Source organism: Gopherus flavomarginatus, chromosome 5 (genome assembly GCF_025201925.1).
Source record: "Gopherus flavomarginatus isolate rGopFla2 chromosome 5, rGopFla2.mat.asm, whole genome shotgun sequence".
Taxonomy (NCBI): domain Eukaryota; kingdom Metazoa; phylum Chordata; order Testudines; family Testudinidae; genus Gopherus; species Gopherus flavomarginatus.
The window spans coordinates 117,117,214-117,177,091 of record NC_066621.1 but is presented as its reverse complement, the minus strand read 5'-3'; the positions used below and the strand labels follow the sequence as shown (position 1 = coordinate 117,177,091).

The 59,878-nt window shown below is 50.9% G+C and overlaps 3 protein-coding genes across 4 annotated transcripts; 2 read left to right on the top strand and 1 right to left on the bottom strand.

The window, feature by feature from the left end:
- The first annotated feature begins 5,030 nt into the window (after window positions 1-5,030).
- PGF (placental growth factor) lies at window positions 5,031-13,040 on the top strand. Its single transcript, XM_050955763.1, has 7 exons — window positions 5,031-5,556; window positions 7,860-7,902; window positions 9,369-9,565; window positions 10,528-10,604; window positions 11,412-11,441; window positions 11,539-11,601; window positions 12,044-13,040. The coding sequence occupies exons 1-7, from the start codon at window positions 5,491-5,493 to the stop codon at window positions 12,063-12,065; spliced, it is 498 nt and encodes a 165-aa protein (XP_050811720.1). The 5' UTR covers window positions 5,031-5,490; the 3' UTR covers window positions 12,066-13,040.
- Window positions 13,041-15,399: 2,359 nt separating this feature from the next.
- On the top strand, window positions 15,400-30,225 carry RPS6KL1 (ribosomal protein S6 kinase like 1). 2 transcript variants are annotated; one of them, XM_050955688.1, is made up of 11 exons: window positions 15,400-15,525; window positions 16,694-16,991; window positions 18,722-18,846; window positions 20,664-20,867; window positions 21,850-21,897; window positions 22,776-22,908; window positions 26,188-27,177; window positions 28,133-28,222; window positions 28,421-28,503; window positions 28,896-28,991; window positions 29,152-30,225. In XM_050955688.1, exons 2-11 carry the CDS (start codon window positions 16,733-16,735, stop codon window positions 29,260-29,262), a joined length of 2,139 nt encoding a protein of 712 aa, XP_050811645.1. In that variant the 5' UTR covers window positions 15,400-15,525; window positions 16,694-16,732; the 3' UTR covers window positions 29,263-30,225. The 2 variants fall into 2 exon arrangements, with proteins under 2 accessions (XP_050811645.1, XP_050811646.1); XM_050955689.1 differs by having other exon boundaries at window positions 15,402-15,525; window positions 20,775-20,867.
- Window positions 30,226-34,602: 4,377 nt separating this feature from the next.
- DLST (dihydrolipoamide S-succinyltransferase) lies at window positions 34,603-59,243 on the bottom strand. Its single transcript, XM_050955739.1, has 15 exons — window positions 59,108-59,243; window positions 51,519-51,552; window positions 49,992-50,040; window positions 48,763-48,818; window positions 48,265-48,339; window positions 47,783-47,838; window positions 46,942-47,053; window positions 46,122-46,277; window positions 45,715-45,800; window positions 44,786-44,883; window positions 42,652-42,782; window positions 41,924-41,997; window positions 41,123-41,206; window positions 36,796-36,963; window positions 34,603-36,151 (listed from the first exon to the last, which is right to left on the bottom strand). The coding sequence occupies exons 1-15, from the start codon at window positions 59,174-59,176 to the stop codon at window positions 36,017-36,019; spliced, it is 1,383 nt and encodes a 460-aa protein (XP_050811696.1). The 5' UTR covers window positions 59,177-59,243; the 3' UTR covers window positions 34,603-36,016.
- Between the last annotated feature and the right edge of the window lie 635 nt (window positions 59,244-59,878).

Below are 59,878 nucleotides of genomic sequence, written 5' to 3'. Positions count from 1 at the left end.
GGGTGGGATGGGAGACTGTATCCTTCTCAAGCTGCACACATCCCCAGGCACTGTGGTAGCATTCTTTGGATATTGGGCATATTTTGCTCTGTACCTACACCTGGGGAAAGTTTCCTTTTTCTTTTATGTCCCAGTCTTCCTTCTGAGTCTTATTCATCTCTTGCCCTGGAGGTGGATGGCTCAGTTTCCCATCACCAATGCTTTGTGCCAGCCTGTGAGGCACTAGGGAGTGTATGCAGTCATGGGGACTGAGCTGTGCTGGTGTGGAGTACCATGATGTTCTGCATTGTAACAAAGCCCAAGGGCACTTGCCCATCCAGGCTGTGTTGGCTTTTTAATATTTTTTCTTATTTTCCCATTGAGATGGTTTGGGGAATCTGTCTATGTCCAGCTTATGAATTCTGGTTCATTCTATGAAATTGCTGCATTGAATTCCTCGGTGAGTCAGCCATAGGTTATTGAGATCCCTGACTCTTTCCCTCACCCTGTCTGAGAGAAGCTATAGCCCAAACAAAAGAAGTCATTAACCTTAATGACAGTGCGCTCATCAAATAATAGGTATGCTAAGGAGGGTCCCTGAGTGGAAAACCGGTTCATTCAAGTTTATCACAGGGAGTGCTGAGTTGCAAATCCCCAAGCAGGAGAGCAGAGTGGACAGAGCAGGGGAGTTTGAGGCAGGGGAGAGAATGAAGGGGCTTGCATGCTTTGATAGCAGAGAGGTCCTTTTAGACTCTAGGGCCAGCTGATGAAGAAGGCAGCTAGTTGCAGGAGAGAGACATCCATGATTTGCAGGAGAAGCCATGTGCAGGAGGGGGATCCTGGACTCCTTAGAGGACTCTGACCAAAGCCCAAAGAACACTCCAAAGAGGTGAGGAAGCTAAGGCAGGGAACAGCATGCAGGTGTGTTGTTGTTTTTAACCTCAGTCTGTATCTCGCTTGAGCTGACTAACGAGATTGTGTTAGAAACCTTTACAAATCCCGTGTGTTGTGGGCCTCAGCTATCACATATTCCTGCAGGGGTGAACTGTAACCCAGAATGCCCTGGGCAAGGGTGTTCTTATGTTACTGGGGTGTCTTGGAGGTGGTTAGCACTGGTCCTGTGGCCTAGGGCAGCTATACAGCAAAGTGCCATTTCCATGAAGGGGTAACAGGCTGTGCCCAGGAATTGTTCCAGAGAGGCCAAAGAAGGAGCCAGTTCTGGAGCCTACCCAGATCAAGGGACACTTTAAGCGCATGGGCCCAGTGTATTGGGACCCAAATGCAGCAGCCTGGTGAGTGTCCAGAAGGGGGAGCTTGACTAGGGCTGTGACACTCATCCTCTGCCAATTTGCCAGGCCAGAAAGGGAAGGTTTGTCATGTTCATGAGCTCAACTGCAATATGTCGGATGGGTTCAGATGACATGTAAGCCCTGCTGATAAATGATTCCCCACCACTACCTCCTGCGTGTCCTTGTGAAGGTGGAGGCTTGGGCTAGGAAGTGCTTTTCGAGGCTTGTCCCTTAAACTCAAGAAGGGCTGAGATGGAACAGACCAGAGAAGCAGACTCTGCCCCGGTCTGTTACTGACAAGAATGCGCGTCTGCTGGAGCCACATTCCAGTGCCTGTTGCACACACCCTGGGAACATGAGCCCACAAAACAGCCAGATGCAGCTCAGTGCTGAGGAATTCCAGCTCATCACAGGGGCCTCTTGCTCTGCTCAGAGCACAAGTGAATCATGTTTGCTCTCTTGTGCAAAAACTCAGGAGGATAAGGATTTCATCTGCACTATTGTTGCCACAGTAGAGGGCCAAGTCTATTTCCAAGGAGGACAAGAGATGTCTGAATCCTGGCATTAATGCCCCAGGGTGTGGAATCCATTGTGTGGGGCTGATCCTAATGCCCCATTGTGGATCCTGCTGCCTTCAGGTGCCCAAATCTGCCCTACCCACCATAACTGCAGCTTTGCCAAGACACCCTGGGGTACAGAGAGAACATAAATATCCTGGTTGTTCCTTTACACCGGCACACTGAGAGTGGAGTTTGGCTCCTCATGTTGTCAGGGATTGTTATTTCTGATGACCAGAGAGTTAATTTCCTACACTTTTATAACTGAAGCTCTGACTCAGCCCAACAGCCACCACATCCTCACTCATGAGATTTCACCCTCCAGTGTGTTCAGAAGCAAAACAAGACATTCGCAATACATTGGCAGTGACTAGAGTTTGAAACTCTCTAGGGCTTTTGTCTTCACAAGGCAGCTGAGCTGGCAAGTGAGCACAGCTTCAGAGTGGATTGGCAGTATGATGCCTGGGTGAGAGGAGCCCTAGGGCCAGTCTCTTTGCAAGTTTGCATCCAAATAACTCAGCTGGATTTAATTCACACCTTTGTTGTTTCAGTACAAGTTTGTGTGTAGACAAGCGCTTGGACAGTCACGTAACATAGATAGATAACTTAGATTAAAAATGACACTGAAAACCCCCTTGCAAGTGCCAGCATACATGGGATTATATGAAAAGCAATGAGAAGTCCGTGAGTCTCAGGTTTCAGCCCTGGACTGGGATTGGGCTGGTACGCAGCGGTACAGCGTATTGACACACCTCTTCCAAGCTGCTTTCTTGTTCTTCTGTTTCTCAAGAAAAAGAAAGAGTAAAAAGCAAAAGTCACTTGGAAGCTGTTATGTCTGCCACAAAGTCCTTGAAAATGTGAACTCTGCGCACAGCAGTGCAGTATTATCTGCCTGAGCTGCAGAATATATGGCTCAATAGCTCTGACGGGGCAGGTGGAGTTGTGAGCAGAACATGGCAGAATACAGCTAATCCCCTTCTCCCCTTGCCTCCCACCCCAGTCTGGCACTTGGTTTTGATACAGTTGAAAGCTCTTGGCAAGCAGGCTGAGAAGCCCAAAGGAAAAACTAAAGCTGCCCAAGAGAAGTGTAAATGTCAGAGTTCTTACAAGAAAATACTATTTTCAAATCATATGACATACGGCCCCCAACTCTGTGCTATAGACATGATGGGTCTGGCTTCTCATATTCTGCAGTCAGCGTCACTGTCTCATTTTATACACTTGTGTTATGTAAAGACAGTGTGTGGAGGGAGGAGGCTCTTGGGGAAGGGGATAGCTGGCTTTTCCAGCTAGCTTGAAGAGCAAGATTCTCATTATTTATTAAGTGCTGACTGTGTGCAGGACTCTGTAAAAGCCATAAGCCCTGCCCCATGGGATTTACAAAAATAAATAGCCAGAACCAGATGCTCTGGGAGACCCAGTGGATGGTGCCAGCCTGGAGCTTTTTTAAATACTATGGTAGCAGCTTGTACTGACATGACTTTCCTGGGCCATGCAGAGGAAGGAAGTCTGCAGGAGGGAGCTGAAAGAAGGGAGGGTGAATACCGTTTTGGGGCATGGAGGAGGTTTCGGCCATAGGACATCATCTCTACATGTCTCAGCAGACAATGCCCTTTTGACTAACACAGACATCCAGGCACCTCTGGGAAATTTGAATGCTCTTATTTTTCTTCTAGTTGAAGCAAACTAGTCAGCTCCTCAGCATAGACACAGCCTCTGTATGTTATGGCTACGTGGGCTGGTGCATGCAGGGCATAAAGGCAGCAGGTCTGCACAGATGCCTCTTAAATGAGCTTCATCAATTCCAACTGTCTCTCAAAAATCAGAGCAATTAGGAATCTGTGCCTCCAGCCCCTGTGACTTCCCAGCAGCCCAAGGCTGGGAGTCTTCCCCCAGCTTTTTCTGAGCTCCCCATATACAACAGGTTTAACTTGGCAGCTGTCCAGAAGGGTCAATTGTTACCATTAAAGCCAACTGCCCATGTGTCAAACGTCTCCAATTTTAAAAAACATGAAAATCATTGGAGTCCAATACCACAGCCCCAGGTCTGTGACATTCCAGTCCAGAGCGTATTACACACAGATTGATATACAGTGACTCTTTATAGTGTGAATGTTTCAAGGCAGATAACATGTCTACATCTCTGTGTACAGCACCCTGCACTATGTAGCCCTGATGGAAGGCTCCAGGTGCTGCCACAGGACAAATAGTTATGAATGAGAACTACTTAAAGAGAAATCCTATTTAAAGGCATAAACCCCAGGAAGCAGCTTTAAGGTGCTGCCAGATTTTCAAGAGCTTGATCTTTCAACTTCAATATTGTATTAAAGAGCAGGAGGGACGGAGAGCGTGGGAGAGAAAGAGAGAGCCAGACACACATTAACTAGAGGATGAATCAGAGAGAGGCATAGAGATTAAAGTGCTCTCTTGGCAAGGGCTGCTCTAGGTATTTTGCTGCCCCAAGCATGGCAGGCAGGCAGCTTGCCTGCAGGAGGTCCCTAGTCCCGCAGATTTGGTGGCACGCCTGCAGGAGGTTCGCCGAAGCCGCGGGACCAGTGGACACTCTGCAGGCATGCCGCCGAAGGCAGCCTGCCTGCTGCCCTTGCGGTGACCAGCAGAGCGCCTCCCACGGCTTGCCGCCCCAGGCACACTCTTGGAGTGCTGGTGCCTGGAGCTGCCCCTGCCTATTGGGTCCCATCTATTCCCTCACTCGAGAGCCAGGGCAGATAATTTTCTACAATCTATTTGCAAAGGTCTAGTCTAGTGATGTGGTTTGTATGACTTAAAGCCAATATAGGCCAATGGGTTGCATGTGCAGACCATAGTGATGGGGGAGGCTGGAGGGCTGGAAGAGAACAGACTCCCTCCCACGGACACACCTGTACATGTGCCCGCTCTCATGACACCCCTCCCAGCCACATCTGCACATGATGACTGCACACACAGTCACGGCAGCACCTGCACAGTCACGCGCACACATAGCCACACGCCATGGACATGTGGCACTGACGCACGACGAAAGGAAACGAACAGTCATCTGGAGGCTATGGGGCTCCAAAGCCCAGAGGATGCAGCGCAGCTCCGTGCAGTCTCAGAGGAAGGGAAAGTGGGAGGGAGGGTGTGAGTTGGGGAGGGACTTGGGAGGAGCCCTCGGCTCATGAAACAGAGCTGCAAAGCAGGCAGGGCAGCATTCACATGGCTGGAGAGCAGCCCACAGGAGCAGGAGGTGTAGAGGGGCCCCACAGCAACCAGTGCAGGAGCAGGCAAGGAACCAGTGTGCTAGGGATTGAGCAAGGCAGAGGTGGTGTCAGTGTCCCAGGACTAAGAGAGCTTGGACTTGCATCTCAGCTATCGACGTCCCTTGTCTCTGAGTACCCCTCATCCCAGGCCACCTCGAGGGCTCTGTAACACTGGCCTCCTGTCTCCTGACCACTGACCACCACAGCCTCTCCCAGGGCTAAGCTGCTGTGACTGGATCCACGGGTGCTGTGTTTGGGACGCTCGGGTCCTGGACTGTGGCCAGCGTCAGGGCTCCCAGGAGTGCCCCAGCCAGGGGATCTCTGCATTTCCCCAGCTCTGGAATCTCTTACAGGGGGCCAGTATGTTTGTTTCAGCTGGGACACAGGACTCTTCACTGGGGCAAAACTGAGGAGGCAAAACCAGCGATGCAGCTTCTCAGCAGTTTCCTGAAGCTTCTTGTGGCGCTTGTGCTGCAGGCATCACACACTCAGGTGAGGGACCTCCCAGCTTCTAGTCCCCCCCTCCCCAACGTATCCTCCACATAATGGATCTGCGGGAGCAGAGAGGGGCACTGGCAGTGAAAGAGTCCTTAGGGATCCTACTGTAATGGTCCCAAGCCCCATTAGCCCCCTTGCATCACTGTGGGGCTAGAGCATTGCTAAGGAATCATTCCTGTTGTGTATTTTGCAGGTCAGGTACAGTGGGGGGATCAGTCTGAAGCTGTTCTTGGGTTTCCCCACCGCTACCCATCCCTGGTGTCTGAGCTCCGATAGACCCTTTGTTCCTCGGTCCCTCCCTTAGCAGAGAAACGGGGCTGACTGGGGTACTGCTAGGCTGGCTGGCGATGGAAGGGATGATGGGGAGGGCAGAAGATCAGTATCTCTGGTGCTCTCTGAGGATAAGGCTGGCTCCAGCTACTTTCCAGGAAAAATAAACTCCCAGGAAACATCTTGTGAGAAGAGAGGAAGTGCCCTTATTGTAGGGAAGCTGCAGTGGGGCTGCAGCTTCCAGACAGTCCAACAAGTGCTCATTTAGCTGAAAGTATCTAGAGAGGATTCATTACCTGCCTCCAGGCCCAGGCCCCAGGAGAGCAGCCCAGCAGGTGCAGAACAGGGCAGCTTTGTGAACTCTGATCCCCAGGAACCCTCCTATACTTGGCAAACCCCATGGAAGAGCCCCCGGCTCTTGGGAGAAAAAGCAGAGAGTTTCCCGTCTACTGAAAGTCAAGTGGGAGAATCACCTTCCCAGAGCCCCTACAAGGGCCGTACCTGCCATGTGCGCTGTGTCCCAGGGAATGCGCTGTGACCAGCATGGCAGCAGAGTATTACTGCACTGAAACAGGGGTGTGACATGATGCAGGGACACTATCTGGGCTTCAGTGAATGAGGTCTTAACAGTGACCCCCTCCCTTGTACAGCTTCTCAGGGAAAGTCTGTCCAAGTAGCTGGTTGGGTACCCAGGGCTGGCAGGAAGCCAAGCCCTGCCCAAGAGACGGTGGGGAGATATTATCCCATTTTTAAGCTTATATTAATTTGCTTTGATTTTGGGTTATAAACATTTTCCATTGAAGAAAAGTCCAGCCCTGCTGACACCCCTGTGTTTTGCTTCTGCTGAGTGTCTGTCAGCTGAACAGGGCTACTCTCCTGCAGGCTGCAGCCAGCCCACTTTGTGCTGTGATCCCATCACAGTGGGGCAGCCTTGGCCAGCATTTAGATGGCAGAGCCCCACCAAGGGAAACCCAGGGCATGCAATGGAGGAATTAGGATTTATACAGCACCCCAGGTGCACATGGCACTTCACAGCTAAGTACACATGGCCTCTGCATGTGTCTAATAGGGGCAGATGACAACATGCTATGAGCCGGTGGGAGGGAATCAGATGGGGCTCTGACAGCATCATGATGGCTAGGGAAAGGAGGAGGGGTGCTGGGGAGCTCTCCTTTGGGGTGTTGTGCTCCATTCTGGGTCAGTAGTGACCCCAGGCCCCAGTGTGGCAGGATAGGGGCCGAGGTGATAGGTGTTGTGTGGATGAGATGTAAACTGAAGTGCTGACCATGTGCAGTCATTAGATCCCCTGGCAAGTTGGATAAGAGCTGGGCTGTCAGCCTGGGTGTCTTCTACCTCCTGCAGTTTGAAGTTACACAAAGTCTTCACCTTCACACAACCTCCTCAGCTGTTGTTTAGTGAATGATGTCCCACCTAGCCCCTCTCCTGGCACTCAGGGCAGGGTTGGTCCCTGTTGTGTTGCACTAGTCTACAGTAGTTGTAAACTTGTTTAACTTCATTGCTGGACACTGTTACACAGCTAGCGCATTACACCCAGAGGTGGCTGCATTAAGTGGTGAGTGAAATGATCCCTTGTGGATCTAAAGTACTTTGGGACTCTTCAGAATGTAAAATGGAAAGGCCGGATGGTGCAGGGGACTGGCTGTGCAGGCTAGCATTACAACAGCTATAAACATGCTAGATAATACTTAGTCCTGCCATGAGTGCAGGGGATTGGACTAGAAGACCTCTTGAGGTTCCCCTCTAGGCCTATGATCCTATGCTATTTATTATCATTGTTATTTACTAGCTCAGTTGCCTTCCTGCTTCTCCATGTATACCAGCAAGTGCCCCAAATGCTCCACAACAGACCTGAGCTGGAAGGGCTGAGTGCCCTGTGGGTGGGTGGGTGATGCAGGCAGATGGGTGAGAATGGGGGGGTTACACCCCAAGAGTTTGCTGCATTGTGCTCACTCCCTGCTGCCTCTTCCTAAAGGGCCTGGGCCTCACCTCTCTATTTCTCTCCGTAGCAGTGGGACAGGTTCAGCAGAAACAGCACCTCAGAAGGGCAAGGTGAGTTTGCAGCTGCTTCTCCTGGCTGTGTGTGAGAATATTAGATTCCCTGTGGGCTCCGGAATTCTCTCTCCTCTCCTCCCTGCCCAGGAGCTTGGGGATCCCCTCTGTCCTCCAATCCCCGAGGAGGAGACAGCTGCGGGGGAGGGGACTGGAGGCTCCAGAGGGAGGTGATGGGACATAGCCTATGGGGAGTCAGACTGGGACTATCATCAGCCCCTGCCTCCCCTGGAAGTTAGATCCCCCAAGACTCCCACATTAATGCACCCTCCAGAAGGTGCTTATCCAGCCCTCCTTCAGAGCCACTGAGCTCTAACAGGGCAGGCCCCCGGGATCAGAGCTGGGCAGAATTCTTCAGGTGAAATTTTTTTTTTAAAGAAAACTTCAACTCCAGTTTGACCAAAATGTTTTGTCAATTGGTGTTGAAATTTGCTGAATTAGTTCAGATTAAAAAAAAGCCAACAAGTTTTGTTAGGACATTTACAGGCAAAACATTTTGACTTTTCAGTTAGACTTTTACGTCTGTTTAATTAAAAAAAAAAATTAAAAGGCAAAAAAACTCAACCGCACTGATCTGTTCAATCCCGGGGTGGGCGGGGTTGGGGTTGGGTTGTTTTTACTCTTTTGGAACTGCGGCTGCCTGATAAATTCCAAATTGAGCTCTGAGGCAGCTTCTCCTCCGACAAGGTTTTGGGTGCTATAAACCCTCATGCTTCAGGACACGAGCCAACATGTAACTATTTGGGGTTAGAAGGAAACTTCCCCTGAGGCCAGCTATCCCATAACTGCTACCAACAGACTTTCTTCCTTTGATCTATCTGGCACTGGTCAGTGTGGAGATAGGGTAGTGATCTCGCTGGATTGCTGGCTGATCCGGGAGGACAGCTCCTATGATGAACATTATTTTTTGGCATGTCTCAAATCAGGACACCATCCCCCTGCCTTGTCCAAATGACATAACACTTTCCAGAAAAATTCAACCACCACCACAGGCCTCACTCCCTAGTTTTAAGGCTGAACAGAGTTGCTTGGTGATTTTTAGATGGGGGTCAGCATTGGGCTTCTAGAAGAAACTGGCCTGTTGTCTTAACTATGGAGTGGTGCCACATTTCTCCAGATCTAATGGAGATTTTTATCAGTGTCTGGAGATGAAAAATAGCCTGACTCCAGTGCAGCGCATGACAGATGGGACAGGAAAAGAGCAGCAGATGGGACAGCTCAAAGAGGAGAAAACTAATCTGTTAGCCTGGAGGGAGAGTCATAACGCTGGGAGCTGCCTGCAGCTTTTGGGGCGCACAGCAGGGCTTGCTCTGATGCTTCTGCCAGGTACATGGCACGCCTCCCACACTCTGCCCTCACTCAGGCAGTAACTCCACTGTTTAGTGAGGGCTTGAGGGAGCAGGCCAGCAGGTATCTTCTGGGCATGAACTTATAGGGCCTCCCCTCCACCTCTGGGTCTCTTCCAGTCCTGCCCTTCCAGGAGGTTTGGGGCCGCAGCTTCTGTCGGCCCTTGGAGATGCTGGTGGATATTGTGTCCGAGTACCCCAGTGAGGTGGAGCACATGTTCAGCCCTTCCTGCATCTCCCTGCAACGCTGCACTGGCTGCTGCGGAGACGAGACACTGCAGTGTGTCCCTGTGGAGACGGCCAATGTCACCATGCAGGTAAGAGCCAGGTGGGCTCAGCTCATAGCGCAGGGACTCAGGTTCCTCTCCTGGTAGCTAAGATAACAATGTCAGGGCATAACACAAACATGGGAAATTAAGGCATGGAGAAGTTAGCTGACTTCCCCAGGGCACAGTGAGTGAATCAGTATCAGAGCCAGCAGCAGAAGTCAGCAGTCATTCCTGACATTCCATCGAACCCCAAGGCAGGCTCTTTCCCCACATCCATGCTTCGCCCTTGGAGGTGTGTGGGCTGGGACAATGCCCCCCTCGATGGCTCTTTGCTGTTCTCCCTTTTATGTCTTGTCTTTTTTGCTGAAAGGTCTCATCTTGGACCTTACAGTTACAAACACAGGGAGCCCGACACTGCGTGTATCCATGTGGATGTGTGAGATGAGAGCGGTTTGTTGTCCCTGTGATGTGTGGTGCCCCCTGGTGTGGTGGCGTGCGGTGGACACTGCCCTGAAGTTGCAGCAAAATGAATCCTTGGGTCTCTGGTTCTGTTTTTTTCTCTGCCCCTCTCATCATAACCAGAGGTGTCTTTTTGGGGATGCTGGGCCATCTACCCATCACCATTTATAGCTAGTAACTGCATTGGCATCCTGAGAGCCCTGTTCCTCTGGGACATCAGAAGCCTGTGGGGATGGAGAGGATGAGGGCGGTGCTGAGGCAGGCTGGCAGGAGAACAGGAGAAGCAAAACAATGTTTTCAGGATCTGCTGGACCCAGGCTGTGGGGACTACACATTCTTTGGGTGGGAAATCTCGGGGTGCATGGATGGACCATGACACTTCTCTCCTTTCCAACAGCCTCAGGAGGCTGCACTCTTACTTCACAGCCCTCCCCCAGCACCACCTAAGGTGCCTGAGATCAGCACACAGCCCTGGCAAGGAGCAGAGGGGAGGGGAATGATGAATCAGCTTTGCCATGGAGGTGTAGGGAATTACTTTTGTTCCTTTTCAGCTCCTGAAGATGAAGCCAGTGGGGCAGGTGCCCTATGTGGAACTGTCCTTTACAGAGCACAGGCAGTGCGCGTGCAGGTATGGACCATCACCGCTCATTCTTCTCCACCATGCAGGGAGTCGCCAAGAGCAGGAGAGACCCCAGGGTGTGTCACCTCTTACAGTGAAGGCCTCAAACCCTTCCACAACCCAGGGGTTGGCAGGCCACCATGGACCCCTTGCTAAGTGGCTCTCCAGCACCATCTAGTGGCCTCTCACGGACATATAGAGGCTGTTCCAGAACCACATTGTTTCCCAGCTTGCTCAGAAGCTCTGACTGCTGAAGAATGAGTCAGGCCCAGATTTTCAAAAGTGGCCTCTGGTTTTGGATGCCTCAATGTTAGGGGTTCAAACTGAGAGACCAGAGGCCTGATTTAGAGAGGTGTGGGGCAACTACAGCTCCTGTTGCCATCACTGAAGTTGCGGGTGCTTAGCACCTTGGCAAATCAAGCACGAGGGATGTCAGTTTGGATTTCCAAAACTAGTGGCCACTCTTTTGGCCGTGTCTGACCCTCACTCTAGTTCCTCATCTGTGCTGTGTCCTGGCGTCTCCCCTTATCTCCAGGTGCTACTTTGACTGAGAGAAGCTACACTGCATTAAATATTTTCCGGGTGTGCATTTGTCACAAGTCATTTATGTCATTGGCAAAAGGATGTTTTATCATTGCAAGGGGGAGGAGCCCAAGCGTGGGAGTTCTGGCAGGCAATCTGTCAATTAGGATGTAGTCCCAACCCTGTGGAATCAATGCTATTTCCCTAGCATCCCATCCTCCCCCAGTACCTAGGGGCTCTGCAGATGCCACATATGCAGTGTGATCATTTTACTCACTCCTTTTTCTTCTCCAGGCCTCGACGGGATACACTGAAGTCAGGAAGGTAAGTGCTAGAAGCAGGGATTCTGGAGTTTGGGACTCTCAGCCTTGGATCATCTCCCATCCATTCAGACACTTCTTTTTCCCCTTTCCTTTTGAAGGAGGAGACCCAAGGGCCGAGGCAAGAGGAAACGAGAGAAGCAGCGACCTAAAGGCTGTGATCTGTGAGTGAGCGTTAATCCAGGAGGAGGGGTCAGGGCAGTGTCTCTTTTCAGAGGTTCCTCCAGCTCTTTGGCTGCAGCTTGCTGCAAAAGTGGGGTTTAGGGACAACGCACCAGCACCCGGAGTGAAACTGCTGCATCCCAACACACAGGGGCTGATACAGACCCGGGCCTGTCTCTGCCACCTTTTCTGTGGATCTCAAAGTACTTTTCAAACGTTCATTAAACCCTCCTGATCCCTGACTCTCGCACTGCCCCACTGGGAGGGGACAGTGTCATTAACGCCACTTCACAGGTGGGAAAACTGAGGCACAGAGAAGCATGGACTTGCCCAAGATCACCCAGAGAATCAGGAGTAGAGCTGGGAATAAAACCCCGAGCTGTTAGCTCCCAGTCCCCCTCTTCTAATCCCTCATCCTGTCTCTGTGTTATGCTCTCTTTGCAGATGTGCCATTCCACGCAGGTAGTCATCTCAGCAGGAGAGGGCAGCACCACTGTGCCCATACTTATTACCAAGTCCTCTAACCACCTGTATGTATGTGCCAATTGCATTCTTGACTGAACCCTGTGGGACTTGTGGCTATTTGCACCTATGAACTGTGACCCTCCAAGCAGACAAGAAGTGGTGAGGTGAGCAACAGGATGGGAGCATGGGCCCTTTTGCCGGAGAGGATAACCTGGACTCTTGCTTGGCCACCTGCAGGAATACAGCTCCAGGACCAGGGAAACTCAGATGCAAGAGAGGCAGTCACCCCTTAGGCTGATCTGCCCCACCTTAAGAGCCTTCCCAGGAATCTCTGCACAGTTCACATTAGTGGTTAAAGGACCCAGGGACCAGATTCAAGGCTGAAAATCCTCATAATGAGGCTCAACAGGTCCACAGCTTTGCATTCAACACTCAGCCAGAGGCCAGTGGGGAACAAGCTTGGCCAAACGTGGGAATGTTTTGTGGCCCCTGCAGCTGAAGGAGTATTCCAAAGTGCTGAGGGTGCAGCAGGACAGCACAGAACCTCAGGCAGGTGCCAGCCCAGAGACTGCTGCACTGGGAACATTCCCTGTTGTTGTCACCAACAGGAGTCTTGTGTTGCCACCTCCACCTTTGCAGAGCAACCCTCCCCTGAGCTGCCAGCTGGTGGAGGGGACCACACAGTCATGAAGGAAGGAAACCTGTCCCTGGTGGGGAGTCCAGTGTGGTGTCTGTCCAGCTCCCTGCACAGGAAAGATGTGGAGAAGCTGCAGTGAGCGGGGATGGGGGCTGGCCTGGGACCTATCTGCTTTGGAGTTCCCTGGGTGGGATGGGATAGAGAATCCCAGGTCAACTGTATCACAGAGGGAATCATGACACCCCAGCACCTGGGCTGTAGCACGGTTCCTGGGGCTGCTCTCCTGGCTGCAGTGCAGCAATTTTCAAGCCAAGTCTTTCTGAATAAAACCTTACCCTAGAGAAATCCAGAAGCCAGCTATGAGAATGCATTTGTCTCATTTCCCCAACACCTGTTCTTATCTGCTGCCCTCTGAGAAGCACCATTCTCCATGTGCTTCTGGGACTGGAGCTTCCTCACAGCCTGTGCCTCTCCCTTGTTCTCTACAGCATGTCCTGCCAGTGCTCCTGCCAAGTTCCCAGCCTTTCCTTTTCCACCTGCTGGACCTGGAGTTGCTAGAAGCTCCTTTAAGGGCCTGGAGGGCTCCATTTGGGTTAACCTGAGACCCCTTGTTACTCTGTTCAGTAAGAAACCTCAACAGAGCTGATGGCCCCCAGATGGTACAGCCCAGAAATGTAGCATGGCCACCCCAAAAGCTACAAATGCACCCATCTCCAGACAGTTCCAGCCTGAAGGAAGGTCAACCTCTGCCTCTCTGACCTGCAGCCTCAGTGGAAGGGGAGCCTGGCAGATAAGGCCATGCAGAAGCTGCCTTCCCAGGGAACTGTGGGATGCATACCCATAAGTCATAGCACTTAACTGAATGCTGTCCCAGTGTAGCTGCAGGGCAATTGAACAACCCATAGACACACAAACGTGGATGCAAGTGTAGATGCAAACCATCCTGTTAGCTTTAATTGAGCTATGCAACCCCAGCTAGGAACAGTCGCCCTCACTCGGTAGTGCAGAAAGGCCTATGGGAGTTTGGGCAGCACTCCCTGTCCTGAGCTGAAATCCTCAGTCACCTCCCAGGCAGCTCACACATTTCAACTTTTCTGAGACTCTAAACCATGGGGGGCCTGAGTGCTGCAGCCAGATGTCTCCCTTGGGCCAGGTTGTGTTCTCCCCCATTCTCCATCACCTTCCCAGCTCTGAAATTAACTCTAAATCCCTTACCAAAGGGTGACATGCTCCACTTTCTCCTCTGATCTTCCCTGACCTCCTTCTCCACATATGCCACCTCTCTCTTTACCTCCCCACCTCCTTCCTGGTGATCAGTCACTGGAGGCCTTCACCCTTGCCCTACAGCCCCTCCGCACTGGCTGTGCTGGTGCAAAGGGGCTATAAGGCAGGTGTAAGCCCCTCCCTCCCCCCTCAGGGAATACCTTGGCACAGAAGATTGTCTGTGGGAGCCTCAGAGACAGCTCTGTACCTGCTCCCCCGCCCCCTTGGAAACACCCAGCACAGGCGACACTCAAGAGCAGGCTGAGAATAGGAGGGCAGAAGCTGGGTTGTTGTGTCTTAGAGCTCTAAATGCCATTAAGAACATGGTGAAACCACACGGGCACAGTTGGAGTCCGAATAACCATGTTTGACCCAATTCCTATACACCACAGTTGTCTCAAGACTCCAGCTATTCACCATTGTGGCCGGGCCCATATGGGTCTTGGAAACCAGAGCACACCCTGAGGGATGAATCTGGGTCCATGTTTTCTCCCCTCCAATATGCTGTTACCTCAGAGTTCAAACATAGGAATCACCGCACAAGAGCAGAGCAGTGATCCACCTACTGCAGCGTCTGGCCTCTCACAGTGGCCAGAACCAGATGCTTCAGAGGAAGGTGCAAAAATAATACTAATAATTAATAATCCAGCTATGGAATAACCTGCCCACAGGAGAAGTTTCTTTCTGCTCCTGTCAGTTCTGATTTACACCCTGACGCCTGAGGGTCTGTATCCCTTACACAAGTTCTGTCACAGTGTGACGATGGGTGTCCTCATCAGCCTTTTTTCATCCTACTACTTGACAGTGGTACAGTAAATTGGCTTGTCAAGTCCCTCAGTCCCCTGCTTTCTAGTTCCTCCCTCTCCCCCCGCTCTCTGTGCAGGCAGCATGCCCAGCCGCCAAGGCTGCTCAGCGCTAGGGGAGGGGAATTCCCATCTCTGCTCCCTCAATCCCTAGCTGTCCAGCGACTCTGCTTTACATTGCCTGCTGGAGGGCGGCTTGGGATCGCAGGCATTTGGGGCCCTGATGCCGGGGTTGCATGGTGCGTGACACACCCCGGCCATTCCCGGGATGGACGCAGACGGGACAGAGCTGGACAATCCGAGCTTCGTCCGCCACCTGATTTATCAACAGCCCCACGGTCCCCGGGTGTCTCTTTCCCGTGTTGTAGCGAAGAAGTCGCTGCGCCCCCCTGCCCCTCCCACGCCCCGGCTGGCTCCGGGCAGCTCTCCCGCTTCGCCACTTCCAGGGCAATGTTTTGAGCCTGAGACCTTTAATCCAGGCTCTCACCGCCGCCCCGCTGCGCGCCTTCGGGCTCGGCCGTCAGCTCCCCCTCCCGCGCGGGCGCTGCCTCTTTAAGAGCAGCCGGTGGCTGAGCTGCCCCAGGATTGGTGCTTTATTCTAAAGGCCGCGGGATGAGCTCATCTGCAGCCAACCGCAGCGGCTGCTCCGCGCCCGGGGAAACCGGCCCGGCCCCAGCAGCTGGGCGAGGGCAGCGGCTCCATGGGGGCGAGGTGGGTCCCGCACCCCCAGCGAGGGACCAGGCTCCTGACTCCACCAGGTACCGTTCTTCCTCGTGCACGTGATCTGCCCCAGCCCCGTGCCCGAGCCTCTTCCTCTGCCCCGTGGGATCAGGCTGGCTCCCTTGCGGGGCTGGGGCGCCTGTTCCCCTCCCTCTCGCTCCACTCTCCGAGCAGGAGGGTGGATTTGTAGCCAAGTAATGGGGCCCGTTAGTGCTGTTTCACTGCTGCTACCGTCTTCCTAGCAGGGCCCTCCTATGGCCCCAGCGCCAGCTGCCCGGCAGCAGCCTGCCCAGAGCAGCTGGGACTCCAGCAGTATGAGCACAGGTGCTGTTGCTCCCCCCTGGTTTGAAGTGGTTTCCAGCATAGACTATGTTTACAGTTCGGTTCAATGGCTCTCAGCACCCCCACTATACAAATTGTTCCAGCGTTGCCCCTGAATGTGAGCTTCCTCACAGCAGTGCCCTGCCAGCACCAAGCCCTGCAAACTGTAGTCCCATGCATTTGTGACTGGTTCTGTTAACCTGAGGCAGCTCCAGGCAGAGGGGGGCAAGTAGGAGCAAATGCTTGTTGTGACCAGTGTTGGTCTGTATCTCCTGGATTATTAGCCTGTTCAACCACAGTGGAATCCACATGAAAGACCCCAGTGCCCTGACTGTTCCATCCATAGATACCCTTTGTTACATCTCCTCTGGAGGGATGATCAACCCTGATCCTAAACGTGGAGGCCCTGGGGTGAGAGCTTTGGCTCATGATTGTACTCTCCTGCAGTTTGCAGCTGCTGATCCATTTCCTGCTTGGTCGCAGTTGGTGTCAGCAGTGATAAGAGACCAGAAATAGCCTTTCACTTTTCCTTTACGGCAGCAGTGGTGCCCCAGCACAGCTCTGCAAATGTTCCTGCTTCCGCTTTCCCTGCTATTTCAATCCTTGACACCCCCACTCAGCTCTGCTAATGCCCTGCTTTTCCAGTCCTGGTCCCCTAAATAGCTCTGCCAAAGTGCTTCACTCCTTACCAGCTATTCCAGGCTCGGTTTCCTCCACTAGCCAGTCTGCCAATGTGCAAGGCCTGACCTGCACCCCCCTGCTGCCCTCTCAAACTTGCCAGCGGCTTCCCTTCTACTACCCCCAACTCCTCCCCAGTGTTGAGTTGAAGGGCTTTGTTTTGCTTCTCGTCTGCCTTCCCCTCCACCCCCTTTTCCAGGATTGCAGGGACTGAGCTGCTGAGGATGCCCTGAGAGTGGCCAAGCCATGAGCAGAGTCTCCCGTGAGCGCCTGGACTCGGAGTCCTGCTCCCGGGCACTCTCCCAGGCCCGAATGTACCTTGAGCAGATTCGGAGCCGTGTCTCTCCAGGGGGCCCTGATGTGCACGGAACCGGGAAGCGGGATTACCTGGTGGATGCAGCAAAGCAGATCCGCCTGGCACTGGAGCGGGATGTGAGCGAGGACTATGAGGAGGCTTTCAATCACTACAAGAATGGGGTGGATGTGCTGCTCAGCGGCGTGCAGGGTATGGTGGGCTAGGGGCGGGAGCGTAAGGTGCAAAAGATGCAGGGTATATGAGGCTTGGTAGCCTGTGAGGTTCTGGGGTGCATTGAGCCCAGGGGGGTTGACAGCACACGGGGTATGAGTGCTCAGTGGCTGTGTGTGGGGGTTACATAAGGGACTGGGGGTTGGTGGTACAGGGCACTTGGCAGCACGCTGAGATTATGTGCACATTTTGGCAGTATTTAAGGGGCGGAGAATCTGCATGGCTTTACGATGGAGTTCTCTGGGTCTCTATGGTAGCAGCCAGGGATGGTGGAGCTGACACCATGACTATCTGGCATGGAGAGGGAGCAGAGTGGGCAGGATGATTGGCCCATTCCCATCAGCAGCTGTCAAGCAAGAAGGCATGAGGAAAAGGATGATGACTGAAGGCAGGGCTGCAGGGTAGTGACTGGCTGAAGTGGGGAAGATGTGGCATGCAGGGAAATGGCGTTGGGACATGGTGTGAGGATGAGGCGTTATGAGGGGCAGAGCGTCTGGATGAGCCATGTGTGTCATAAACAGATAGCTAAGGGTTAATGTCTCTTTCACCTGAAGCACCTGACCAGAGGACCAATCAGGAAACCGGATTTTTTCAACTTTGGGTGGAGGGAATTGAGTGTCTTTGTCTTTGTTTTCTGGCTGCCTGCTTTCTCTGAGCTTTGGAGAAGTAGTTTCTTTTTTCTAGTCTTCTGTTTCCAAGTGTAAGGACAAAGAGATCAGATAGTAAGTTATATGGTTTCTTTTCTTTGGTATTTGCATGAATATAAGTGCTGGAGTGCTTTGATTTGTATTCTTGTGGAATAAGGCTGTTTATTCAATATTCTTTTAAGCAATTGACCCTGTGTTGTATCATCTTAATACAGAGAAAACATTTGTACTTATTTTTCTTTCTTTTTATATAAAGCTTTCTTTTAAGACCTGTTGGAGTTTTTCTTTACTTCAGGGAAATTGAGTCTGTACTCACCAGGGAATTGGTGGGAGGAAGAAAAGGGGAGATCTGTGTGTTGGATTGCTAGCCTGACTTTGCATTCCCTCTGGGGGAATAGGAAAGTACTTTTTGTTTTCAGGATTGGGAACAGAGAGGGGGAGTCCCTTTGTGTAGTTTCACAGAGCTTGTGTCTGTGTATCTCTTCAGGAGCACCTGGAGGGGGGAAGGGAAAAAGGATTATTTCCCTTTGTTGTGAGACTCAAGGGATTTGGGTCTTGGGGTCCCCAGGGAAGGTTTTTCAGGGGGACCAGAGTGCCCCAAAACACTCTAATTTTTTGGGTGGTGGCAGCAGGTACCAGGTCCAAGCTGGTAACTAAGCTTGAAGGTTTTCATGCTAACCCCCATATTTTGGACGCTAAGGTCCAAATCTGGGACTAAGGTTATTACATGACTTATATTCATGCAAATACCAAAGAAAAGAAACCATATAACTTACTATCTGATCTCTTTGTCCTTACACTTGGAAACAGAAGACTAGAAAAAAGAAACTACTTCTCCAAAGCTCAGAGAAAGCAGGCAGCCAGAAAACAAAGACAAAGACACTCAATTCCCTCCACCCAAAGTTGAAAAAATCCGGTTTCCTGATTGGTCCTCTGGTCAGGTGCTTCAGGTGAAAGAGACATTAACCCTTAGCTATCTGTTTATAACAATGTGACATTGAGACACGTTGGCCAGAGTGTGTTGAGGGCCTGGAATGGTGATTAAAGCTGTGTCCTTCGCAGTCGACCCCAATAAGGAGCGACGTGAGGCTGTGAAGCGGAAGATCACACAGTACCTGAAACGGGCTGAGGAGATCTTTAACTGCCACCTGCAGCGGACTCTGGGGAACGGGAGTTCCACTGCTACGGTGAGGAGGTGGGGCTGGGAAAATGGCTTCATAGGGACCCCCTGATTGCCCTGGCCGGGACCTCAGGATGCAATACTGACAGCACATGCGGTGCTGGTTGGACTCCCTGTGTGGGGCTGACTGGGATTCATGTGGAACAGCTGTGTTGGGGAGAGGTCTAGGACCCACATGGCTACCAATCCCAAACCTTAAACATACAAAGGTGTCAGTAGGGCTATAACACTGGCATCCTGAGCAGGGAAAGGCTGAACAGTGCCCAATGGTGAGAGAGATGTAACTCGGCCTAGTGATGGCTGGCTCCAGATCCTGCATGTCAGCTACTAAATGTCACCAGGGGACAAGGTTTAAAGAAGCTCTTTCTCAGTACCTTCAGTGACCGCTTCCTGGGGCGGCCCTGTCTGGAGCACCCAGAGGAGTGGCTATTCTTGACCTAGATGACACACAGCAGTGGCTTGAAAAGTAACTGTAATGGGGCTGACGTGAGTAATGGGGCTTGTCTGCACTGCATTGTTCTGAAACTCTCTCACCATTGCAGTCCCTCAGATGCAGCTGCTCTCATGGGATGGCAGCTCCTGTCTATGGGTCTGCATGAACGCAGGTCTGGGCTGTGTGTCTCTGCCATGCTCTGGGTGCTGCTGGACAGAGAGGATCTATTTTATGGTGCTGGTCAAGGCAGTGAGGGAGAGGTTTAGGGGCTACTGTGTTGCAGTTGACTCAAAACAAGTTTCTGCAAGGAGATCACCCCTCGGCTCCCAGAGCCCTGCAGGCTCCTTCCTGCACCAGCATAGACCCCAGGCTGCCCTTGTTGGATAAGCTGGGCCCAAACCAAGATTGAGTCCTGCACCAGCTGCAGAATGTTGATGGCATCTATAGGAGGGGTGGTGGCTGAAGGGGAGCTGACGCTACCCAGCTGCAGAGGTGAAGGGCGGAGATGGCTCAGCACAACCATAGCCCATGGCATTATTGGGACTCATGAGGTTTTCTAGGTGGTTTATTTCAGCCTCAGTTTTTCTTGTGGTTTTTCTTGTGATTTTTCTCATTAACAGTGGCTGTGATCCCTTGTTTTCAGAAGTGCTGAAGCCACAGGCTTCCCTCAGTTAAGGTGGACACCATGGCTGCCTCTAGTGAAAATGGCTTCCATTTCTCTTTCTTCCCAATGGGACTGAAGCCAGGCTGTCCTTGGCTAAGATGGCAGCCACAGTCACCCTGTGCAGACCAGACAGGAGGCAGGGGAACGTGGAGGGACAGGGAATGAGACCAGTGGTGTGGGGGTAAAGGGCATGTGAGGAGCTGGGATCCAGATTGGAAGATCAGGTGAATGTGTGAAGCAGTGAGACAGGACGGAGAATGTGGGGAGAGCAGGAAGGGCTACTGTTGGGGGACAGGGGGTGACTTTGGGGACTGGGGAGGTTAGAGAGGGAGAGTATGGGATGCAGCAAATGGAGGGGGAAAAGGAGGGAGTGTGAGAGCAGAAGATTGTGGGGCAAGCAGAGAGAAGAGTGTGGCACAGTGGGTAGGGCACAGTGATAGCCTCGGCTGGGGCAGGAGACAAATGTGGGAGCTGAGTGAACGAGGGGAGTAGAATGGCAAATGTCCCATCTCAAGAGTTAGGAGAGGGTAAGGGCAGTCCCCAGTTCTGTGTCTGCACTTAAGGTTGAGCTTACATCCGCTAGAGGTAGGAGCTTCGCTTAAAGACTCAGAAATCCAGACACTGGCTGAAACCAGAGTCCATTTCTTTTCTTTTCTTTTTCTTTTCTTTTCTTTTTAAAACAGTCACAATTTTGGGTGTGCGTCGCTGATGGTGTCTGAACGTTTAGATTTGGCAGCTTTTCTGGCTCCCTACAGATGAAAAGGGAGACCCCTTCCAGCTGCACCCCTGGACAAGAACATCTCCAGGATCCTCATTCTCATTTCTCACTGCCTCACAGGGCTACAGCAGCCTTCGCTTTCGGCCCATCAGGACGCTCAGCTCAGCTGTGGAGAACCTGAGGCGCTGCAAGGTTGTGGGAGTGATTGAGAAGGTAAGGAGCTGCAGCAGAGTCACAGCAGCCTGGACATCAGGTGCTGAGAGCCCCTTGCATTGTGCATGCCAAGCAGGATTGAGGCTGGTCACCCACACCTCTCCCACCAGGGAAAACCTGAGTGCTAAAGGGAATGGGGTGACTCAGCAAGGGGCAGTCTGAGCTGACCACTGATTGAACGGGCAAGGCCCCAGTGCCTTGGCAGGAGGCCCAGAATGGTATTGGTGTCTCAGGGGGTTCTCTCTCTTCTGAGCTAGTACTGACCCCTGGGTAGTGGGGAGGCATATTGTGCCACTAGGGGCACTGTTGGATGAGAAGTAAAACCGATGTCTTGACCACTTACAGCCATTAAAGGCTCCAAGACCTTTGCAAACAACTCAATGTCTTTGCCTGATTCCAGCCTGCATTGCTACATTTTGCCTCCATAAACTGATGCCCAGTTGCTATGGCAATGGATGCCCTATAGGTTCCATAGACCCCAGCAGAAGTCTGGATGATGGGTGTTCCTTCCATGCACCCTCAGCATGTTGGGGCCTTGGAGGGAAGGCATTAGGTTCCCTCCCCCTGGGCCCCTAAGGAGGGTCAGAATTTTGTGTGACGAGATTAATTCCCTTCTGCCTCCCCCCACCCCACCCCTCTCCACTGGTAAGGCCCAAAGGTGGGATGAAACGTGTTACACAGACCTAAAGGAAGGAACATAAAATATTGATGCGGGAAGCTGAAAATGCTGTGGGATTTCCCCCCCCCCCTTGGTTTAGTGTCACTAACTCTTCCTGTATTCCTTGTCTCCTTATCTCCCTATTCCTGAGGTAACAAATGTTGACTGATTAAAAATGTGGCTGGAGGGCAGGGGTAGCTAGAGACACCAAAATAGTAAGGAAAAGAGGTAACTTTGAGACTAAAATGAGCCAAGTCCCTTGAAATGGGACTTGGGGTGACAGAGTTCACTGTTTCTGATCTGGGCTGTCACCATTGCTTGCAGGTGCAGCTAGTCCAGGATCCAGCCACTAGGGGGACCTTTATACTTAAGGTGGGTGTTTCCTACCCCTGGGCTCCTTCATCTCCCTCTCCTTTGGGGGAACCCTCCAGCAAGGGGTGTCCCATACCAGCCTGAACTGAGGAATATTTCCCATGGGTTCCTCAGCTCTGGTTTGTGCTATTCAGAAGAAATACATTTTATAGTTGTATCCAATGTCCCCCTAAAGTCTCCCTTGTCCTGGCATGACTCCCCCCCACACTTTATCTCCTGCAATCAGAGAGGAATTCAGTCTCCTTGGTCACTCAGACATGAGCTGCCTTCCCACTGTCCCTCTAATGGAACTCAGTCCAATGGAGCTGGTGGAACCCAAGCCATGGATCTGTGTCCAAACATGAACTGGGGCAGAAATTACATGAGTCTGGGAGTTCTCAGTCTGAGTCCCTGGGGCACAGTTAGGAGTGGTTATCACTGCTCATGAAAAGCCCAGAACTGTAATAACAGAGAGCTTGGAGGCTGTGGGGTAAGAATGAGGGGCATCAGCTGGAGCTGTGGGCGTGGGGAGGACTGGAGTAGCTGGAGGGATTGAGGTGGATGGGCAGAGCTCTGTGGGTGGGGGCCAGCCTCAGAATAGCGATGGAGGTTACAGATCAGGAATAACCTGCATTGGCAGAGCTGTGTGGGAGCCCAGGTGTGGAGTAGCAAGGGGTGCTGTGTGAGTGTATTGGTGGGGCTGTCTGAGCAGGGTTTGCCGAGCTCAACAGATGGATAGCTCTAGTCTGTGCGACCCCGGTGGACAGAAGTAGGAATGAGGGGCTTGTCAGAATGGAATAGACCAATAGTCCCTCCCATTCAGTCTTCTGCCCTGGTGGTGGCCAGTCTCCAGGGATTCAGTGACACTCAAAGTTCCCAGCTGTATGTTCTCCATGCAGAGCCTCCCTAAATCCCACGTGGAGACCCGTGAGCGGCAGACCATCATCCCGCATGGAGTCCCCTTCATGGCCAAGCTGCTGCGCTACTATGTGAGCGAAGACTCCATCTTCCTCCACCTCGAGCATGTGCGGGGTGAGTGTGAGCGCCAGGACTCTGCTTCCTTCTTGTCCTATCCTCTGCTTCTCTGACCTTGATCTGGAGTGAGTGTCTCTTGTGCTAGAGCTTTTTGGGACTATGTTTTGCAGTGAGGGTGATTCTGCAGGGCTCAGAGACCCTGCAGCAGGAGCCAGCAAGCAGCATTGCAGGTGTGGAAGAATAGATAAGAGGCTTCTCTATCCTACTGTCTCACCACATGGATCCCAGATTAGGCTGGTGGAGGCCTGGGTATGATGGTGGGGCTCCAGGTTACTGGAAGCAGGGCTGCTGGGCTTATGGAGACCAGAGGGAGGGAATGGAAGCTCATCAAAACATAAAAATTGCTGTACTGATCAGACCATTGATGTGTCTAGTTTAATATCCAGTCTCCCATGGTGGCCAATAGCAAATGTATCTGAGGAAGGTGCAGAAAACCATGTTGTGGACAGATTGTGAAACAACCTTTCAGGGCAAGTTCTCCCTACCCCCTCAGCTGTGTACCCCTCTACCTGCTCTCAGACTCTGCTGCCAGGCATTATTTTGTAGACTTGCATCATGTCCCTCCTATTCACGTCCTCTTTAAACTAAACTCTCTGAACTTGTCAGTCTGGGTCCTGGCCTGGAAGTCCCCCCAGGCCTCCAATCACTTGCCCTTCTGTCTCTGAAGCCCTTCTCTTTAGGCTATATCTGGTCTGTGAGAGAGTGACCAGAGCACGGTGCTCCAGGTGGGAGTGTGCACCACTAACTAAGATAAGAGGGTTCAGAGCCTAGAGAGGGGTGTGTTCTGGTGGTTCCCATGATAGGAGAAGGCAAGAGTATGGGAGAGGTCCTGCAAGATTTCCAGACCCAACAGGACTTCTGGGGAAGATTGAGATCTCATGGTATTTGGCATGAGATTTGGAGCCATGTGCTCAGAGCCACTTCCTGTTGGCTGGTTTCCGGCAGACAGCCCACCCTAGGTCACTGCGGGCTGTGCTAGTTACCGCCCTGGGGCTTGAAAAGAATGTTTTTCCCATTCCACCAGATCGGTGGAGGCTGGCTGGGTTTTTTTTACCTTCCTCGCAGCAAAAGCTAAGGTTTGGGTTTGGGGCAACTGGAAGGCTGGAATTCTTCCATCTCAGAGGTCACAGTTTGGACCCACATGGGAATTGTTTAGTTGTCACAACTTTTGGCAGGTTCCCAGTGCAGGAACTCGCTAATGTAGGCTCTGATCCAAAAAGGTACCATAGTGGTTATCCCAAGGGCATCCCGTTATGAGATAGGGGCATGGTGTCTAACCCCCTGGGGGCAAATGTGAACCAGGGGCCAGGAGACTACTTCAGGGGACCACCCTGCCAATGTGCTTGATGGCAGTGCTGGCTGGGGATGTGCTCTTGCCTCTTGCCTCTGCCCCCGAAAGGGGGAGGGATGCTAGTGGGCAAGTGGAGACATACAAATTCCCTCCTAGTGTGATGATTAGTTCCCCTTGCAGTGGGAACCCCCTAGAATTGGCAAACGATCAATGGGTTGTGAGGGACTATGCTGGGCTGCCCACCGATGGGAAATTTGGATGTAGTTTGACTAATAAAATTGAGGCCTGGCTGAAACCCATAAATACCACATGTCCTTCCCTTCGTCCACACAAGGAAAACACAACCGCATTATCCTACTGCCAGGAATATTTTCAGTTCCACTCCTTAAGCATCCTGACATTTTGTTTGATTGCCCAACAGTGCTGTGCAGAGATTGTCACTCTGTTATCTGTGATGGCGCCTAAGCCTTTCCCCTGTGTGGCTGCAGCTCATTTCTATTTAGCCCCTCATCTGAGTAATTCAGATTGTTCCTTCCAGCGGGCATCATCCTGCTTCGTCAACATTGAATTCCATCTGCCATGATGCTGTCCATTTGCCCATTCGCTCAGGAGTTCCTCAGTCTTTAGTCTCCACTTACGTAGATAATTAGCTGTGAAGGTTGCCACCCCACTGCTCACCCCTCTCCCAGAGTGTTAAGAAGCACAATGGACAGTGCCACTCCTCAGGGTGCTTCTTTCAACTTTTTTTTTTTTTTTTTTTTGCCATGCTGAAAATTTATTTCCTTCGTATCCTTTGTTTTCTGTCAGGGATTAGAAATGGGCTAAGGGACAGAGCTATACTCTCGCCCATGACTATTTTGTTAGTCACTTTTGAGGGGCATTGTAAAAATCCTTTTGTTTTTGAAAGCATGTGTAAACTACATTGGCCTGTTCTCCTTTTCTCCCTCATTATTTTGCCGATCCACTAGATTAGAGGGGCATGATTTTCCTTTGCAGAAGCCCTGCAGTTTGCCCCCATCATGTCATTATCATTTAGACTTGGAAGATAGAGACTGGCTGGGCAACAGGGAGCTGGTTAAGTCTTCCAGATTCTGTGCCACCCCTGCCTCAGCATGAGCTGTAGAGCAGTCTGAGGGGTGCTAACTGATGCTGCTGGCATAAGGGCCCTTAGGGATCAGTATAGCTCTGTCCTTCCTATGCCACCCCTCCCTCCCCCGTCCCCTGTGCTGGAGTGTGATGGCTGGCAGAGGGGTTAGATTGTGTGGTGACTGACTATGCCGGGGAGGAGTTCCCCTCCAGCAGGGGAGTTCTCCTCTGGCTGCAGGGCTCACTGGTCTGCAGTTCCCAGTGTTGTTGTTGTGCCTTTATCACATAAGTGCCACATTTGCTACCCTTGTTACTCATGGAGTAGCTGATTTTAATGTGACTGCAGATTTTTGTTAACTGCTCAGCCACTTCATAGTCAAGCTCCTGCAGAAAACTCCTGGGTGAATGCCATCCGAGCCTGGGGACTCACTGATCTATAATTTATCTGTTTGTTCCTGCACCCCCTCTTTGGGCACTTCAGTGTCTGACAGTGCATCTTCATTGTCATGGGGGCCAGAAAGGCCTTCTGGGGGCACAGAGGAAATGGTCATGGGGCAAGAGGAGAGGTGAAAATGGTCTGAGGTCTGGGAGGGAGACAACTGTTGGGATCAAAGGGGCTGAGGTGGGCCCTGGGAGGAAGAAGAGGTGGAGACAAGCTGCTGATGAGGCCAGAAAGAAGGGGAGAGAGGAACCCACTGTGATTATAGGGCCCAGAGAAGATTCTAGATGATTTTTTTTTCCAGCACGTGAATTTAAGGTGCTCAGCATCTGAGCCTGATGCCTGCTGAGCCCTGAAGGCTGGTGTCAGGGTAGCAGGTGGTTGGTGTGTCTGTTTGTCTGCCAGGGACCTGGAATGGTTTCCACCTCATAATACTTTCTGCCTTCCCTTCACTCTCCAGGGGGGACACTCTGGTCCCATCTCCACTCCCGGCCTCATTTACAGCCAGGTTCCTGTGATGGCCCCAGTAGCCTAATCCCAAAGTCCAACTCAGTGTTGGTGGGCCATGGTGAGGAGCAGCGAGTAGGAACCTGCTTAGGGGCTGGCTCTCAGTCCAGCCAGAGCTCCAGCTTCTGCTTGGAGAATGGCACTGACCTGCCAACCTCTGCAAATCACCACCCACCAGAAATTGCTGACCAGTCGTCCTCTTGGGAGCAGTCACCTGACCACATGGATGCCAGACCAGGGGCTGGCTGCAGGTTCCATACTGGATCTGCCAATGGCTATAAGGGAGTTACTGGGGGGAAGGATTCAAGTGCAACACACACACTGTTTGGTGTCACTGATTCTGTCTTCATGGCAATGGCCAAGGGATGCAGCCATCTGACCAACCAGAGCTTGGCCTTCCAGTCATGTGACTTGTCAACCAGCAGTGATGGTGTCAGCAGTGTATCAGAGAGGGAAGATTCTCAGCAGGACACAAGGCTACTGGCTGATGAAAGGCTGCCCCAGTCTCCTGCTGCAGTCCCAAAGGCTATGGAAGGAGGCCACCTGGTGAAGATGGAACCTCGAGTTTTCCAGGAGTCTGATACTCCCTGGGCTCAGCCCACACGGTCCCCGGTGGCTCCCCCAGGACAAAGGCAGCTGCACCCTGGAACCACCCTGCACAGCTCCAGCAAGTCCTACTGGTGTGACTCTGGGGGGAAAGAGTTGTTGAGGAGCATCTCAAGGGCCCAAGAAGGAGCAGGCCATGGTCAGCATCCAATTGCAGGACAGTGTGGGCCTCCAGCCCATCGCTCTTTCCAAGGGGATGGCCAGGGGACCTGGGATGTGAACGAGGAGCTCATCCGGCTGTGGGCAGCCGAAATGCTCTTGGCTCTGGAGGGACTCCATCAACAGGGAGTGCTGTGCCGAGACCTCAACCCCAGAAACCTGCTGCTAGATGGTGCTGGTAGGTGCTGCTTGAGGCTATAGCATGAGGAAGGGTTTTATCTCCTCAACAGGGGGGCCTGTAGCATCTGATCCACTCCAGGATGGTTTGCCATCTCTCTGTGTTTGTTCTGTGAATCTGAGCATCTCTGATCCAGACCCACCCCTGTGCTCCAGGCCTTAGGGGCCTCTAGAAGACTGCTACAGTCTGCTGTGCGTGAGGCAGAACAGGGCTGCTCAGCAATGTTAGCCACATGGAACACATCCTGTTCCCTGGGGGTTCCTGGCTACTTGGAACACCCCTCTGAGCCTCCATAAGGGAAATTAAGATTAGCTAGGGCAGTCAGGCTAACAGTCCCCAGGGCTAATGGTTTGGGGGCCTTTGATTCTGCAAGTCAGCCTTCCCACCCGTAGTCTGGCAGCCTGAGTTCAGTGCTCTCCAGAGTGCACTGCATGGCCTGACTCTTCTCTCGAGGTGGGTGTGTGTCTGTGTGATAAAAATGTGGGGCAGTTTAGAAACCTACAAAATAAACAGTGAATCATTGCAGGGATCCTTTAAATGAGGAGCTGGGAAAAATGACCCTTTCCCCTTGCCCCTCATCCACTCTTCTTGCTCCATCCAGTTACTTTTGCTTGGATCCCATCCTGCCCAGTCCTTCCACTAGCTGCAGACTTGTCATTCACACTGCCCCTTCCCCAGAAGAGTCTAGTGCCTGCTGTCACTGTGCATGTCAGAATCACATGTTCTGGGGCCTGGTGCTCTGTTGGGGCTCAGAGCAGTGAAAACATTGGAGATCAGCTATGTTTCAGGGCACAGGGGAGGTGCCAGTGGGGCAGCTTTTCCCACCAGGTCCGGTTGCAGGGGACAGGAGCCTGGAGGGATAGGGCCATGGCTTGTGGCACATACTGCAATTACTGGGTGTCTCTTTTTTTTGTCCTGACCTCTCTACCTGCCCCTGGCTCGCACTGTTTCACAGGTCACATCCGTCTCACCTTCTTTGGCCAGTGGACAGAGGTGGAACCACAGTGCTGCAGCCAGGCCCTAGAAGATATGTACAGCGCCCCAGGTAAGGGAACAGTCTACTGCCTTCTCCGATGCCCCCTTGAAACACTGCAAGAGATTTATATCTGCCCAGCAGCATCTCCCTATCTGCCTGATCTCTTCCAAAGGCAGCAACCACCAGCACCTATGGGAGCTTGATGTGTGGTTGCCTTTCAGCATTTCCCCTCTATTTGATCTTGAACTCATTTGGCTTTCTCTGCAGAAGTGGGTGGGATTTCTGAGCTGACTGAGGCCTGTGACTGGTGGAGCTTTGGATCCCTGCTTTATGAGTTACTGACAGGAACAGTGAGTGGCTTTTGTGTCCCATCTTATATCAGGCAGGGGGCAGCATAGTATCAATCCTACTGTTGGTGCCCCAGTGTACATGTGGGGGCTAGGAGGAGTCTGCATCCTGGTACTAGTGTCCTGGGGTGTAGCTTGGGCTCCAGGCTGAGTTGTCACTGGGCACATGACTCCTAGTACTGGAGCCTGGATATCTGGATGCTGCTCCCATGGGATGCTGAGGGCCTGAAGCTGATGAGCCATTGAATTGTGGGAGATGGGCACTGGGGGGCTGAGACTGTTACTCCTGTGATGCTTGGGGAGGGGCAGTGGCAGATGAGGTGTAAGGAGGGCATTCTCTATAACAGTGTCTGCTGCACAGGGTTCTCCTCACTGTCTGCCTGTCTCTCCTGCAGTCGCTGTCCCAGAGCCACCCCTCGGGGATTCACCCTCACACCCAGCTGCACCTTCCAGAGAGGCTCAGCCTGCCTGCTGCATCCCTGCTCACTGAGGTGAGGACACCCAGCTGGCATGAGCAGGGGGACGGGACCATGGCTCTGGAGCAGGGATAAGGAATCTTTGGCTGGAGCCTGCTGGGTGAGGGGTGGGAAGGGCCCTCACTGGGGCTGTGCTGCTGCTCCCCGTCTCATCCCTGTGTCCATTTTCTTCTAGCTACTGCAGTTTGACCCCAAGCAACGCTTGGGCTCTGGAGGAGGCGGAGGCAACAAGCTGAAGAGCCATCCCTTCTTCAGTACTATCCAGTGGAACAAGCTGGTTGGCTAGACTGACCCATGTGGAGCAGCGTGGAGCGAAGGATGGTGTCAGGCAGGGGGCTAACTGCTGATGTGTGGGTGAGGCCCAGGGAGAGACTCAGATCCTGCTGGAGAGGCAGATTATCCACCTAGATCACTGGGACCTGTGATCCTGGGTGGTACTTGCAGCTCTGCCAGTTTCGGGGAGGTCCACTTCTGCAAGGGCTGATAGTGGGGGTCTGGATTGGGTCCAATTTGCAGCCTTGGCTTCTTCCTCCTGGGCTCATTTCCATTTGTGTTGCAGTAGCATTTTCAAGAGATCAGGCCAGACTGGGGTCAAGTCACGTTGTCTCCCTGCCCTCCTTCCCCCAGGTCCTTCCATTCTCACCTTACATCTAACCCAACCCTGGTAAAAGTCACTGACCCCTACAGAGGCAAAGACGACAGTGCCAGTGGGCCTAACTCAGCCACCTTGGCCTACTACCCTCGCTGTCCCATGGGTTCCCTGGGACATTCCTGCCTCTTTTTGCCCACAAGCTCTGTGGGGCTCTCCTTGCTTGGTGTGGGAAGCCAGTCTCTGTAACTATGAATGAGACTCCCCTGCTCACCCAGGGGCCTAGAGGGGCAATATCTCTCTCTGGGACAGGCCCTGTTAGTGTCCCGTTCCTTCTCTGCCCATAGACTCCACCAGCTCCTTGGTTCTCCCTGCCCTTATCAGCTGAGGATCCCATCCCAGTTACTTTCTCCCCATTTCTCTGCTGCTGCCTGAGCTCTTTATGGCTTACTAATGCACTCCCAGTGGCTACCACTAGATGGGGTCTGGGGTTGTGGTCTGTGTGTCTCACTGGCTGCATGTGCACTAGCAGCACCTGCCCATGCTGTCTTGTGAGAGGGGTGGGGAGAAGCCCCCCCCCTCGGTGTGTGAGAGGCTCCCCCTGGGATCTCTGACCTGCTCCGAGTGAATGTCTGAAATCAATAAAACAGCTTCACCCAAGTGGGGGATTGTTTCTGATTTACACACCATGGGGTCCTTGCTCAGATTCCCATCCAGGTAAGGAGCTTGATCCAGGGCTCCTAGGTTGGGTAGAAGGCATTCAGAGGTCACAGGCCTTGGCACCAGCTCTTCTGCCAGACAGGACTATGAGAACTCAAGGCCAGGGTCAGGCTCCAGTTTCAGTGAACACTCAGGCCTGGCCTGAGAAACTGAACTGTGTACAAAGCATTCAGAGGTCACAGGCCTTGGCACCAGCCCCTTCCCCAATCACACATGAGAGCAGGAGACCTCCTGACCAGGCTGGGGCAACCTCCCATCCCCTACGGGCTATGCTTCAAGGTCACTGGATAGGACTTAGGACATTCTGTTTAGGTCTATTTAATCATTACATCAAGGCCTCCCCTGTGTGGGGTATCCTAAGCTTCCTTGCTCCCTTCTCGATTTTCATATGTGTGTAGAAGGGAATTCTGTGCTCCTGTTTTCTGTCTCAGTAAGACTGTGTGGCTCTGGTGTTCTTGTCCCTTGCAGAACAGTGGCTGCACACTGAACCCCCTTCATTTGCCTCCGGGAGGCATTTCCTTCCCCCTCTTCCTTCTGCCTGCTCTGCACCCCCAACCCACACCTGCTACTGCAACCTTGGCACCTTCTCCCTGAGCTCTCCTTTCAGGGAGCTGTTACTGTACTTACAACCAGTGCTCTGTCCCCAAGGTTACTGACTTCCCAATCCGCTGGGCTCTAAGGCTGTGGGCAGGAAGAGGTTGGAGGATGAGGTGAGGGTGACTCACTGTGGAACAAATGCCTGGGACAAGGCCTACATCCGGTGTTTAATTTCTGAGAAACTGGCCAAGTGGCAGGAGCAGGCAAGGTGTTAACCAGCAAGCGCCTTAAACCGCTCTGTAAATGCTGTGCAAGGAGAGAGGAAGGCAAGGCAAGGGGGAAGGTAGGAGCTGTTCCTGGACCTCTGGCAGTTCAAGCCTGTGTTGCAGCAGCCCTGCTGCTATTCCAGTCCTTGGCCCAGTAAGTGAGGGCCAGATGCAGAGGTGGGCTAGGTCCAGCAGGGAGGCCTGGCTACGGAGCTAGGAGCAGCTGGCAAAGGGACTAAGTTGCTTGTTCTGCACCACCTCAAGCTGGGTTTTGGGGCAGCATCTGTCCAGGAACTCCCCAACAGCCTCTGTGGCATAACAGTATCTCCTGCACTAGCCATAGTAGAGCGGAGAGGGAGGTTCCTAAACCCCAGGGAAGAATGAATCCCATTCACAGAGCCACACAGCGTGGGGGTGGATGGGTGGAGGTGGAATGGGTCTTTCTAAAGTAAACAGCTGCTGGTGTGGTAGCTGAGAATAGGGTGGGGGAAGCCATTGGTTCATTTCCCCTTTCATCCTTCTTGGGGCAGCCAAAGAGCTGAACATTGCCACCAGGCCTCCTGCTGCTTTGCATTCTGAAAACATGGCACTTGGCTTGCAAAGGGCTCAGTGGCTGCCATGAGGCTCTTTGCTTGGCTCTCAGGTGCTGCCAGGCTAATGGAAGGGCCAGTCACAGCAGAATGCTAGTGGACTGTGTGCTGCTTATCCTAAGCCCCTCACAGTCATGCTGTAGGGGGTTTATGTTTCCAAGCCCTGTCCCCCAAGGGGCCTGCAGGGCAGAGCAGCAGGTACAGATGGCAGGGAAATCAGTGGAGGTGCCAATGAAGCTGCAGTGCAGCTGGGGTCCCCTTACATATCTGGCAAAGAAAGGCAACCCCCACCCCCCCGACATGCAGGTGACTGGTTCTAGCTGCTACCTAACTCAGGCCCCGCCCCTGCACCTCATGGATTGCCCCCGTCAGCGAGCTGGATGGCTAGGGGAGCTTCCACTCAAGAGCAAGAAATGAAACTTAGTAACTGCCTCTCCTGGCTTGGGCTTTTGGCCAGTATGTGGGGGGACACAGGCCTGGGGGCATGGGAGGCTGCTAAAGAGACAGAGAATGCACGTGTCTGCCTGTCTAGCACAGACATTCCCCCCTGGCTTGTTACTCACCCAGTAGCTGGCCAGTTCTGTGGGGCTGCATTGCCCTCACAGCAGGCAGGGTCACGAGCAGAGCACCATGCCTTGGCGCAGGAGAGGAGCTAGGCAAGAGGGTGAAGAGGACCCATGCAAAAGAAAGCCAGTCCCTCCACCTGAGCACTAGAACTCAAAGTGCTTCTGGCAACAACCTCAGAGAGGGAAGCCCTTCTGCATCTGTGTGCACAAGAGCACCTGCAGCGCAGACAAGCTAGAGCAGCTGGCTTCCAACTTTTTCAGCCACCTCTGAACACAAGGGAACGGGGCTGGTTGGGCACCATCTGTAACTATAAAAGCCCCACTTGGTGAATCAGAGCTAGCAAGGGGTTGGGGTGAGACATGGTCGCTGAAAGCAGTTTTCCCTGGTGAGGCCACTTCCTCACAGCATTTCCCGCTCAGCTGAGGCGCTGGTTTCTGTGCCAGTGTCAGATATGATAAAGGTATATTGTACATGGGCAGAAATGCTAATACTATACAGATCTGTTGCATTTGCATTAGCCACAGCTGCTGCAGTTTTCACTTACCCTGTGCCTGTCTGATGCTGGGATCAGACTTAATCTGGCCAAGAGACAGGTGACACCATAAATTAAGAGTGGAGCATAAGGGTAAAACAGGAAAACTTTAACCTCCATTCATGAGATTCATCCTCCTTCCATCCACAACTCTTAGAGTTTGGAGGTGGTGCTGGCTGCATCTGCCCAGTGTTGGCAAAAGTGCCTCCTTACAGCTATTAAGCACAATTAGTTAGACATCTGTGTCGCTTTTGTTCTGATCCAGCTCTTGCTCCTGTATTCTGGGCCACTGTTAACATTTTAAGATTATTACAGGGCATGCTGCATGGGCCTTTGCTCTGGGACCTTGGCAAAGCACCAGCAGCTGCAAAGGGAGTTTTCTCACTGCAAGGAAACAACAGACTTGTTTTGTGTGCATCACAGGAGCAGATGAGATTAGCTAACAGACAAGCTCACAGTCCTGAGGTTTTATGACTTGGGGGAGGGAGAGTACCTTTGGAACTCACTCTCCACTTGGTCCAAAGGCTTTACTGAGCCTCCAGCCACAGCCCAGGGCCTATCCTTTCCCAGGATTCAGCTCCATAAGTGGGGGTTGCCTTTTGTTTTTAACTCTGTGCATGCAGCAGGCTTGTGATATTGGACACATTTTATAACAACCAGGTGAGCAGTTCGGTTCCACAGCAGCTCTCCCTGCAGCCATTCCATAGCACAATAGCTTCTTTTTTTACGTACAAGGAGAGATATTTTGTACCTCGTGGCTATTTTTCCAAATGAACAAGAGCTTTCCTGAGTCTGCACAAGCCAGAGTCAATCACCAAAGGACACAGGCTTGACTTACAGGACCCAGCAGCACAGAGAGCTTTCAGCTACAACCAGGTGCTTGTTCCCTCTCCTTAGTGCCATTATTGTAGATACAATTGGATCCTTTAATAGAAGAGGCTGGTCCATGATTATAGCTGTGAAACAGGCAAGTAAAATCAACTGCTAGGGACCTACCCAGCACTCTCCCAGCAAGGTCTGATGCAGTCCGTGGACAGGAGCTGTTTTCTAATGTTCCAAAGGCTAGTGCTTCTCCCTTGGGCGATAATGTCACGCCACGGCAGATGTCATGTCTGAGATTCAGCTTCCGGTTTTAATTTCTTCATTTCATTCTTTTAACCTTCATTGTACCCTCCTCTGCAAACCTAAATGTTCCTCTACCCACTCAGTGAGAGCACTCTGCAAAGAACAAACTAATGGCACCGCCCTGCTAGAGCTTCACTTCTCAGTCTTTCCCCAAAAGCCAACAGCTTCAGCTCCCTCATTGCTTTGGAGACCCTGCCCCGCACAGCCATCGTTTGTCAATATTCTGCCAGTACTGGGCTGTCATGGTGATGTTTCTACTTGCAGTGGTCCCAGTGCCACAGAGCAGGAAGGGTATAATCTCTCTCTGTTACATTAGACTCCTGCATTTGCAGCCTAAAATGACACTGCAGCCATAACCCCCTGCAAGTTCCTATCCAGTTGGGGTTTGACTGAACAGGAGTCTTGGACACCTAACAAACAATCATGGAACCAAACTACCACCTGTGTTTCTCATTTCCATAGCAGAGACAACAGGCACAGCTCTGAACCCGCCACAGCTGCAAAGACAGTCAAGCTAACACCCATAGCATGATGAGAAACAAGAGCTGATGCTGCTACAGACAGGCAAATATAGCTGCACACCTGACCCAGTGATCAGAAAACCCCTCCTACATGACAGGTGAGGGAGTCAGCTGAGGTCGTCACTCCAAGCTATATGCCCCTCCCCAACAGCTATCTAAGCCCTCAGACAAAAACAGGCTTGCAGAGTTAATGAATTTATTCCCTTGAACAAAAAAGGCCATGAGAGGGACCTGATGCAGAGAATGCAGTGAGAAAAATCTTGCCTCAACTTCCATCATCATGCTGGCAAATGCCCTGGTGCAGCATGAGATTCCCCTCTAGGGGGACTACTCTTCTCATGATGCTTCCAGCTAGTTTCTTGCACCATGTCAAGGGACACATTCAAAACCCAGCACCAGCACGTACACACTCCTGCTCCCCTTTCCCACCCCGATACACACCACCATTAGATCATTTCCCTGGTTTATGTCTTTAAAACCCATTGCGTTAAATACTTTAATTACAAAGTTGTGTAGAGGGTGAGAATAATAGACCTGACAGGGACTCCAATTGCCCCTCGCTCACCGCTACATGTGCACACTATGTACTAAGGATATGCCCCCCTCCACACCAGCAGCCTGGGGCTAGGATGCAGAGGCCCTTTGCCCAGCTGTCTCACAGCAGGGGGCAGGCCAAGCCATTGCAGACAGGAAGCTGATGGTTTCACACATCAACATTGGGCTGTAATTCAAAGGCAGCTGCAGGGGTGGTATTTCTTATCCTAACTGCCAGCAGGTAGTGGCCTAAGCCCAGGGGTGGCCCCTAAGGCTCAGCAGGGAATGGAGCTGCCTCCCCTGGTGGAGGTTGCTGACCCTGCCCTGCCAGACATTCACACCATGTAGACCAGGCCAGAGAAAATTAACCAAACCTCAACACAAAAGAGGGTGGGAGGGGCTATTTCTGCCTTCCTGTCTGGGAAAGGAGGGAATGAATTCTAATGGATGCACCTCAGCTGCTAGTTTGAGGAGCAGGAGACAGCAAGGGAGACAGACAGCCCTTGCAGTGTCTATGCCTCTGAGATCACCAGAACAGGGAGTGCAGGAGTGCCATCAAACACTGCTACAAAGTCACCCTGGGGATCCCAGGCTGGCTTTGCGGGGTGGATGAGAATGGGGTGTTTTCAAATGGCAGAGACACACAAGAGCCTTTCCCTCCCTCCCAGTGCTGGAAGCAGACTTGAACTGGCACAGGAGCCGCTGGAGAAGGGCACCCTAGCACAGTAGCAGGCAGCTTTTGCTGGAGGTGAGGCGCGTGCAAGTGCCTAGGGAAGGAGGGGAAGGCGAGAAAGAGGCTACATAGGTGGTTCTGGAGAGCCCATGCCATTTGGTAGTTTGCCCAGGGGATAACAGCCCAAGGGAGAAACTGAACCATCTCGAGAGCGAGAGAGCAGGAAAGGAGGTAGGAGCTAACCCAAGTTCCCTCCAAGACCCCTCCTGACACAGGGGAGGGGAGGAGACTGGAATGAACTCCTGCTGGTTCCTGAATGCCCTATATTGCCCCTGCTGGTGCTGCGTCCCTGCCCTGGTTGGGTTGTGTGGGGTTGAGGCTGTGCTCTAGAGGTCCAGCAGCATCACGCGGGGATCCTCCACCACGGCCTTGATCTTGCGCAGGAAAGTCACTGCCTCTCTGCCATCAATAAGCCGGTGATCGTACGTCAGCGCCACATACATCATGGGCCGCACCTCGACCTGAGGAGGAGAAGCAATGGAGCATGTGAGCTCAACCATGCCTCTCCTGTACTGGCTTCCATCCCACTTGAGAAAGACCCAACTGTTGCTGCACCCCTTCCCTATCACGCAGGGCAGGAAGATCATCTGCTCAGCAGGGTATATGCTTCTCCAGGAGAGAAGAGACAACAGCAGGCTGACAGGGCTCAGCTCCGCCCTTCCTTTTGTCATGCACTAACTAAGCACAAGCTCTGGGTGGGGCTGTGCCAGGTACCAGGGCATGCCGTTCAGGAGGGGAGCTGATGTCCAGCATGGAGACTGAAGGCACCCTCTCTCAACAGCATTAAGAGGATCCAGGAAATCCCTTTGCCAGCCACTGCATTCTTCATTGCTACCCACTGCCCCAGCGTGGAGGGGTGAGGGCCTGTCTGGTCCCCAACACCACGGTCTGGCACCATCACCAACATTAGAACCCTTTACAGGTCCCACTGTGTCCTTCCAAGTAAGTAACTTTGCAACAGGAAAGCCTTCTAGGAGAGCTTCCTCCACCCCATCTGGTGCAGCTACGACCAGGGTCCCCTCTGCTGCTGAACCCCTCATCTCTGCCCATTTAACTACACTGAATACAGACAGCCCTTTGGAGCCTTCTGTGCAGCTGCACCTACTTTGCCTCCAACAGCAACAGGCCTGTCAAAGATGCCATGCATGCCCAGTATGGCAGACTGGGGAGGGTTGATGATGGGCGTCCCAAAGAGAGACCCAAAGACCCCTCCATTGCTGATTGTGAAGGTGCCCCCATCCATGTCCTCAATGGCCAGCTCATTCTTTCGGGCCTGAAACAAGAAGAACAGGATTTTAGAAAGCAGCTCAGACTGAAAGCACCCAGAACACCAAACAGGAGCAAAGAGATAGAGACTGGAGGTACTTGCTCCTCACTCACTATATTCGTAGGGTGTGGCTGTGACATTATGAGTTTAATATATCTCATTGAAAGGCAACAGGACCAGAAGAGTTAATTACCTCACAGAGTGACCTGAACCATGGCTGAACTTTAAAGATTGGTTAGGAAGATATGTAAATGAATAGAGCTTTGAAATGCAGCCTGCATTGTTAGAGAGAGAAAGGTAGATGTCTGCTCAGGTCTTGTGATGTAAGCAAACAAGTCTTGTCTATTACTATAGTTTTGATTCACAGATCAAAAAAGGAATATTAATATTTAGGAAGATACTTGAGTGAAATAGTATTATTGTTTATATGTCTCTTTGAAGGTTGTGATAACCTGTATCTGAACTGTTTAATGGATAAATTACCCTGTACTAATTGCCAGGATGTTTGGGAGAAGGAGAGTTAAGCTTATTGTTTTCTCAGGCCAAAAGGCTGCTGGAAATGTATAAGAACCCTGGGACATGATCCTTCTTCATCTCAGATCTGCTTTGGGTTTCAAGAGGGGGAAACCTTAAGCCATAAGGATTGAGATCCCCAATCACTGACTGGAGTCACCCTGAATATGGACATTGGACTATAACCTATCGACTATATCTAAAAGGACATTTGGCAACTACAAGCTCATCTTTGCTATGTATCTGAACCTCAAGCATTGAATTCAAGTCTGTATGTATATTGATTTTTTTTAACCAACACTCACTCTCTTCTTTTTTTAATAAATTTTAGTTTAGTTAACAAGAATTGACTACAGTGTGTATTTTGGGTAGGATCTACGTTAGAATTGGACCTGGGTGTGTGGCCAATCCTTTGGGGTTGGAAGAACCTTTCTTTTATATGATAAGATTTTCAGTAATCATCATATCTGACGTGTGTCTGGATGGAGGCCTGAGGCTCGGTACTTTAAGGGAACTGCGTTGTTTGGACTTCTGAGTAACCAGTGAGGTACTACAGAAGCTGTTCTGTGCTGGCTTGGTAAATCTAAGTATTGGAATATCCAGCAGCTTTTGGGGTTTGTCTGCCCCGTTCTGTTTGCAGTTCACTCTAATTGAGTGACCTCAGCTGGTTCCCACCGGCAGCATCGTCACAGTGGCCTCTACTGAAAACTCCTCACAAGCAATAGGTGATGGAAAGAACTTCACTTGCCAATTCAGATTTGCTAGTGCAGATGTTCAGATGGGGTTACTTTAAAATATGGGCTCTGTCCCTTTAATGTTAGGGTTTAGCGAGATGCTGACACCACCTCAGCCAAGATAGACAGTCACACGGGTGGAGAGGAGGCGAGACTGAGGCCTGGTCTACACTACGCATTTAAACCGATTTTAGCAGCGTTAAACCGATTTAACGCTGTACCCGTCCACACTACGAGGCCCTTTATATTGATATAAAGGGCTCTTTAAATCGATTTCTGTACTCCTCCCCGATGAGAGGAGTAGCGCTAAAATCGGTATTACCATATCGGATTAGGGTTAGTGACGGTATTGGGCTCCGGGCGGTATCCCACAGTGCACCACTGTGACCGCTCTGGATAGCAATCTCAACTCGGATGCAGTGGCCAGGTAAACAGCAAAAGCCCCGCGAAATTTTGATTTTCATTTCCTGTTTGCCCAGCGTGGAGCTCTGATCAGCACAAGTGGCAATGCAGTCCCAAATCCAAAAAGAGCTCCAGCATGGACCATACAGGAGATACTGGATCTGATCGCTGTATGGGGAAACAAATCTGTTCTATCAGAGCTCCGTTACAGAAGACGAAATGCCAAAGCGTTTGAAAAAAAAAATCTACAGGCTACACAGTGCTGCGTGACAAGCGTAACGGGAAGCCAGAGACTCAAACGGACGCTCATGGAGGGAGGGAGGGGGTACTGAGGACTCCAGCTATCCCACAGTCCCCCAGCAGTCTCCGAAAAGTATTTGCATTCTTGGCTGAGCTCCCAATGCCTGTAGGTTCAAACACATTGTCCAGCGTGGTTCAGGATATAGCTCGTCAATTTACTCCCTCTCCCCACCACGTGAAAGAAAAGGGAAAGAAATCGTTCCTTGACTTTTTTCAGTGTCACCCTATGTCTACTGAATGCTGGTGGTAGATGCGATGCTGCAGCAGTGAAGAGCAGTATCCGCTCTTCTCCCCTCCCCAGTGGCAAGACGGTACAATATGACTGCTATCCGTCGTCACCATCAGCCCATGCTTGATAACTGCTGAATACCCCTGGCTGGCCTCAGGGGCGCCTGGGTAAAAACAGGAATGATTCCTGGTCATTCCCAGTAGATGGGACAGAACGGCTGGTAACCGTCCTCATCATAGCAACTGGAGGCTGAGCTCCATCAGCCCCCTCCCTTTCCTATGTAAAGAAAAGATTCTGTACTGCCTGGACTATCATAGCAGTGGCATGCTGGGCTCCTCTCCCCCGCACCGCTTAATGTCCTGCCTGGACTGTCATAGCACTGGGAGGCTGCCTCCCCCTCATTTTATCTCACTAACAAGTCACTGTTTGTTATTCCTGCATTCTTTATAACTTCATGACACAAATGGGGGGGGCCCTGCCACGGTAGCCCAGGAAGGTTGGGGGAGGAGGGAAGCAACGGGTGGGGTTGTTGCAGGGGCACCCCCCGTGAATGGCATGTAGCTCATCATTTCTGCAGGATCTGACATGGAGAGGCTGTGCTCTCTGATACACTGGTTCTCTAGTAACACTTGCCTCATATTCTAGGCAGGACTGACCATTTTTAGAAACTATAAAGGAGAGATTGACTTGGGGAGTCATTCCCAGTTTTGCTTTTCCGCCCCCGGCCGATCTCAGCCAGGGGCACCCATGATAGCAGCAGACAGCACAGAAGGACAGATAACCATCATCTCATTGCCAAATTACACTGGCAGCAGACGGTACGGAATGACTGGTAACCATCTCTGCTATCATGCAAAAGCAAATGAATGCTGCTGTGTAGCGCTGGAGCATCGCCTCTGTCTGCAGCATCCAGTACACATACGGTGACTGTAAAAAAAAAAAGTTGAACGGGCTCCATGGTTGCCGTGCTATGGCGTCTGCCAGGGCAATCCAGGGAAAAAGGGCGCGAAATGATTGTCTGCCGTTGCTTTCCCGGAGGAAGGAATGACTGACGACATTTACCCAGAACCACCCGCGACAATGATTTTTGCCCCATCAGCCACTGGGCTCTCAACCCAGAATTCTAAGGGGCGGGGGAGACTACGGGATCTATGGGATAGCTACAGAATAGCTACCCACAGTGCAACGCTCTGGAAATCGATGCTAGCCTCGGACCATGGACGCACACCGCCGAATTAATGTGCTTAGCGTGGCCGCGTGCACTCGACTTTACACAATCTGTTTTACAAAACTGGTTTATGTAAAATCAGAATTATCCCGTAGTATAGACGTACCCTGAGAGGCAATGACAAGTTCATAAGTCAGTGGTAGTATGCTAGTGTACAGAGGAGGCACTGAGCTGTACTGGAACTTTCGATATGGTCCCATGGTTTGAACAGCTCCATGTCTCAGCTACATCAGCTGAATCAGAGCCTTGGCGTGACTGACCGACCACAAGGGACTGACAGTCACTAAAGTTAGGAGCAGGTTATTGTCATCTTCCTCTAGTAGGAGCACTTACAAGGTTTATCCCTTACTTTCACTGAGCTCCACCATTTGATCTGTGATAGAATTACGTTCCTCTGAAGAGGTAAACAAGCCTTGGTCTTCAGAAGTAATGGGAGCAGGGGGACAGCAGGAGCCCAAGCCTGCTTAGGATTCTCAGTTAAAAGGGAAAGCCTTAGAGGGATCTGTCCCACAAGAAGAGGTCACAGGTAGGGCTGGCAGCTAGTACAATGCACAGAAGATGCCTAAAGACAAGCAGCAAGTTAGAGGGACCAAAGGTTAACCCTCACACAGAGTGAACCCACTTGTGCAGGGCCAGCAGTCCCTGCCAGAAATCAATGCTGCTTCTGTCATGGATTGAGCTGGTTGCTCGTTCCTTCCCTTCTGCGCCCCTCTCAGAAAGCCATGGCCAGCACCCCCCTACAGTCCCATCTCCTGTTACCTTCTCCCCTAGCTCGCTGATGGTTCGCTCAATGTCAGCGAAGTTCATAGTTTCTACATTCCTGATGACAGGGACCACGAGACCCTGTGAGGGAGCAAAGAGCCCAGTCAGAGTCAAATGTAGCAGCAAACAGGTGCATGAGGAATCTGGTCTCAGGCAAAGGAAGTTACCACTGGAGTACACTCAACCACCTGCCCTTCTGAACAGGAATTATGGGAACATGAAGAGCAGAGCACATCATTTACTCTCCCTCCTCTCACAAATCCAGAACTTAAATGTCAGGCAACATTCTGCCTCCCAAACTAGAAACAGCAGATCCACCACCCAACCTGGGGAGCGACTCCTCTCCTCCCTCCTTGGATACATGCAGCACCCCTGCTCAGGGCCAACTAGGTCTGAAGTGGCAGTGTCCACGTGGGTGTTGTCCAGGGTTTACAGAGACAGCGGTTCAGTACAGCAGGGCAGGCAGCTATCTGCACTGCTCTGTGGGCTGAAGGTTGGTCTCTAAACATGAAGGCAGGACACACCACTTCCCTCACTTCCTGGTGTGCCCATATCAGTGAGGCCAAGACAGGACTTTCCCAATAACCCATAAGAGCTGTGGTAGCCATGTCCCCTGCCAGCTGGGCCAGTGGCCAGCAGCTCTCTCGCTGCAGGACCAGACAGTGTTGGGCATCGGAGTTTCACATGAGTAGCTTTTGCCACCTTAGAGTGCCATGGCTCAGTTTGCTCAGCTAACTTTATCACCCCTGCAGAACCTGGGCTGCAGTCTGGGCCAGGTAAAGAGCCCGCAGGGCATACCCTGGGAGTTGCCACTGCAACGCTGATATCCACATAGTCCCTGTACACCATCTCTTTGGTTGTGTCATCAATCACTAGGAGAGAGAGGAAAACAGACAGTTACACAGAGAAAGCCCAAGAGCCAGGGCTCTGCAGTCATGAAGGGCCAGAAGTAGTCACTGACCAACAACAACAACTTGCTCATCTCTAACTTCTATGCTTTTAAATGTCGTGTCAGGGGAGGGTTAAGCCCCACTCCTCTTTGGGGAAGCATCAGCACAGAGGTAAAGATGGCTGGAGAGACAGGGAGCTGGCTAGGATCAGCTCACTCCCCTGGGACGTCCATACTTCCCCCATGTGTTCCTCTCCCTTCATAGGTACAACTGATCTCCCAGGAGACACCTCTTAAGGGCCTGCCCGCCCCAGACAATAGCCATTCCAGTGGAATATAGTAGGATGTGCCCTCTACTAATGAGCAGCCCTGGGTTGGGACGCACCTTAATATACACGGCACCCACCCTGGCAGAGTCTTGAAAGCTCCTGCTGGGGTCACTGTGAACAGCCCTTCCCAGCATGCTGGCTCCTACCTGCAGAAGTGATATCAGCTAGGCTAGTTACAGCCCAGAGGAGTCACAGCCTGTCCCTCTTCCCCACCTTTCACACGTAGGGATGTGGATCTCTGGAGCCTTTAGCTCCCTGTAGGCTTAGCCATATGCTTCAGGAAGCCCCTTGTCTCCACACAGACTCACCCGCATTCACGATGGGCTGCTCCTGCAAGGCAAAGGCTGCAGCTTTCACAAAGGCTGACATAAAGCCCAGCTTCAGGTTGTGCTTCTTCTGGAAGGAGTCTCTGTGCCGGACTCTCATCTCCTGGATGTTACTGCAAAAACCAACAGACAACCATTACCACCAGGAATGGAGGGGTGAAGGGGAAAAAGAGATTACTCACTTCTTCCATAACTGACAGATCTCCTGTGTCAACAAACCTGCAATAGCAAATGTTATATCCCAAAGCTGCTGAAAAATTATGCCTCAAGTAACAGATTGGGCAACTTTTAGCTTGTTTCAAGATTGCTGTCAGAGAAACTGCTTTAGGAATCCCTCCAGAGCCACAAATCCAACAAAACCAGATGAAGCAGCATAGCTCTGCTGCAGCTCCAAGGATGCACGGCCTGGCAGGAATCTGCTGTGCCCCAGACCTGTCAGAGCTCCAGGGCTGGTGTTACAGAGGCCGAATCTCCGGTGTCGCAACCACTATCCAGTGTCTGGTGCTTTCGGCACTGGGTACAGGTGAACTGTCCACTCATTCTCCAGGGGCTGCCCTGCAATCACTGTTGGGATGGGAGACCAGGCAGCAAGGAGTGCCAAGGGTGAAGGGACAGAGAAGACTCGGCAGTGAAGCACGACAAAAGGAGCTTCAGTCCTGGTTTCTGGGGCCCTAGCCACACGTTGCTGCTTCAAGACCTGGCCCTCTTGCTTGGTGCTGACAGGCTATATGCACGTGATATTTTGATCCCCACAGCGAGGCCTTCCCAAAATGCCACAGAGATGGCCTGAGCACCAAGCACAGTGCCTGCTCTGCCCATCCTGGAAATAGCTAGTCCCCTCACTTCCATTGACTGGAAATAGAGACCAGTTACACAAACTGCACTGAGCAGCATAGCCTCAGCTCTGCCCATGCTGGGCTAAGACCAGCTACTTTGGAATTGTACCCCCTGCCCTGCCCCCTCCACAGACCATGCGTCTTTGAAGAGGCAGTTTTAGCAGGAGGTGGGAGTGGGGCCTCAATGGGATTAGAATGTTTGTTTTCCTGCACCTAACCTTGTTTAGGGCTAGGATTACTGCCCAAAGTCATTAGCGCCTCCCAAGACACAAGGGCTGCAGAAGCGAGGAGGAGGTTTGCTGAGAAACCAGCTCATTATGGCTTCCTCCTTTCAGACGCTGAGCCCCAGTGGGGAGCAGGAGGCCTCAGTGTAGGCCCTTGCAAGTCGGCAGCAGGGCATATAGCTAGAAGGGCAATCAATCCAAACCAGATTACTGGCTGCAACAAGAGCCTGAGGCTAGCGTAAAGCGACACCTCGATTAGTCTCCGAGAGCAGATAAAGCTGCAGTACTTCCCCTCCAATCAAGACTATTTTGCCAACCTTATCGTTCTGAGCCCCAAATATTTACATGTTTTGTCTTAAGAAGCAGAGTAGGATTTCACAGGGCAATTCAATTTGGGCCCAATTTCCCTTAATGCACTGAAATCTAAGATGCCCACCCTCCAAACCCATTAGTGTGGTCGGCCCACAAGCACTCGGCGTGAGTCAAGAGAACCCCATCAACCGAAAGAGATAGGAAAGGGATACTGACCATCTTGGAAAGCTGCTCTACAAAACTGCCAGGTCTGCTCACTGTGCAGGGCACAGCTGGGGGATGCCCACATCTGTAAGGTGAGCTACTTGGACTTACCTGTCCTGAAGCAACTCACCATTCCAGTCTCCCCAGCAGTTACCTTAAGGGTTAAGAGGAAGCAGGAGACTGTCTCCATATTGCCAGTAGCCAGAACACAGGCTGCTCCAGCTTTTCCAGCTCAGCACTACCCAGTCCTCAACCAAGAGCTCCACAGAAGAGAAGCCAGGTTGCTCGTTACTTCTGAGAAGCAGAGACCCCATGGAGTCCCAAGGACCTTGAGTGAACTACACACCTCATCCTGGGACATTAGGATGGTCTGGAGGAAGCTGCCCAGAAGAGTGCAATGAGAAACCTGACCACAGGAGCCCCAAAGTAACATTGCCCCAGCCTGCCCAAAAAGTGTGACCAGCGACCCTTGCTGCTGGTTGGGTGCAATGAGGGAGAGGCCCCACCTTGCTAGGGCAGAGGGGAGAGCATGGTCCTCACCTCATATCAATCTCATTGAAGGTGGTCAGCATGGCACATGTGTTTTGAGCCTCTTTCAGGCGCTGAGCAATGCGCTGACGCATCCTGTTCATTTTCACCTGAAATTGAAGAGACAGTGAGCAACAGCAGCCATGGGGTTAATAGAAAGGGGAGATAGGCAGAGGAAAGCCACAGGGCCCTCAGTCTTCCCTCCTGATAATTAGCAGCCTGTGCCTTGGGCTGAGCTGTTTACTTGATCACTCTGAGCAGGGTGAGGTGGACCCATTACCTGCAGCGCAGTGGGCCCAGAGAGCTGCCACAAGCTCACTAAATAGGCTTCCCAGCTCAGGAAATGGTTTGATTGAAAAACAGAACTGAATCATGACAAAGGCAGAATGGGGCCCAGATCTGCACACCCCTGAAGCTCTGCTGAAGGGAAAGTTCTTGGGTGCTGGGTGGGCTAGCGTGAGAAGAGCAGCCTGCAGAGAAAGCCACAGACCAGTGTTCCTGAGACATTATTGTGAACAGCTTGACCACATTCCCTTGAGGTTTCACACCTACGGCCCTGGCAGCAGCAGCATTGCCTGAGCTCTGCTGAGGACACTTGGGCAGCACAAAACCAGCTGTTACCTAGTAGCGACACATCATAGCTTGAGACTCCCTTTTCCTGTCTAGAAGCCCTTGCCCCCAAGGTAGTTGAGAGAAGGCCCTTCCTTAATCTCACCCTCAAAACTGCCTATCCCCTACGGAGCACCTGGGCCAGAGCATTTACCCAGCCACTACCGCCCCCAATTGATGTGTGTGCGAACACTTTCCTCCCAACGCATCTGGGCATGACCATACCCAGACAGTTTAGACAGGCTCCTCAAGGTTTACTCCAGAGAAAGGTCCTTGCCTCTGTTACCCAGCAATAAAGGAACATTGAGAAGCCCTGGCCTCCTGAACCTTACCCTATGTTCTGATCTGGCACCTTTGCTGGCCCCTGGCTCCACAGCAGGAGCTGCCACTGGAGCTGCAGTCGGCTTCACCGCAGACACTGAGAGCAGAAAATACATATGTCAAGATGGGATCTTAAAACAGGGTTAGCCAGGCCCCTGCCAATAACAGCTTGATTATAGGTCCCTCCAAGCCCCGTGTTCAATCAACAGGATATGTAAGGAGTGAACCATGGCTTGTGATTATGGGGAGAGCAGGCTCCAGGCTGACTGGAGATCTCAGGCCTGGTGCATACAGGGCAGCAAAGCAGAGAAGCTTCCATCTCAAACTTTAAGACTGCTTTGCTGCCCTTAACTTTATTTCCTCTCCCACTGAAAGGCAGGGTTTGCAAAAAGAGGACTAAACAAGGCTGCAGCCTCACCAGGTTTGGTATCGATGGGCTGCGTTGACACAGGGGGCACTGGAGGCATTGTAGTGGGGATTGGCTCTGCAGGGGGAGCAACGGCAGCAGCCACAGGCTCAGGTGCAGGGGCTGTTGCAGGAGGGGCCACTGTTGGTTTGGCCTTGGCGGGAGCAGCTGAAAGACAAATGAATAATAATTGTAAGTGCAGTTGCAGTCTGGAACGTGAGACAGCTATGTCCAGCCTCTCACCTGCCCTCACTGGCCTGCGTCTGGCTAGTTATCAACATTCACCTTACCGGAGTCTCGGAGTGCATTTCAGTGTTATAAAAACCTAGAAGATGCTTCTTTCAGCTCACGAACAACTAAGTGGATCCTAGGCTGAAGCTGAGGCCTCAAATATTTATGGTACAGTAATGCTCAGAGATTCCTTGTACCACAGGGCAGAGAGTTCCACAAGCTAATTATGTTTTCATACTATTTAAATTTGCTTCTTTTAACCTAACTGAGTGTTCTTAGTTTTGTATTAAAAGACAGGAGAGACAGTAACTACTTATGCGTCTGCAGAAGACTGATCCTTACCGTATAAATGTATTCTCTCTCCATTTATTCTCATTTCCACCTAGAGTCTACTAATCTCTAGCCTATGCACACACAACACAGGACCCCCGTTGCCCTTCTCCATTTCCACTCTCTCCCACTGGAGAACCCAGGAGGGGACACCACTTCAGAGAATGACCATGATACTATCCTATCCCCTTCACAATGCAACTTGCATCTCAAAGTGTCACTGCACATTCTCACACTCTATCCCTGGACTAAATACATGTTCCTGCCTTACCTCCACTTTTCCTGAGTTTGAACAGAGGGGTCCCTCCTTCCACTTTCCCTCCATCAGGTACCAGAAGGGCTTCAATCACGCCAGCTGCTGGGGATGGAACCTGCACTGATGTCTGCAAAAAGGAGAGGAGTGAAATCCCCCTGAACATTGAAAGTGAATAGATATCCAAGTAGGAGACCCTCGCCTCTAACAGGGGACATGAAGGGAGATGTCCTGTGTCCCAGATTTCATACCATGAGGGGAACCAGAGCTTTGTATTGCCCCTTTTGCACAGGCACCATCTCACTTTTTTAAAAAAAGAAAAACTGCTGCGATTTTGAGCCTTTAAAAGAAGCCAGCAGCATAACAGCGTGATCCACCTGCCTCATTAGAGAGGGTACAGCAAGCTGCCTGCCTGGCAATGACACAGGAAACACAGCTCCCATGGATTCAGGGGCAAGCAAGCACTTTAAAATAAAATAGTTTGAGGAAAATTATTTTAAAAATTATTCTGGGTAATTTAAGAGCCAAAGTGACACACTTAAACTAGCCGTTTTTCTAAGATCTGAACTTACCCTACACAGTCTCTGATTTCTCCTGTATTTAAATAGAAGCAGATTTCCTGAGTCCTGCTATGCAGACTGGAGTCCCTGATGGGATGTATCAGTAAAACGGCAGCCCCCCACACGGAAAGAAGAGAAACTAGCAAAGATTTCACTAATTTAAGATACAGTCAGCATTTATACTAAAGAACTGAAGGTTTTAAACTGTGAAAGGAGCAGGGGCACAGGCAGGTCCTGAGTCTTGTGGAACACAGACCTGGGAAAGGGAGCAGAAGGGGACCAGTACAGAACACTCCTACCTTGTCTGTTTCAATCTCACACACCACTTCATCCTCTGCCACTGTGTCTCCAACAGCTGAACAACATAAGAACCACTGTAAGCAGAAAGCTGTGCTCTGGCCTCCCCTTCCAACCCACAGCATAGTCTCCCAGTAATCCAGAATTTTCACACTAGCCTTGCATGACCTCTCTTGTGTGAAGCAGAAGAGATCTACTGCACATTCAGGGTCTTCCTGATCCTTGTTCAGGTATCTCTCTCCAGTCTCATCATTCTACACCCTGGACAGAATGGCCCTTAGACACGCAGAGATATTGCCAAGAGGTCTTTGCCCCAATGGAAAGTGTAGTTATCACACTGCTGCCTCATCCTTCCCAGGCTGAAAGGCGTTAAGAAGCAGCACTTCAGCCAACCAGCTACAAACTGTGCCCAGGGCTGCCCCATGGAAGCATGGAAAAAATGCAACAGCAGTGAAAAGCTAATGGGGAGGGGGCAACTTCTTACCTTTCTCCCACCTGACATCTCCCTCTGTGACTGATTCTGCAAATGCCGGTGTATTAATTGTAATCACGTCATTCCCTGTGGGAGGGGGGGAGAGAGAGAGAGAGAGAGAGCCTGGTACACATATTCAGAGTTCAGTGCACACATTCAATCACCTCTCCATTTTGGCCACTGGGAATTGCCTGGAAAGGGGCAGGCCTCGGATGAAGTGAGGAAGATGGGCAACACCAAACTTTTTGACAGCAAATCACAAGAAAAGAGCTTCTCCCATGGACAGGAAGTCACAAAGTACCGGAAACACCCAACACAAGAAAGCCACAAACTACAATAGGGCCAAAAGCACAAACCCAACCCTCACCACTCACCAATGGAGGCTAGAGTGAAGCAGGCATAGAACAAGAGTGGAAAGGTGGACTCAGTCGTGGCTCAGGGCCACGTGCACTCCAGTCAGAGGGGAGCAGACCAATTAGCCCCACTGGTTCCTGTTTCTTAGCTACTTACTGCACACTGCTGTGATTCTGAAGTAACGGACAGAGAAGACACTGGAGGTGTTTACCCTGGAAAAACAGAGAGAGAGATGAACACAGAATGAAAAAGCCTATGGTGTGGTCAGCCCAGGCCTCCCAAGGACAGCTGAGTGAGGTGCAGCGTTTACACTGGCTTGCTCCAATTGATCCGAAGGCCACTCAGCTGCCCTGATGATGCATACACAGTTGCTCCAAGGGACATTTACATATTGGTTTATGCTGTAGTAACCCTACTAGGCACCCAAAGGAAACTCAGCAGCCTGCTACCTTTGGGGAGCCAAGGAGTCCAGGCACAACAGGCATGTACAGAATTTGATTCCAAGCATGTACCCCAGTAATGGCTGTGTTAAAAAAATCAGCAGACAGAAGTCTTGGGGCTTCAGAACCTGCCAAAGAGCTGACCCAAAGTCCAATCCCATACCCTTGGCTAGTGCAATAGTGATTTGTTTGTCTCTAATTTAGGAGCATCAGCACTACAAGAGGTGCTTCAAGACTGACACTATCACAGAAAGCCAGTTAGACACTGCTGACATCCCCCTTCCAAGGGAGCCAGGCATCCCAAGTGCTCTAAAGAGATGCTGCAGAAGTATCATTCTCAGCAAGAGCTAATACACTTGGGAAGCAAGCGTGAACATGTTCTAGCACTACCAGAGATTCTTGTATAGCAGGCCACACAAATTCAGCACACATTGCCTAGTGGGTAATGCTGTGGGCTCCCAGGGGAGGGAGGCATGCCGTGTCTGGGAGAAGTACCATGACCATCCCAGCAGTGCAGGCCTTGCCCTCGCATCACTTGCTCCAGAACCATCCCACTTCTCCTCAAGGAGAATCTGTCTCGCTGTGCTTCCAGTAGGTCCCTGCTGGGAGGCCACCACTAAATATCACAGTGATAGGCACAGTATTAGTGAGAACATGAACAGGTGGATACATGAATCATCCTCTCCCCCTCACCATTGACCTCTTCATTCTTGTCCCTTCCACGTCCCAATATTTAGATCCAACCAGCACATATTTGGGTAACATTCTCAATTCCTGGCCCATAAAAGCCAGAGTGCACGAATTTCCTGAGACTAGCTCTGAGCCCCTACGATGGGCAGAGGGGCTGATGACAATTAGAGCAGATGCACCACCAGATATCAGGGCTAGAGCAGGCCCTCCCCTTGACATGCTGCAGCAGGCCTTAGCTTTTCCATGGATACTTACACAAGCTTGCTGCTGTTGGTGTAAGCCAGCCCCTGGCTCCGAGATACACCTGCAAGGTAGAAACCACTTCAACTGAAAACCTCATTATCCTACAGGCAGCTACCCAGCCATACACCCACCACAAAGGGGAGGGTTTATAAGGTTAGAAACAACTCAGAGAGACCCTTCCAAGCATGCTCAGTGGAATCTGTTCAGATGTTAACAGAGCCTAAAGAAGGCCCCATGCCACTGCTGCCCATCCTGATTGAATGTGGGGCTACAGCTGGGACAGGGTGCAGCTGGAGGCTGTACAGAGGCCCCTCTACATCAGCTGCCCCACTCAGAGCCTGTCAGAGAATAACAGCAGCTTTGTTTTCATTTAGATTTCTAACAAAAGAAAAAACACTCCTGCTCTGGGATCTAAGCTCTGCTGGATCATTTTTAAAGGGCAGGATATAAACCAGCAGATGTCCCAGAGCCACAGAATTTAGGAAATGGCCAACTAGAGAGAGAAACCAAACCAAATACCCCCTGACAAGGACCTTCCCTGAGCACTGCTAAAACTTCATACATGTTGGTATTAGAAACAGGGGGCTCCAAATAAGGATAGGACAAGAGCCCCTTGATCCCCAAGAGGCACCCACAGGAAAGCCTGTGGCCCTGTGCGAAACACAGAAAGGGAGAATCTCCCATAAAGAAAATTGCTTTCTGAAAAAGTAATGGAGAGGAAGGTTGTTCCCTCCTGAATAATTTCTCAACATTTCTTCAGCCTTGTAGGCTCCACCATTTTCATATGCTCTCTGGTTTCAGGTTGGAGACTAAGCAACCTTTATCATATACTTCTAATCCTGACCTTTGCCTCTCCTGAGATACCGGGTAATTAAGATTCTGGCCTGATCTCAGATTAAGGAGGCTTGGCATAGCAATCTGAGAACATACTGATTTCCTCAGAGCTATGCAAGTGCAGAAGAAAGAGATCATTTCACTGGAAAATGATTCTGAGGAGGTAAGTTGCAACTCTGACATTCTATTCCCTGCTAAAATACATATTCCCTTTAAAGATCAAAAGTCTGGGGTTTATGACTGTAGACACTGAGCAGATTTAACTGTTGGTCAAAGCAGAACCGGAAAAATGGAAGGGTGGACATGGATTGTGCAGTCCAGAGCAACAGCACTTTGGGATCCAGTTCAGTCCTTCAGGAAGAGCTCTGAGGGACTCATTCACACTAGATTCTGAAAAAACTGTATTGTTAAAGCACCATTATCTCCAATGAGCTTATTTAGGAGTCACACGCAATCTCTCTGTTGCCTCTGGGAATCTTCAACTTAGTTGAATGGACCGATTATCATTTATACACATAACTTGTTTTACTTCTGATTTAATCTGTAACCAGCTGTTTGGCTTTATGATGATTTTTGAGGATATATTTGACTCTGATAGCTCCAGTTAATTTCTATCAGCAACTCTGGTTAGTTTCTCTTCCCTTTGTCTATGCAGTTATGAAATGAAATAAAATACAAGTTGTTAATCCCAAGTGTAAGACTCACCAGACAGAGAGCGTCTCCCCAGATTACAGTTTCCCTGTCAGAGAGAAGAGGAACACTATCAGACTTGCAAACAACAGGAAGAAGCAGCTCCTGAGGTTACTATGTTTTCCCCAGGATTCCATGCTATAACCTGAACCAATAGGTAGGAGACAGTTCACGTGTCCCGCTATGTGAGCATGTTACTGCACTGCTGCACACTCTAGTCTATGAGAATCTTTCAAATACTCTGACATCTTTTTCCATAGAAAAGGGTCTGGGAAGCAAGACATTAAACTCACATTCCTTGGCTTCTACCTGCATCTCCTGCTGTTGTGTCCTTGAAAAGGGATGCCCACAGGCAGAGAATAAGGAACAGGTTCTGGAAAGCCCCAGGCACCTCAGATTTGCCATTGCACATTAAGACAACTTGTAGCGAAGTTAGAACTGAAGCTCCAAACTGTTGGCTCCCACAGTCTCAACAGCTTCAACTGGTGTCCTTTTTAAAAATTTTTAGTTAAGGGACCTTTGGCTGAAATCCTGGCCCCACTGAAGTTAAAGGCAAAACTCCCAATGATTTCACTGGTGCCAGGATCTCCCACTTTGTAACCTTCCATTTATCCCCAGGAACTCATCAAAAATGTTCCTAACTCAGGTTAACCTTATTTTAAGAACAAAAACAAATTTCAAGGTGCAGTCATACAATACTTAGCAGGGCAGGGATCTTGTAACTCATATTCAGATAGCACCTTCCAACCTGGAGCACCCCTGAACTCCTACAAACTATACACAAGGATCACTTCAACCACCACTGAAATGGAGCCAGTTCTGGGGTGGGACACGACAAAGCATCAGTTCTCATTAGTCAAGGCAGGAAATGAAAGAATCCTATTTCAGTTAAATCTCAACTCCTGAAGGAGAGGAGAGTTTGCAGATGAAATCTGCCTTCAACCTCAGCAAGACACATGATATCAGCTATAACTGGGCACTGACTCTTGGGTGTTATGTCTCACATAGACGTATTTCTGAAAATTCTTACAGATCTGATAACACAAACTGCCAGGATTGATGAGATGTTACAGATGCATCAGAGTCCACAGGAATTGACACTTTGTAGAAGATGGAATATAAATGGAACATTTTATAAGGCGAAAAACTGACAGAATGCAATACAAGGAAACTCAGTCTGAAGTTTTGGTGACTGGGGCTCTGCGGCTTTCACAGTTTAGTCACGAGTACTCCCTTATGGATTTACAGCCTCATGTTACACGGCTCCCTAAACATTTATATAAGTATTTAATATACTGAGCAAAGTGAGCTCCCTTCTGTCCACTGATGCCTCTCCTGGGGTACTTCGTGGCAGGGATAATCCTAACATCCCCAACAGCATTTTTGTAGAGGAACAGGTTGTGTTGTCCCAGATTCTGTAGGAGCACCAGACTCCTATGCGTGCCTGCAGAGACCCTGCACGGCTAGGATCCAGCTCACTATAAGCTTAGACATTGGGAAGCTCATGCTACAATGGGTGGTTGTGGAAAACAAAATCCACAGATGGTACTTTTCATGGGAGCTGAGTCTGTGTGTGTTCTAAGAGCTGCTGTTATACCCACGGAAATTCTAAAATGCTTTAATGTAGCTGGACCACCTTACCCTAAAGAACAGAAGTCTTCTGTAAGAGAAGAGGCAGAGGGCCTTATAGTGAAGGGGAGAACATAGGAACAGCCATTCTGGGTCAGACCAATGGTCCATCTAGCCCAGTATCCTGTTTTCTGACAGTGGCCAATGCCAGATGCTTCAGAGGGAATGAATAGAACAGGCAATCCTCAAATGATCCATCCAATCATTCAGTCCCAGCTTGTGGAAGTCAGAGGCTAGGGACACCAGAGCATGGGGCTGCATCCCTAATCATCCTGGCTAATAGCCACTGATGGGCCTATCCTTCATGAACTTATCGAATTCTTTTTTCATCCCCATTATAGTTTTGGCCTTCACAACATCCTCTGGCAACAAGTGCTACAGGTTGACCACGCATTGGGTAAAGACAGAGGAGCCAGGTGGGAAGACATTCTGATTCAAGATGTTGAGGGTCTATATACACTGCACTGTGTTCCTTAGGGCTTTCTTGCTTCTACCCCTCAGGGGTGGTGTTCCAGAACATTCAGCCTATAGAGGGTGTTTGGCAGGGGAGTCATTAACAGGCAACATCCCAATTCCAGAATAAATCTGCTGGGACCGCATCTACTCTCAGGGACACTTGGCATTAATGTCCGATCGAACAACTAATGCTGGCACACCCTTTACAGGAAAGTAGGGGCCTGAACAGGAAGCAAGAGCTTTAGCTCTAGCAAGCTGACCTTAGCACAATGGATCTCTTGAGAGCCAGACTTAACACGGAAGAGTGAACCACTAACAAAAATTTGACTAATACCTCCCTAGATCAAGCTACCAATTTATTTAATCTTTCCCTAATTCCACATAACTTCCTTGGACCGTTCAACATGATGGAATCAATCTGACACCAGAGGCCCACCTCCTGCATTTTACCCTTTATGGAACTACCATCCATCAAAGCACATTTGAATCCCCACTCTATGGAATACATAAACCCCAAGATGGCTGTGGGCATTCTGTGCATCTGCAAATTCCCTCTACAGTCTCCTTATCCCTACCCTGCAAACAAGAGCCAGTTTAGATAAGAGCACTGAGAGAACAGAACCACGCCAGGCAAAGCCAGTTTCATGGCCTCAAGTGGAACTTGCATTAAACTGAATCTAAGCGCTTGACAGCTTTGGAAGTGGCACGACAGGGAGATCATAGAAGAAAGGGACCAGTGAAGCAGCAATCAGCCCTGTGGAAAAGGCTGCAGCTCACACATAGGAACTGGTGGAAAAGCCGCTTACAGCAGAGATGGTTGCTGCACTAGGGCCAGCACGATCCATTGCTGCAAACAAGAGATGCATCCAGATCTTCCGCTTTACTTACTGGTTTCAATAGTCAGTAATTACACATAGCATTAGTTAGGTAGAGAAAAAGACAGACGCCAAGATGAGATGCAGATGGTAATGCTGAGCAGATGGAAGATATTGTTACTAAACTGGCAGCGTGACCTGTTCTCTAACTCCCCGCTCATGCAACTGCCAAACTCTCCACTAACTTATTTATGGCCTTTTTCTGGATGAATCCAAAGGTCTCATTCACCTTGAATTCTGCTGCCTTTAGTGCTGTAGACTACGCCATCTTTCTTAAGACCCTCTCCTCAGAGGGTTTTAAGAAAGGGCTTCTGGGGCCCTACTTGCTCAACCACTCCATAAGTGGTGGTTCTCCTCACTGTTGTGCCCAAGTGGCAGTGGTCAATGCCCTGCTCTTCTTCCTCTTTCTCGCCACTTGTATGTTCCCATGATTCCTATGCTGGCAACTCATCTCTCTTTTCTCCAAACCCATAGCGTTGATAGTCTCTTCAAGTTCTCTTTCTGCACATCCTATCTTGCTCATGTCAAAACCCAAATCTCTCTTCCTTCCCCACTCCTCTGTTCCTGCTGACCACTCCCCTATCCTCCAGTCACTCAAGCCCACAGCCCTGAGACTTATAGATTCATAGACTCTAGGACTGGAAGGGACCTCGAGAGGTCATCGAGTCCAGTCCCCTGCCCTCATGGCAGGACCAAATATTGTCTAGACCATCCCTAATAGACATTTATCTAACCTACTCTTAAATATCTCCAGAGATGGAGATTCCACAACTTCCCTAGGCAATCTATTCCAGTGTTTAACTACCCTGACAGTTAGAAACTTTTTCCTAATGTCCAACCTAAATCTCCCTTGCTGCAGTTTAAGCCCATTGCTTCTTGTTCTATCATTGGAGGCTAAGGTGAACAAGTTTTCTCCCTCCTCCTGATGACACCCTTTTAGATACCTGAAAACTGCTATCATGTCCCCTCTCAGTCTTCTCTTTTCCAAACTAAACAAACCCAATTCCTTCAGCCTTCCTTCATAGGTCATGTTCTCAGGACCTTTAATCATTCTTGTTGCTCTTCTCTGGACCCTCTCCAATTTCTCCACATCTTTCTTGAAATGTGGTGCCCAGAACTGGACACAATACTCCAGCTGAGGCCTGACCAGCGCAGAGTAAAGCGGAAGAATGACTTCTCGTGTCTTGTTTACAACACACCTGTTAATGCATCCCAGAATCACGTTTGCTTTTTTTGCAACAGTATCACACTGTTGACTCATATTAAGCTTGTGGTCCACTATGACCCCTAGATCTCTTTCTGCCATACTCCTTCCTAGACAGTCTCTTCCCATTCTGTATGTGTGAAACTGATTGTTCCTTCCTAAGTGGAGCGCTTTGCATTTATCTTTATTGAACTTCATCCTGTTTACCTCAGACCATTTCTCCAATTTGTCCAGATCATTTTGAATTTTGACCCTGTCCTCCAAAGCAGTTGCAATCCCTCCCAGTTTGGTATCGTCCGCAAACTTAATAAGCGTACTTTCTATGCCAACATCTAAATCGTTGGGGAAGATATTGAACAGAGCCGGTCCCAAAACAGACCCCTGCGGAACCCCACTTGTTATACCTTTCCAGCAGGATTGGGAGCCATTAATAACTGCTCTCTGAGTACGGTTATCCAGCCAGTTATGCACCCACCTTATAGTAGCCCCATCTAAATTGTACTTTCCTAGTTTATCGATAAGAATATCATGCGAGACCGTATCAAACGCCTTACTAAAGTCTAGGTATATCACATCCACTGCTTCTCCCTTATCCACAAGGCTCGTTATCCTATCACAGAACGCTATCAGATTAGTTTGACACGATTTGTTCTTTACAAATCCATGCTGGCTATTCCCTATCACCTTACCACCTTCCAAGTGTTTGCAGATGATTTCTTTAATTACCTGCTCCATTATCTTCCCTGACTTCTGTCTTCCTCTCCTCCCACTAGCCGTCCATCAAATCCTGGTGCATCTCCCTCCGCATTTTCAAAATCTGCTTCTTCCTCCTTACTCCCAATGTCAAAACTCTTTGTCTATGTCCCTATTCTCTCCTGCCTGGATGACCATCACCTCCCTGATCTCCCTGGCTTTCTTCCCTCTCCACTATTTTTAACACACTGAGCATAAGAATGGCCATATTGGGTCAGACCAAAGGTCCATCCAGCCCAGTATCCTGTCTACCGACAGTGGCTAATGCCAAGTGCCCCAGAGGGAATGAACCTAACAGGTAATGATCAAGTGATCTCTCTCCTGCCATCCATCTCCACCCTCTGACAAACAGAGGCTAGGGACGCCATTCTTTACCCATCCTGGTTAATAGCCATTAATGGACTTAACCTCCATGAATTAATCTAGTTCTCTTTTAAACCCTGTTACAGCCTTCACAACCTCCTCAGGCAAGGAGTTCCACAAGTTGACTATGCACTGTGCAAAGAACTTCCTTTTGTTTTAAACCTGCTGCCCATTAATTTCATTTGGAGATCCCTAGTTCTTATATTATGGGAACAAGTAAATAACTTTTTCTTATTCACTTTCTCCACACCACTCATGATTTAATATACCTTTATCATACCCTCCCTTAGTCTCCTCTTTTCCAAGCTGAAAAGTCCTAGCCTCTTTAATCTCTCCTTATATGGGACCCATTCCAAAACCCTAATCATTTTAGTTGCCCTTTTCTGAACGTTTTCTAATGCCGTATATCTTTTTTGAGATGAGGAGACCACATCTGTACACAGTATTCAAGATGTGTGCATACTATGGATTTATATAAGGGCAATAAGATATTCTCCATCTTATTCTCTCTTTTTTAATGATTCCTAACATTCTGTTTGCTTTTTTGACTGTTGCTGCACGCTGTGTGGACGTCTCCAGAGAACTATCCACAATGACTCCAAGATGTCTTTCCTGATTAGTTGTAGCTAAATTAGCCCCCATCATATTGTATGTATAGTTGGGGTTATTTTTCCCCCCATGTGCATTACTTTACATTTATCCACATTAAATTTCATTTGCCATTTTGTTGCCCAATCACTTAGTTTTGTGAGATCTTTTTGAAGTTCTTCACAACTGCTTTGGTTTTAACTATCTTGAGCAGTTTAGTATCGTCTACAAGCTTTGCCACCTCACTGTTTACCCCTTTCTCCAGATCATTTATAAATAAGCTGAATAGGACTGATCCCAGGACTGACCCTTGGGGAACACACTAGTTACCCCTCTCCATTTTGAAAATCTACCATTTATTCCTACCCTTTGTTCCTCGCATTTTAACCAGTTCTCAATCCATGAAAGGATCTTCCCTCTTATCCCATGACAACTTAATTTACGTAAGAGCTTTTGGTGAGGGACCTTGTCAAAGGCTTTCTAGAAATCTAAGTACACTATGTCCACTGGATCCCCCTTGTCCATATGTTTGTTGACCCCTCCAAAGAACTCTAATAGATTAGTAAAACATGATTTCCCTTTACAGGGAATAATTATAAAATTATGTTCCTTGCCCAATGCTCTGATAACATCCCACCACAAACACATCCCCCATGTACTGACTTCCTGGCTACTCCTTGTCCTTGCTATCATCTCTCTACCCTAGCTACTCACCCATTACTGTGGTATCCAACTGCCACTCCTTGTCTTCTGCCACACTTCCACTTATATTTTGCCAACTTCTCCTACCTTAACAAATCTTCCCATGACACTGCTTTTGGAGCAGAAATCAGTCCTTGTGTGCTGGTAAAGTTTTATGAACACCTAAGGTGCTGCAGAAATTACTGGCATCTCTAGAGTAACAATACCAAGACAAGACACAGAAACTGGACAGAGAGCTGATACAGGGAGGGGAGGTACCTGTGTACCAAAGGGAATATGTATTAGGAGAGCAAGATATGAGTGGGTATAAAAAAAAAAATCCTAGTATCAGCTACAAAAATGTTTAGTTTCATGGGCTGTGCCTTTCTATTTATGTAATGGAGGATGACCTGACAGCGACACTCCCCTGAGAACAAGAGCCTGTTCCTGTAACTCCACCTCAGGAGGGCTCCTCCAGCACTCACAGCTCGGAACGGTCACCTGCCCCCGATAAGAGCCACGGCGATGGTGTCAGCCTGCCCTGCATTTGCCCTCTCAGCTCCCTGTCAGGTTGGGGTTGACGTGGCTCTGCTAGCCCAAACGGTGCAGCCTGTGGCCATGCTCAGGACCAGCCCCACCCTGATGGGTCTGCACTCAGATGCCCCTGGCCATTCAGGACGTCTGCTTTAGACTGGCGAGCCCTGGGGTTGGGGCTTCCCCCAGCTACCACTCCCCACGCCAGGTCGCTCCACCGACAGACCCCACGAGGGATCTGTTCCCCCGCCAGCTGCTTGTCCGCAGTGACCCCGGCAGGAGCCCCAGCAGGGGAGGGTTTGTGGGTCACGTTCCCCTGAGGCTGGCGGGGCGCACGGCAGCAAGCTCGTGGGGGTCCCACGGGGAGCGGCCGATGGGGGGCGGGGTGCCGGCGGGGGAGCGGGCACAGGGCTTTCTCCAGGGGGCGGCCCAGCGCGGGGGCGTGACACCGCGTCCGGGTGCCCTTGGCGCTGCTACCGCCCGCCCCTCCCTTCCCCTCTGGGCGCCCCCCCGGGCGGTACCTGCCGCAGGGCGCAGAGCGAGCGCCCGAGCGCCCCGCTCAGACCGCGGGACCGGGACAATAGCAGCATCGCGGCGACAGCGGCAACGGGCAGGATGAGCCGGAGGGCGGACACCGGAACCAGGCCCGGCGCAGGCCGGAAGCGGGCCGGGGCGGACCAACCGCGGGTGCAGTTGGGGGGGGGCGCACTGGGGGATCGTACCAACCACGGAGACAGAGGGGGGAGACACTGAATTACCCTGAGTGGGGAGCAGGACTGAACCAGAGGGGCTAAGCTGGTGGGAGCAGAAGGGGATGGTGGGAGGCGTGAACCACCCCGAGGGGACATGCGGGGTGTGGGGACTGACCGACCCTGAGGGGTCCCATGAGGTGGTGCTGGACCACCCTGTTATTGGTTGCATGGCAGTGATGGGCAGAGCCGTGCTCAGGCCAGGATCCCTGGTACTGGGTGCTGCACAGGGTCCCTGCTCCGAAGAACACAGGAAACGGAGTGACACTTGCAGGCTGTGTGTGGGATACTGAATGGATAATGTGCCCGACCCTTCCCAGTTATCCCTATCCAGCCGAGTTCTCACAAGGCTGGTGTCAGTAGTGGGATGGGAAGAGGGTTTGATAGAGGGGGGTGCAGGGTCTGGATGGATCAGCTCAGGGAGAGTGGCATGTATGTAATGAGCCAGTTGTGTGAGAAGCTGACAGATGAGCGGACAAGGCTGGCATGGTGGGTGGAGCAGAGGGGGTTGGGGTCATAATCAGAGTCAAGGGGGAGGTGAAA

Excerpts from the sequence above, each read along its gene's own strand:
- PGF (XM_050955763.1), top strand. The coding sequence starts at position 5,491 with ATGCAGCTTCTCAGCAGTTTCCTGAAGCTTCTTGTGGCGCTTGTGCTG. Across the intron at positions 9,566-10,527 it reads CGGCCAATGTCACCATGCAG|CTCCTGAAGATGAAGCCAGT; the intron begins GTAAGAGCCAGG and ends GTTCCTTTTCAG. Across the intron at positions 11,442-11,538 it reads GATACACTGAAGTCAGGAAG|GAGGAGACCCAAGGGCCGAG; the intron begins GTAAGTGCTAGA and ends TTCCTTTTGAAG.
- RPS6KL1 (XM_050955688.1), top strand. The coding sequence starts at position 16,733 with ATGAGCAGAGTCTCCCGTGAGCGCCTGGACTCGGAGTCCTGCTCCCGG. Across the intron at positions 21,898-22,775 it reads GGGGGACCTTTATACTTAAG|AGCCTCCCTAAATCCCACGT; the intron begins GTGGGTGTTTCC and ends TTCTCCATGCAG. Across the intron at positions 28,504-28,895 it reads ATGAGTTACTGACAGGAACA|TCGCTGTCCCAGAGCCACCC; the intron begins GTGAGTGGCTTT and ends TCTCTCCTGCAG.
- DLST (XM_050955739.1), bottom strand. The coding sequence starts at position 59,176 with ATGCTGCTATTGTCCCGGTCCCGCGGTCTGAGCGGGGCGCTCGGGCGC. Across the intron at positions 50,041-51,518 it reads GGGGAGACGCTCTCTGTCTG|GTGTATCTCGGAGCCAGGGG; the intron begins GTGAGTCTTACA and ends TCTACCTTGCAG. Across the intron at positions 45,801-46,121 it reads GCCCATCGATACCAAACCTG|TGTCTGCGGTGAAGCCGACT; the intron begins GTGAGGCTGCAG and ends TTCTGCTCTCAG.